The sequence below is a fragment of the Chenopodium album genome, chromosome 2 (genome assembly GCF_948465745.1).
Source record: "Chenopodium album chromosome 2, dcCheAlbu1.1, whole genome shotgun sequence".
NCBI lineage: Eukaryota > Viridiplantae > Streptophyta > Magnoliopsida > Caryophyllales > Amaranthaceae > Chenopodium > Chenopodium album.
This window is the reverse complement of record NC_137835.1, coordinates 12006408-12078301: the sequence shown is the minus strand read 5'-3', so window position 1 is coordinate 12078301 and position 71894 is coordinate 12006408. Positions and strand designations below refer to the sequence as shown.

Genomic DNA, 71894 nt, shown 5'->3' with positions numbered 1-71894 from the left:
AAACTTATACATTCTCAAACCATATCATAATTACATATTTATAAGTGATTGTGAGTTGAAACTTATTATTTCTCAAACTATTTCAGATTTCCAATGGAAGCAAAACTTCAAAGAGAAAGAGGGTGGAGAAGCCTAAAAGAATTGATCAACCTAAGAAGAAGCTAAGTGAACAACAGTCCAAGAGTGAACAAGCGTCGAAGTTGCACTCTTCGAAAGGTTCACCCATGCCACCTACTCCACTTGTTGAAGACATTGTTCTTCAATCGCTCTCTACTGACATGACCTTTCTTCACAACCGTGCTTGTCATTTGGTCGATCCCATGGAAGTTGCACTTCCTAAGGCAATGTTCCACTATGATGAGGATGCAATTGCATGGATCAGCAAAGAATATGTGAAGGAATTTCTACATGGTGCAAAGCTTAACATTTCCCTCATTCAAACATTCATGAGGTACTTCAATGCCCACATAATCTATACTTTTTTCAAGTTATTCAAATTGATGGTGATTATCCTACATCTGATAAATTATTCAATGTTCATGCACGCAGAGCACTACAGGAGCACTTAACTGACATTGATTCTCCTTGTAAAGTTGGGTGGTTATGCCCCGAGCAGTTATCCACTACTAAAATCATAGGCAACCCCCATGACGTGTTGTACTATGTTGAACAGAGTATAAGGGAATCAGCGCGTGCGGGAGACAAGTTCATATTCGCCCCATGTTATAGAGAGTAAGTCTAACCATGTCAAATTCAATCGATTTGGCCTCATTATATGTTGACTCCTAAATATTAATTACCTTGTCTATTGTGAACTTATGTAGGGAGCATTGGAGCCCCATGGTGATTTGTAATTCCACCAACACAATTTATCACCTTGATTCAGCTCGATCATCGGAGAAGTGGCTCGTGAAGTCTATATTGCAAAAGTAAATATATATAGCAACCTATAGTGATGATTATTGCTAATAGTAACTAATTTAGTAATCATACGACTAATCAAATTTTAATGTACTTTTTTATACTACAGTGTTATGAAGAAGCTACATTGTCGTGCTCCAAAGGGTCCAACATGGAAGACACCGTTGGTAATTTACATGATATTGTGATTATCTTGAAAATCTATGGTAGTAAATATTTTCTCATTTCCTTTGCATGTTTCACTGATGTGATTTGTTTGTCATATGCTAGTGCGCACAACAAGAGAATGGACTTTATTGTGTTTTGTATGTGATGAGATTCATGCTTAACATTGTGACTCATTGTACGGACACTCAACAGCTTGATGAGGTAAGTCCTAAAACTTCTTGAAATGCTATATTGATGTGATTTCACGCCTTAGACACCTAATATTACCCAACAATGGCATGTTATGAGAAACAAAAAAGCTATTTCACAAGAAAGGTAGAAAATGGGCCGAATAGAAGTCATATGGGCCATGTTAGGGCCATTTTGTGTTAATATGCTCTTTTGATGTGATTTCTTTCCTTATACACATATAACTAGATAATATTGACATGTTATGAGATAAATAAAGTTCATTTAATAAGAAATGTAGGAAATGGGCAAAGTAAGGTCATATAGGCCATATTCGGGCCATTTTGAGTAAAAAGCGTCATAAACCTTAATAAAATGCTCTCCTATACAATTTTAGGGCTTACACACATACAACTACCCAACATTGACATGTTATGAGAAAGAAATAGTTCATTTCATAAGTAATGTAGAAAATGGGCTACATAGAAGTCATATAAGCCCTATTTGGGCCATGTTGAGTAAAATGCGTTGTTAAACTTCTTGAAATGCTATATTGATGTGATTTCTAGCCTTAGACACCTAATATTATCCAACAATGACATGTTATGAGAAACAAAAAGGCTATTTCACAAGAAAGGTAGAAAATGGGCTGAATAGAAGTCATATGGGGCCATATTAGGGCCATTTTGTGTTAATATGCTCTTTTGATGTGATTTCTTTCCTTATACACCTATAACTAGATAATATTGACATGTTATGAGATAAATAAAGTTCATTTAATAAGAAAAAATGGGCAAAGTAAGGTCATATAGGCCATATTCGGGCCATTTTGGGTAAAAAGCGTCATAAACCTTAACAAAATGCTCTCCTATACAATTTTAGGGCTTACACACATACAACTATCCAATATTGACATGTTATGAGAAAGAAATAGTTCATTTGATAAGTAATGTAGTAAATGGGCTATATAGAAGTCATATAGGTAATATTTGATAAAATACATATTGTTTGCCTAATTAATTATTTTTAAAATAATGTTTTTGTATTTCAAGTTTTGCAAGGTCCAAAAGGATGGTCCGTTGACAATCAAGGAGCTTAATGAAGTTCGTGACATGTTGGCGTCTTTTATCACCTTCAACATGTAAATGGCATTGTAATTGTATATTATTTATGTTAAGTTTTGAACTATATAACTTATTATTCATTATATATGTGTACTTACTATTATTTGTATATGTAAGCATTTTTTTTTTTTTTGTATTGCGTTTGGGAATATTTATATCTATATATATAATTGAATTCTTGTTTCTAATATTATTTTTGTATATAATAATTAATAATATTATTATTAGTTATTATAATAATAAAATTATCAATTATTATATTTAATATAATTGCTGGAATTACAGGTTATTATTATTGCAGGTTTTTTTTTTAAATATTATTGCACGATGGAAAAAAAAACACGAAAAAAAAAAATTACATAATAGGCACCGGTTAGGCAACAACCGGTGCCTAAACTATCCACCACCAAAAAAAAATGGCGGGAGAGCAGTTTTAGGCACCGGTTAACCGGTGCCTATTCCACCCTATGGCACCGGTTAACCGGTGCCTATTACACCCTATGGCACTGGTTTTGAACCGGTGCCAAAAACCATGTTTTTGGCACCCCTCACATAGGCAGCGGTTCAAACCGGTGCCTTAGATCGGGTTTGAACCGCTGCCAATTGCCTTTTTTTCACCTAGTGTAACCTGTAAAAAGATTTCTTATTTACATACTATTAATTTACTCTCTCTTATGCAGTTTTTTTTCTCCATCATCAACTGACTTACAATATTTTTCCACATCTTTCATGGCAAGCTTCTAATTCATAATTAAATAAAAAAATCTCAAAAAAAAAACAAAAAAAAAAAAAAAAAAACCTTGTTGTAATAATTATAGTAATACATAACACTTTGTCGTATGTCACAAATTAATTATGTTAAAAATCTAATTTTATTATTTTAAACTTAAGTCTATAGTATAAATATATATTGTTAAAGAATGCACTAAATCTTCAAGTTATGTATAAGATTTTGTTTCCTAAATGAAACTCTTTTTTAAAAAAAAATAATAATTATAATAATAAATAAACTAAGTAACACACCAGGAAATGACACATGTTATTGTTAGTGTATGTGTCTTTTAATATATGTGTCAAGAATGATAGCATGTAGAACCAATTCATTGTTAAGTTTTGTCTTAATTACCTTAAGCCATTTTACATAGTTGAGACTTGAATTGATCAGCAAGATGGAAGATCCTAAGATAGAGGCAATACTATTAGTGGATCTTCTCAACCAAAAGCTTAAACTAATGTTTAAGATCAAGGAATATGTTTTATATTCTATTAGGCCCCAACGCACGAGAGCCCTTTGGGCTTGTACTTAATATTCAACTTAAAAGCGGGGGGTGGATGAGATTGAACCCGTGACCTCTATATCACGCTGGTTCCGATACCATGTTAACAGACTATCTCAACCAAAAGGTTAAACTGACGGTTAAGGCTTAGAAATATGCTTTATACTCTATCAAATACATACAGAGTACTCGGATTCAAGTCCATCTTCAACTACGTTCAAACGATATCTTAAGTCCCCAACCCGTATGAAGCTCAAATGACAATACAAAGTACTCGAATCAGGTTCGAGTCCATCTTGTATACAGGTTGGAAGGTGCAATATTTCCCACGAGACTAAAAATAATTGTATTGTTGTATTGTATAGTGTATTTTTTTAATACGAAGTACCAGGGGCGGAACTATGTAGGTGCATGGTGAGTCACGTGACTCACCAGCAAAAAAAAAAAAAAAAAAATTGATTTTTTTTTTTAAAAAAAATATCAAAGAGACCTCCTATTATAGATAGGCGGTCTCTTTGATGAGATTTTTTTTAAATAACAAAGAGACCGGTTATTTAGATAACAGGTCTCTTTTCTGCTGAATATTTGGTGCGTTGCTTTTTTTTTCATTAAAGAGACCTGTTATATTTAATAACAGGTCTCTTAAGTTATCTCACTATTTTATTTTTTTTATTTTATTTTTTGTGTATTGCGTATAATTTGTTAATAATTCTTGTACAATAAAGTTAATTTAATGTAATAATTTTATAGTACTATTTGTTTGTAACATGTTATTTATTTGGAGTACGTACTTTCGACTTGTAAGATTGAATTTTTAAGTATTATTGTAGTATGGATTTTTATGTCCTATTTTTGGATTGAAATCATTTTGGTGAAATATATTTTTTATTTATACATATATATAATTTTTGGATTGAAACAAGTGATCAGTTATTGATGGTGACTCACCAGTTCGAAAATCCTGGATCCGCCACTGCGAAGTAATGAGTATAATATACAGTCATACGTACAAGGTATAATTGAGTTGCATGCTGAATCAGAATCTTGGTAAAACATTTAAGCAAACATCATCCGGATATACCACTTGGCATTGTACCCTGAGTCATGCTGCCAGCTGATTGGGTGGACGGGTGGTCGTCTTCCTTAATCTTAATTATTTGTCAATTAATCCCATTTTTTAATTACTGATGACTCATCAACCCACATTATTACATTAATTTATTTGTATAATTGTCGTATTCCTTGTAATCTTTCATGCACTAGAAGCTTGTGTATAGAGTTATAGCCCTTATATAAGCATTTAGCCTTATAGGGATGAATTATTGATGCTAATTATATAATTAATCAGCAACTAGCTAGTAGTATTAATTAAGTCTTTCTCGTCAAAAAAAAAAAAAAAAAAAAAAAATTAAGTCTGTATGTGTTTGTTTCCTTGTTACTTTATTTGGGTTATGTAATTTATATTTATTACTTTATCTTAGATTTCGGGAAAACTCCTCAGATTGGAGTGTGTACCATTGATCAATATATATAGAGTTTACAATGCTAGGCTTAATCACGTTAGGAAACCTAGTACGATAAGGATACAAAATACACATAAAATCTATCCTAATCTGAGACAAATATTATCATAAATATAATATCTATCACACCCCCGCAGTCGTAGCGGGAGGAGGTCGTACGCTAAGACTGGACCTAAATTATTCCAGAAATAATTCTCGTGGTAGGCCTTTTGTGAAAATGTCCGCAAATTGATATCTAGAAGGAACATGCAGAACCCGAACCTGTCCCAAAGCAACCTTTTCTCGAACAAAATGAATATCCATCTCCACATGTTTGGTGCGTTGATGTTGTACCGGGTTGCCAGAAAGGTATATAGCACTGACATTATCACAATAAACAATAGTAGCCTGCCGGAGAGGACAATGTAGCTCAAGTAAAAGATTACGAAGCCAACACGCCTCAGAGACAACATTTGCGACACCTCGATATTCTGCTTCTGCTCTCGATTTAGACAAAGTATGTTGACGCTTAGATGACCAAGACATGAGGTTGTCCCCAAGGAAACAATAATAGCCCGATGTGGAACGCCGGGTATCGGGACAACCTCCCCAGTCAGCGTCAGTGTAAGTAATCAATCGATGAGAAGCAGTCGGATTTAAATTTAAGCCGTGATCAATGGTACCCTGAACATAACGCAGAATGCGTTTCAATGCCTCATAATAAGGTTCCCGGGGATCATGCATAAAAAGACACACCTGTTGTACCGCATAGGCAATATCTGGCCTGGTGAAAGTGAGATACTGAAGAGCACCTGCTAAACTGCGATACAAAGTAGGATCCCGAAAAGGTGGTCCTGCATCGGCACTAAGTTTGGACTTAGTGTCAACTAGAGTGGCTGCAGGTTTACAAGAGGTCATACCTGCACGCTCTAAAATCTCCTGTGCATACTTTTCCTGCGAAAGTAGCAAATAAAAAGGAGTGCGGGTTACAGCAATCCCTAAAAAATAACTCAGAGGCCCCAAATCAGACATAGGAAACTCAGTTTGCAACTGAGAAATGATCCCTGTACGCAACCTATCATATGAGGTAGCTAAAATAATATCATCAACATATAGAAGCAAATATGCCATATCATCACCCTGCCGGAAAGTAAAAAGAGAGGTGTCACTCTTAGCAATGACAAATCCCAACTTGATCAGAAAATTTGCAAAACGCTGGTACCAAGCTCTGGGAGCTTGTTTCAAACCATATAGAGCCTTTCGGAGTCGACAAACATGAGAGGGAGCTCTCCGATCAATAAAACCCGGGGGTTGATGCATATAGACAATTTCCTGCAAGCCACCCTGTAAGAAGGCATTTTTGACATCTAATTGATGAATCGACCACTTTTTAGCCAAGGCTAAACTGAGAACAGTACGAATAGTGACCGGTTTTACTACCGAACTGAAAGTCTCGTCACAGTCCACACCAATTTCCTGCGACCTGCCATCACAAACAAGACAAGCTTTGTGTCTTTCAAGGTCACCATTAGACTTGTATTTGTGTTTAAGTAAAAATTTGTCTTTGCTTATTTATTTATATGTATTTATTTTAATTGCGTGCCTGTGTATTAAAGATAATACGGAGTAAGACTTTTATTTACTATACTGTGCCATACTTCCTCTGGTTTAATAAAACAATTACATTATTATTGATTTGTTTAATTATCTAAATTTTCATCTCAATATTTATTAGTATCAAGATTTCTAATTTTAATAATTTTTAGTTGTTATTAATGTTTTGTTTTTGAGCATAAAAGTCTAAGGGTTTGTTCACTTCGGCTTAATTTTAGTTCAATTATGCTCCAATCAGTTTAGTTCAGTTCACCTTCAATTAGTTCAGTTCATTTAAGTTCAGCTCCTAATTTCCTTCTCTCATAAAATATTCATTTCATCTCAGTTCAGTTCAGTTCAGCTCCAATCAGTTTAGTTCAGGTCGGTTCAATTCAGCTCGATTCACTAAATATGAGCAGGCCCTAAATAAAAAACAATGAATTTAAAAGTATAAACTAATATAGGGCCTATTCTGATTGACTGAATTGAGTTGGACTGAACTTATTGGAGTTGAATTGAATTGAACTGAATATTTTATGAGAGAAGGAAATTAAGAAGTGAAGTGAACTAAACTGAACATATTATAGCTGAACTGAATTGAACTGAAAAATAATCTGAAGAGAACAGACCCATAGTATAAAACTATTAAAAATTTTGAGTGACTTCCATCTTTTTAAGGTTATAAGTTCGAGTTTTATCGCTAACCTATATACATGTATGATTATTGTTGGGGTAGTCTTTCTAATGTCCTTCCCCTGTCTCCACCCCATACCCAAAGGTTCGGCTAGCAAAAACGTTGCTTTGATTTGCAAGGAGTCTAATTCAATCTACCCCATTTACTTGTATATCAATTCTCTTAAAAAGTCCATAATAGAGTGTTTGGCCAAGCTTAGAATCCAAAAGAGCTAAAGTAGGCCAATCAATATTTAAATTTATTTATTTTTACAGGAGAAAATAAAAAAGCTTCTAAAGAAGTTCTTAGTAGTCAAAATAGTTTATCTAATTACTTTTTATACATGGTTGTGTGTCAACCGTATGAAGATTACTTCGTTAGTGATATAGGGATTATTGGTCAGTGTTACATAAGTTACTTTGTTAGTGTTATAAGGATTATTTAAAAAAATATATATATAAGGATTATTAGGTCAGTGTTTTGAAGTTACTCAGTCAGTATTACAGAGTCACACAATTAGTGTTATAGGAGATTTCTTTGTTTTTTTTTACAAGCGGTCACAGTCTACACCATATGGTCAGTCGCACATAAAAAAAGAAATAAACTTTGCAAAGTTGGGGTGATTAGGGATTTGGGATTTAGGGTGTAGGTCTTCCTTTAAACATCAAAATCAATTTTTAATGACTGAATTCCACAAAGTAACATCTTACATCACTCAATTTCCATTTTTCCAAGTTGCCGGACCTAATCTCCAACTTATCTCCACCCCGTTTTTTCTCACTCTCTCTTTTGTCGTCATCACTCATCATTGTCATGCTTCATCCAATGCAATTATACAATCTCCCTTTTATTCTTTTTTTTTTTTGAACGAATCCTCCAATAATTTATTTTGTTTCTTTTGTATAATTTTTTTAGCACAATCTCCCAATAATTCATAACATAGAGTAGTACTTCGTAGAAGTTTCACTTTCTCTCCATCCTTAAAATGTCTCAATCTCCGTTCTTTAATTTCTGAAATTATTTATAAAAAAATTCGGTCTGATTATTAACGGGGTAGTGAACAATTGCTGGTCTTTGTAGAGTTGCAGACTCCTGTATGGTGCATCGTACAAACATTTTGTAAGAAAGAACAAATGAACATACTATAAAAATATAAGGAACACATACCTAGAGAGAAAATAACATACTATTAAAAATATAATGAATATATACCTAGAGTGAAAAGGATATAATTGCACGAATAAAAAGTGAAAAAAAAACATATGTCCATGTTCTTTAATTGTATGTACTTTTTTTTTTAAAATAAAAAAAAAGACAGTGTAATGTACTTTTATTTTGTGACATAATATTTATTGCTTATTGTAAAATGGTTTTTGAATTTTGATTTCCAATTATGGTCGATATGGTAAAGGCTACATATACAATTGTTGTATGTGGTCCCTACATACAACTCTCATTTGTCATGTTCTATTGGCTAAAAGAATAGACACAAGTTCCATTAAATTCAATTTAAATTTGACTCTTAATTTTCTCCCATTTTCTGTTGATGTGTCAAATTTTTAATGGTGTTGTATGTAGGGACAACATACAATGGTTGTCAACTAGCACTGTCAAAACGGTTTGACAGTTCGGTTTCGGTTCGGTTTGAAATCGGTTCGGTATTTAATCGGGTCGGTTTGGAATCGGTTTAATTGTCTCACGGGTCGGTTTTGGTTCGGTTTAAATAGTTATCGGTTCGATTCGGTTTCGGTTTATTCTTAAGCGGTTTTAATTCGGTTCGGGTTGTAAACAGTCCGGGTAGTAAACGGTTCGGTGCAGACGGGTTGCAGTTTGTTAACGGTGCGGTGTAAACGGTTTTTATCCCGGTTCAAACAGTTTCGGGTTGGAAACGGTTTCGGGTTAGAAACAGTTCGGTTCTTTTTTGGTTCAGTTTATAACTGGTTCGGTTCTTTTTCGATTCAGTTTTTAACTGGTTCGGTTCTTTTTCGGTTCAGTTTATAACTGGTTCGGTTCTTCGATTGTTTAACCACTTTAACATTATTCATATCGGTTCCATTTCAAGTTTACTAAATTATAGTTGAATTTGAATTAAAACATAGCCTAATAGTATATTCATGTCACTAGCACACTCCTATCTTTATTTCATTATTACTCACAGAATCAATGTAATCATATGCTTAATAGTCTCCGTGAATTAATTTTATTTATTACGCCTTCAGCCAAGCCTTGGTACTTAATATTACAAGCTTTTTGTTCATTTGGTTTCATCACCTCAAATGTATACATGACTAGAGGCAGTAGTGTTGCTAATTGTTTGAGGCAAGGCCTGGGCCTGCTTGTTTTGCTCTTGTTTGTGAACATTGATTATCCTTAAGACCTTAATGAATGATTTGCCTTGCTATTTTAAAAAAAATATTCTAAGATTTCTAATATTTAATCCATTTAATTATATCCCCGTCAAAAAAAAAAAATCCATTTAATTATATAAAAAAGTTTGTAAACGGTTCGATTTAGAAGCGGTTTGGTTCATAAACGGTTCGGTTTATAACCAGTTCGGTTTACAATCAGTTTGGTTTTTAAATGGTTCGGTGCAAACGGGTAGCAGTTTGCTAACGGTTCGGTGCAAGCGGTTTTTTTGCCAGTTTAAACGGTTTCGGGTTGGAACCGGTTTCGGGTTAGATACGGTTCGGTTCTTTTTCGGTTCGGTTTTCTTTCAATTCGGTTTATATTCGGTTCGGTTTGTTAACGGGTTCGGTTCTTATACGGTTTAACATTATTCGGGTCGATTCGGTTTTGGGTTTACTAAAATACGGTTCGGGTCGGTTTTCGGTTTCAAAAAAATCGGTTTTTAATCGGTTCGGTTCTCATTTGGGTCGGTTGGTTTCGGGCAGTTAAACGGTTTCGGTTTGAAATTTGACAGCACTAATGGTTGTATATGTATCAATAAGATTCATTACATAATATTATCATGTTCTTTAATAATATTACAGATGTTTTTATTAGATATTTTTTTTAAAAAAAAACATAAAAATGGATGTTCTTTACAATGCAAAACAGCTATATGTACTTTACAAAACAACTTTATGTTCTTTACAAAAACAATTACATTTTTCGCGTATTTTGTCGGTATTAAACATGATAAAACTACCTGTACATTAAAATTTTCAAGTGAATAGTGATAGAAAAAACAAGTGGGGTTGCAAGCAAACTTTTTAAAATCAATCAATGCAATTTTTAACAATATCCATTTAAGAAATTTTTAGGTCCTGTTAACTTCAGTTTAATTTCTGTTTAGTTTAGTTCAGCTCTTATTTCCTTCTCTCATAAAATATTCATTTCAGTTGTATTCAATTCAGTCCAGTTCAACTGCAATCAGTTTATTTCAGTAAATGTGAACAGACCCTTAAACAATCTTTTCGAAGCAATAGAAATATTTTTTTCGTTCCTAATGTGTCACAATTTTACCACATTTGCCAAATTATAATTTTAATTTTTAAAATGTTCAATCATCTGTAAAAAAAAGTTATAAAAAAAAAATTATTTTTGGAATGTATAAGTTGAGACAAATTAAAAGATTTGTTCTCCAAGGGTCTCTCCAATGAAGATTGAACCCTTAACTTCAAGGTTGTAAGGTATAGTGCCTATAATCTTTCTCATTAGACCAAACTTAGTTTGGTATTTTTTTTTTTTTGAAAAAAGTTTGGTATTTGATCTAACACAAATGTTTAAAAAAACCCGATGTACACTATTTATTATATGGCACTATGAAAGAAGAAAGTTTTCCCTTCTCATTCAAGCAAAAAAAAAAATTCACCCACAATTATAACATTACTTTTCTCTCTCCTCTCTTCCTTTCCGTTTTCCAGAGATTCAAGCTAAGCTTTCTCACTCTTAATTTGCTTTCTTCCTTCTTTATCCTAGAATGCTAGTGCATAATATCCTTTATTTGCAAGCCTCGAATGGTTATTACCTCCAAAACTAAGTTTTTTAAATCTTTCAAGAACATTTTCATCATCAAACGACGTTTGTTTACTCAATTGCCCATAATGCTAATCACATCAGCAGAAAATGCTTATCAATCATCTCAATTCAATTACTACGAGCTCCCGATCTTCACTAATCCAATTTCTGATGAAGTTGATCTAAATGCATGTACATTTTTTTTTATTGATTTTGTTGTTATGTGATGTTGATCTTTATTATTTCGATTTGTTTAAGTGATTGTACTATTTTTTTTTATGACTATTGTTAATTTTGTGTTTATTTTTGTTGATTTTGATACTCTGTTTTGCATTTGTAGCTAATTTTTTTTTGTGAAAAAGGGTCACTTTTGTGAATAAAAAAGGTCACTTTTGTGAATAACAAGGGTAACTTTTGTGAAAAATGGTCATTTTTGTGAAAAAAAGTCACTTTTGCGAAAAAAAGAGTCACTTTTGTGAAAAAAGGGTCACTTTTACAAGTAAAAATGGTCACTTTTGTAAGAAAAAAAGGGTCACTTTTCGTAAAATATTCGATGTACAATAAAATATTGTAAATCGGGGGCATGCAAAAGTTTTTGCTGATCTAATGCATTATTTCGAATATCTTTAAATTGCAAAAATTATTTGAAGTTAGATTACTCTCATCTTGTCGGAGTACTACTTCTGTTGCTTAATAATCGTAATACTTTGACTTTTTTACTATACATCTGTTAAATTTAATTTTTTTTTTAATATATATTAAAAATATATTATCATGTAAATATTTTAAAATTATACTACTTATTTTCATTACATCAAACTTTATACTTTTACAATTTTTTAGTTCAAAGTTATACCGCGTCATGTACTCATGTGTGTCAATCAAACTATTACAATTATTATAATACAGATTTCATTTTTATTAGCAACAAAACGAAATTCGGAGAAGAAAATTTAATACTCTCATCATCCCCTATAAATTCTCTCTCTCCTCTCTTCTTGCTCGAGTCTACAACTATCATCATCATCATCATCATCATCATCATCATCTCACTATCTCTCTAAAACCAGTGTCACCAAAAATTTTAGAGAGAGAAAGCTTCCACTCGCCATAACAAATCCTCTCTCTTTCTCACTCACACACTTTCTCTCTCACACACTTTCTCTCTCCTAAATTTTCGAATGTTATCGAGTTGATTTGATTGTATAATGGAATTCAGCTTTTCATCGCCTGATTTTTTTGTAAATTGTTCACACTCTTTGTTTTCTGTAGCTGATTCTTTTCCTAGAATTTCTAACTCTTCTTCTTCTTTAATTCCAGAATCTTCGCAGAAATTGCGTGATTCTGTAACTAATAATTGATGACTGAAAATTAATGTGATTTTTTTTTTTTTTTTAATTTTTTCCTGTAAATCGGGGGATTAATTGTACTAATAATTCAAAAAATAACAAAATCAGTAGAAATGATGATGATGATGAGTGCATCTTTGCCGTTGTTTACTGCTGCTACTGTCTCATCTTCCATGGCTGCGATTTCATCAAGGAGTTGTTTTAATGATTTTTGGAATTTTAGGTAATTTTCTGATTATTTCTCTTACTTTAATTTCATAATTTGTAAGTAACTTTTGGTTGATTTTTCTTAATTTTTGTAAGTACATCGCTTTGAAATTTGAATTCGATGATGTGTTTGTGATTTTTTTTAATTTTATTTTAATGCTTTATATTTGTCCTCAATTATTCTTCATTTTATAATTAATTATTGATTTTAATAAATCACTCACTTTTTGTCCTATTTAATGATGTGTGTGATTTTTGTTCTTTTTGATGCTTATTTGTGCTCAATAATACCACATTTTATGTTAAATTATTAATTAAAATGGATCAGTTACTTTTTTAGTGATTTTTTGTTCATCTTGATACTTATTTGTGCTAAATTATTCCACATTTTATGTTAAATTATTATCAAAAATGGATCATTCACTTTTTTGTGATTTTTTGTTCACTTGATGCTTATTTGTGCTCAATTATTCCACATTTCTTGTTAAATTATCAATTAAAATGGATCACTCACTTTTTAGACCATTTTATGGCCAATCTCCTGAAAGATCTTCTTAATTTGTCACATCTAACTTAGTTTTACGAGTATTAGTTGTACTAGCTTTTAAACCCGTGTGATACACTGAACGGAAAAAAATTATATAAGGAAAGGATGAAATACAACACTTGGAATAGGATTATTGGTGATGCCTTAAGGAAATTATAAAAGATTGTTTGCTTGCTGGAGAGGATAATTATTTGTTTATTAATCACTCTTTTAAATCATAAAAAGTGGTTTATAGCTGACTTTTGGATTGGATTAATAATTGACAATATATTTCTACCAGTATTTGTATTATAATTGACCCCAACAAATTTATGTCAAATTTATGTCAAATTTATTGAAGTAGTCAAATTGGAGCCTATATTTTGAGATAGAAGTAATAATTTTGTTTGTTAGTCCATTGATTTTTATTACTTGTGTTAATTATCATAGATAGTATTCATATAAAAATATGGACTAGATAACACGATTAAGTCCTAAATGTTAGGTTAAGAATGGGTGCTGACTGTTGAGGATTTGATAATGAATGCATTAAATTGTGGCATGAAGTTCAGTGATTGCTTGATTTTTCTGAGTTCCTTGCGTCAGAAAAATTAGAGGAACAAGGCGTCGATAAGATATTGGTAGCATATAGAAATAAAGTTGTACAATGTTAAAGATGTTCTAGATAGGAGGGACATACTTGTGTTTGCTATTTGAGTGGCATAATTTTAGCTGTAGCTATACTGACTTGGTAGCTGGTAGTTTATATAACATACCTGTTTAGGATGCTTGTTTTAAGTACTCAAAATTATGATTAGGTGCTCTGATGATAAGGCTGGCTATCTTTCGAATGTAAATGGGATGAAGATATCATTCTTGAAATCACTGATGATGGCAACAGCCCGGCACCCAAGGAACAGGAGGTTTAGCACCAATTGTCCTAATACCATAGCAGCTGCTTCGGCTTCTCCACTTTTCAGTGGTCAAGTGACGAGCGATTCTTATGGCCCTAATTTTTATAAGGATGTATGTAATTCTCTCTTTTGGCAGTATGACTTTATGGAATTCAACTTCCATGCTGCAATACAGTAATAATGGCATATTGCCAATCTTTATAAGTTCTGATCTAATTATGGTGAATCATAACCTTCCTGGTCTCTCTTCTGCATTGATGTGCTAGTCCCATACTCCCATTTAATGAATTCCCCCTATAACACCCCTGTAATGTATTGAAACTATTGAGTTACTGTTAGTCCCAGAGTCCCTGGTTTAACTAATTTATCATTATATAGTTATTTACTCTCATTTTTACTCGAGTACTAGTACAGCCAAAAAGGTGTGTGTGTTTTTTTTAAGTTTTTTTTTTTTTTTTTAATTTTTTTTTTTAAATTTTTTTTATTTGTTTATTATAATCTTTATTGGAAAAATGGTGCTGATGATTGATATAATCTGAAGATGATTGTGTGAAGCATTATGTTTCTTTCCTACTGTGCTTGTGCTTGAGACAGTTGTGTCTGACCTTACTCTTGTGATTTGTGTGGTTATGTGTACTTCCAGAAACCACGTGTTTCTGATGAACATGCATATCTAGTAGTAGTCAGGTTTACTCATATCAGCTTTTTGAGTGCATGGTCTAACTGCAATTGTAATTTCCAGGCTCTCAAGGCTGCAAGAGAGAAGTTTACTGAGGAGATATCTTTTCAGTCAAAGGACAAAGATATCTCCCTTGCAAAGGTAAATTCTGATGAGCAATTTGGCTTACTCGCTGCTCATCCTTTGAGGTGAGAAGCTGATAGTATAGATGCCATAGATATTTTCCCAAGTAGAGTACTTTCTACCTTTCTCTGCTGAATGGGGTTGCTATGTAAACCAATGCCTATATTAGTTTATCAATTGAAAGCTATATTCTCATGTTTTGCCCTTGGATTAGCAAGCTCAAAATTCTAGTTATTCTCTGTTTTATGCTTTTTTTTTTTTCCCCCATCACGTATAGTATCATAAGTAATTTAGACGTGCGTCTTTGTGTTGTCAACAATCTACAGGCTCTTCTGTATGTTGCTGCTGAAGATGAAGCTTTTATGGCCTTTAACAGAGAGATGGATGCTCGTTCTGTTTTAAATGAAAGGAAAGATGTTCCTATAGCAACCAACGATCATGAAGGGGATTGTTTGGAGCTTATGCCTCTTGCTGGAAAGAGTTTAACAGAGTGGCTGAATGAATTGGATGCTATTGCTAGAGAAGTTGAGGCCGAGTTAGTTTCAAGAGATATAGGCTGCCATTTGGTTGAAGTTATAGAGGCTGTAAATGTAGTCCTGTTTGAATCTAGATGCTTCAAGAGGGTATCAATAGCTGTGGAGCCAAAGTGTTCTTACTTGCATGGGGTTCTGAGTTCTGGAGATGGCAGTGGTATAGCTTTTCATTTCATTTCCCCATCCGAATCTGTCCTCTTCTCTTTAGTTTTTGCAATACTTTTTCCCTTAAAAGCGAGGTACTGAGATGTCATTTTGTCTCTGCATTCATCCTAGAGTCTCAGGAGTCAGTATATATCTCTTTATCCCTTATATTTTGAGCTGATGTTCAGTGATACTTAGGATATGAATTTTTCTATGAACAGCTATATTGCTGAGCATTATATACATAGAAGTCTGTAAGAGACTTGGTTTGACCATGTTGGGATCTCGTGTCGGAGAGGACTTTTTGATATGGCCCCAAACCGAAAACCCAGAGGTATTATTAATGTTGTGCCTCATCTACTCTTTTTTTGTTTATTATATTTAGGCCAGTTGTTCAAGTTGTCTTGATATATTTTCTGAACAGGAGCTCTTCAAAGTAACTTCAGGGCATAGTTTGTTTGCCATAGTTAATGGGAGGTGTGTGGAAGATCCAAGATCAATGGCCTCAGACCTAAACAGCAATTCACTTCTAAGTCTTGATGTTGTTATGAACCGCGACGTTATTGGCATTGCTTTGGCAAATTTGATTGTAAGCAAAATTTCCAAAACATCTGATTTGTAATGTTACAATTGGAAAATTTTATTCTTATTGAAGTCTTTTCTAAGGAAACATTTCTTATTTGACATACACTTGTTGTGTTGTCCATGATGTTTAATCTGGAAACATTGTTGGGTGCAGAGGCTGCATTGGAAACGTGCTTCAAGATCAAGTCATGGGTTGATGCTAACATCAGCTTTAAGGCTTGTTCATGATGCTGACAGGAGGTTTGAGAAGATAGATGGATCAAATCATCCGTTGTTGCGTCCTCGAGATTTGAGGTTTATACCATCTTAAATTCTTGATTTCATAATATTATTAGCTGTTACTGTAGTTTGTTGTTGATAATAGATAAGCATCATAACTTGCTGAACTCTGGATGCCTTGGTCCTTTCCATGTTGCACGGCTTGCAATACCAATTTATGTGTTCGGGATATTCTATCCTTGGCATTACCGTGCTCAATTAGAATTAGACTTCTGGATAATGCCATAGAGGTTTTTGGCACCGTTCAGGCATTAACCCTTCTGAATAGTTACTCCTAACTTGACTAACTATGAAACTTTTGCGGGTGGTGCTGTTCCTCTATGGACTTGATCTGCTGATGCAGTTGTTTCTGACCAGTTTAGTCTATATATCTGAATACTGGAATCTTTCTCTGCCTGTTGAGCAACTTAGAGTTGCTTGAAATTGGTTTAATATGGCTTTATAAAGTCTCATGCCAGCTATCGTTTTATACTTTTATCTATATCCTTTTTTTCAAATTGCAATACGCATTCACATAACCTTGGATGATCAATACTGATCATCTCACACTCATTACTTGGCTGCGGTGAGGTCTATGTCAAGAAGATTGTTGCAATATTGTGCAAGACTTATTTGTGTCATTCTAAACTTTTATCTCGTTTTTCGTTCTTGTTATATGGTTCTGTTTTTATTGATTCAGCAGTTTTACCTTTTCCAAAATTGTTCTTTTTCTTCCCGATCCCACCATTTTTTCTCCATTACTAACACCATCTTTTTCGGCAGGTTGGCAATTGCGGCTTCAGAAAGGCTATTGATCTTACAACCTCATAACTGGTCTTTAAGAAGAGACCATGGGCTGATGTTGTACTATAATAGGTACTGCTTATAATTTATGTTGTGTTAAATTTGTCACTTATTATGCAAGATTCATAATACTGACTTCAATTGGCAGGCAATATGGAGAAGCAGTCCAAGAGTTGAGCATTTGTATGGCCTTTGCACCAGAGGAAGAGGCAGCTCTCTTGGAACCATTTGTCGAGAGACTTCACCTTATGCGTCTAGAGTCATCCTGGAAATCTTTGGGACACGCAGGTCAATTGACTGCCCTTTGATTTGTGTACATATATATAACTGTTAGTCTCCTTGGACTCTTCACTATTGGAGCATAAAACAAAAATTAGGAGCCATCAAGTCTACAGCTCAAGTGTACGAGTTCACCTATTCACCCCATATGACCATTTTAGATGTATCAAGTAGAATTGATTCAGTGGATAAGTGCGAAGATGATATGTTATATTCATGTCTACTTCATTAATCGTGATCGTTTTTTCAATTGCATTTTTATGGAATTGTTCGGTTAGTCGTTTGGAGCTGATTTCTGAAGCTAGAATGGAAGGACAAGCATATTAAACGAAATCTCCTTGTAGTCTGTTGCACCGTTATTCCTCAAATTTGATGGTGGTGGTTGATTAGATCTAATCAAGCCATATGCTCGTATCATATTAGAATGGATCAGACAGAGCTCCATTGTTATTCCTACTGTGAATATTCTGAATACTGTATACTTCCTCCTAGTAATATTGCAACAGGAGGACTTTTGTACAATTCATCAAGCTTGTTTGACCACATATTATAATTTATACGTAAAGTAAAATATAGTCCTGTAAGATCTTGTTAGATTCGTCTCGTAAAATACTTTTACAATATCAACTTTTTATAATATTTACTCTTATATAATTATACATATTTAACATGTAAATGTGCTTTGAAATGCGTAATTTCATCCTTGTTGTAATATTTGAGGAATGGAGGAAGGATTTAGTAATGTACACTTAAAATGATAAAATTTAATCTTCACAACATCAATCGTAACAACAAGGATCGTGTTTGTTGGGTTAGTGTGGCTCAAATTCCATAGCATAACTCATTACATGTCGAGGTTTCTTAAAGTTTCTAAAAAAATCTAAAATAATCGAGAAATTGATGGAGAATGGTGGAAGAATCTAGAAGCAATGAATGCTCATGAAAGTTCTAGATTTATGTGGACAATTTGAATAGCTTGTGTGTTTTTCCACCTCTATACATCACCTATAAATATAAGGTGTTGGACATCATTTGGGGCATGTGAAAATTCTACAATGTCATTCTTTAAAAGTGACACCACAATTTGCTGATATGGCAAAATGTCATTGGCCCATATTTAGTATTTTTATATTTATTTTGAATCATTTTAAATATCCATAATGTATTAAAATGTATTAAATGGGACAAGTTTTACAACTTTCCAAAAGAAAATAAAAATAAAAATAAAAATGGGACAAGTTTTACAACTTCCCCAAAAGAAAAAGAAAATAAAAATAAATATAAAATAAAAATAAAATAAAGGGGAATTTTATTAGGAATAAAACTCTCGAAAAATGAGATTGAAGGATAAACGGTGGAGGAAAATACAACAAAAATCCGGAAAAATAGGTCAGGATAAAAATTAAAAAGCGTGTGACCGCCGTGATACGTCAAAATATACTGCGTCACGGTAAATATTCCCGCGCCACGACATTCTGTCCCGTGACACGGTGGAATTTCCCGTATCACTGCGCGCAAATATTGCAGCGGTATGTTTTGCGCGTGTAACTGGATAGATTTTTTGCGTTTCTGAACGCTTTTGGCTATAAATTACGACCAATTAATTCGTGATATGCATACTTACGGAATATAAAATAGCTAGAATTTCATATTTCAATAATAATATCTCAAAATTTTGAAAATACAGCTTGACTGGTCATATTCTTTGACTAATACAGACAAAAGAAAGCTAGAATTGTTTCATGTCAGAGGTTTATTAGGCATGTAGCAATTGAACATGATTTTCTGAGAACAACCTTAGATTATTGGAGTTCGGAAACTCATTGTTTCAATTTCGATTATGATGAAATATGTTTTCTGCCGGAGGAATTTGGTGCTATCTTTGGCTTCCCCGCTAGAAATCTCGTTTTGAACGTCATCTAAATTTGACTTTAAATCTGACATATCTAGATTTAAATAGAATTGTGCGTGGTAATGAAGTAGATCTAGAAAAAGCTTGCAAATTTATATTTTAATCGTCCTATCTCTAAGTCATATCATGTATATCGTAGAAGGGCTTATATTTTTTGCATGTTTATCAAGCTTTTATTTGCAAACGGTAGAGTAGGACATGCTTGTTTAGCGTTTGTGCTTGAACATGTTGAGTATGGAAGATCCCCTATGCCTACTTGCCTTGGAGAAACTTTGGGTGGTCTCGACGAAGCAAAATCTGACCGGAAAGCCATCAGGAAGGGCTCTCTAGTACTGTAGCTAGTAAAAACGCATTCTGGTTAACCGCCATGACATATGGCAGGCACCGCGTCACGGTAATGTTTGCCGTGAGACGGTGCTCCTCTGCCTTTTTGTTACGCAACTGACCATCTGCGCTTTTTTTTTTTTTTTTGCAGATTTGGTTTATAGATGGAGCGTTTAAAACTCTTTAAAGCTCCCGACGATATTGAAAAATATGGTCCCAATTATCTCGTTCGTAGGAAGAAAAATTACTCTGCAAACATGTCATATGATGATTGGAAGGTGTTCTTTGCAAATATGGAATTTTCTATTCGATGGGTGGTGCCTTGGTGGAGGCTCTCTAGGATGGTTGGGACGAATGATACACCATATTATCGTGTTCCTAGTATGTAAAAGTTGACTTTTTATTGCCCTTCCCGATTGATGCGACAATATGGACTTGAACAAGTAGTTCCGCGCTATAATGACAGTCCTCGTGAAGTACCATTGCATGAAAGTAATGTTCACAAGTATGAGACCTATTGGATTGGAAGGCCTATGTGGACTATTTCTGCGAGCAACCAAGCTCCTCCCCCCTTGTCTTGTGCATACAAGGCGTGGTTGAATCCTCGAAGTAGGAGGGAGCGAGTCGGATCACGTAAGTTTGTTGTGAAGGGACAACTTAGAAGTAAGAAGGCACCTCTTAAATATTGTCTAGGTCCGAGAATACGAGGGATTGAATTTAAGACTCCTATAATGCCTAAAAAGAAAGTTATGTAAATTGAAAAGGTAAAGAAAAGATGGTTTATAGGGAGGAGAAACCTAAAAACTATAAAAGGGGTGAAAGGGGTGAAAGTTCAACTAGAGGTGTGACGGTTCGGGCTACAAAAGACACATTAATGGTGAAGGCCGACCTAGTTGAAAAGAAGAAAGAAGCTTCGAAAGTGAAGAAGTATTAGACCAATATTGCTTTGCTTTTATGATTTAAGTTTTAATTTTTAAATAAGGCGTATGATGCCAATAATTGTAGTCACATTTATTTCAATAATAATAGCATATTTATTTTTGCCTTAATTAAAAATTACAATGATTTTTTTTTTATCCGAGTCAAGAAGTCAGATGCAATGGAAGAATCAAACAAAACAATTTAATAAAAATCCTGGAAAATTGCCGTGTCACGGTAATTTTTGCCGTGTCGCGGTACTTTTTACCGTGACACGGCGCTTCTGCAGTGTATTTTTTTGTCAAAATTTTGCTGTGACGCGGAAATTTTTGTAGTAGCCGGTGTATTTTGCCGTGTAGCGGCGTATGCTGCCGCAGCACGGTGCCCTTGCTGCTATCATTTTGCCTCATTTTCTGCCGTGTCGCGGTGTTTCCTTAACGTGACACGGTGGCTGTAGGTATGTTGACGAAGAAAGGATTTTTTTTAAGTGCGTGGTCGAGCCTCCTTAAGGGGTTGCCTACGTATCCTTAAAAGGAATCAGGCCAAACGTAGCTCTAACGGGTCTTGAACCCTTGCAACTAGGCATACATTTCTTGAGTTGATCCAAATTGGTTAAATTTTGGAAACCGTTGCCATCCATGTCTACTAATTGTGCCGCTCCACCAGACAAAATGGACTTGACAATGTATGGACCTGACCAGTTTGGTCTAAATTTTCCTCTTGGATCTAACACATTTTTGCGAAGTGCCTTAAGCACTAAATCGCCTTCTTTAATATTCCTAGTCTTGACTTTATTATTGAAGTGTCGTGCCATACGTTGTTGGTATATTTGGACATGATGCAAAGCTGCCAAGCGTTTTTCGTCAAATAAGACTATTTCATCATATCTTGCTCTAATCCAGTCGACTTCATCCAGTTGGCTTTCCTATGCGATTCGTAGAGAAGGGATTTTGAGCTCTATTGGTTGCACAGCTTCAACTCCATAGACCAAAGAGAAAGGGGTAACCTCCGTTGATGTACGAACAGAAGTTCGATAGCCCCAAAGAGCGAAATGTAGCTTGCTCGGCCAATCTTTGTAATTTTCCGTCATCTTTTCTATGATAGTTTTCACATTCTTATTGGCCGATTCAATTCAACCACACCATTTATTTGTGGTTTGTAAGGTGATGATCTGTGATGTTTGATATGGTATTTTCGTAATAATTCTGCGCACTCGGCTTGGAAATGCGTCCCATTATCACTGATCATTTCGTGCGGTACACCATAGCGGCATATAATGTTTTTCTCGATGAATTGAGCTACATATTTTGCTGTGAGTTTAGCATATGAAGTTGCCTCGACCCATTAGGTGAAGTAATCGATTGCTACAAGGATGAACTCGTGCCCTCCTTGTCCTGGGGGTGTTATCTTCCTAATGATGTCAATCCCCAAGTAGAGAAAGGCCATGGAGAAGTATATGGTCGTGTTTGGCAAATGGCTGTTGGCGGTTGGCTGTTGGCTGGTTGGCTTGACTTGTTTGACCAGCTGGAATGTTTGGCTGTTTATAATGGCTTTTGAAATTGGTTGTTTAAGCTGGCTGTTTATAAAAGTGTTTGGTAAATTAATTGTTGGTTGTTGGCTGTTTATTAGATAATTTGTGGGCCAACAAGCCAAAAGCCAACAAAAAAGCTACTCAAAGCAACTTTTTCATTTTGGCTTAAAAGCCAGCTTTTTCGATGACATTTTTTTGGCTGTTTGACCACCTAAAAAAGCCAAAAGCCAAAAGCTAACCAAAAATCCATTAAAAAGCCAATTACCAAACATGGCCTATATGTAGAGAATCGAAGGTGGAATGTGTTGCAAATTTGCGTAGACTTGACACTTCACATATTCGTGACAGTCTCTCTCCATGGTAGTCCAATAATAATCGTGTCGTTGAATCTTTTGGACTAACTTCTTAGCATTCATATGCGTTCCACATATTCCAGCGTGAAGGTTTTCCATGGTTTTGTATGCTTCTTTCTTAGCTATGCATAAGAGATTTCTCCTTTGAGCGGTCCTTTTGTGGAGTTCTCCTCTAATGAGCACATATTGTGAGGCCAGGAGCCTCAAAGCACGGCGTGCCCTTTTATCAGTGTTAGGAGGGTATTCTCCTTTCGTTACATAGTTAAGGATATTTGTATACCATGGTTCTTCATCTTCTTCTTGTGATTCTTGTTCATCATCAAGCGCATGAACATAAGTCGGCTCATAACTCCGTTCTATGGCCAATGACATTCGAACCATATCTCTTGGAATTCGCACCATTGATGCCAACTTAGCTAGTGCGTCGGTAAACTGATTCTCTTCCCTAGGAAGATATGTGTATTCCACTTCATCTAGTTGCTCTGTGAGAGTTTCCAAATGAGCTTGATACGTAGCGAGACTTTCACTTCTCAATTTCCATGTCTTGGAGATATGGTTGATGATTAATGATGAATTGTCGTAGATTCTGAGCTTCTTAATTCCAAGGGCCACAACTATTTCTAATCCCAAGATGCATGCTTCATATTCTACAGCATTGTTGGTGACATCGAAGTCGAGCTTCATGGAAATTGGGATGTGTTCTTAGTTGGGCGATACGAGCAAGACTCCTACACCACAACCCTTTTGGTTCGAAGCTCCATCAAAATAGAGCGTCCAGCTTTCATCCTCGATCACTAGTAGATCCTCATTAGGGAAATCATACTCTTCTTCTTATTCTTTCTCAGCTTCTTCCAATGGAAAATCTACTAAGAAGTCAGAAACTACAAAACCTTTGATGGCTTTTTGTGGTACGAATTTCAAGTCAAACTGAGCAAGGTTGACTATCCATCTTGATAATCTGCCATTGAGTGTTGCCTTTTCGAACAGGTACTTGAGAGAATCCATCTTTGACATAACATGAACTGTATGAGTGAGCATGTAATGTCTTAATTTTTGTGCGGCCCACACGAGTGCGAGACACAACTTTTCAAGTGGCGTGTACCTGGTCTCATAACCTTGAAGCTTCTTACTCAAATAATAGATTGCATTTTCTTTGCTTTTGATCTCTTGTGCTAGCATTTCTCCCATCGTTTCCCTTGTGACCGTAAGGTAGAGTCGAAGAGGAAAGTCAGGTATTGTTGTTGCTAGCACAGGTGGATTTGCCAGGTATTCTTTGATTTTGTCGAAAGCTTTTTGGCAATCATCATCCCATGTAACTGGAACGTTCTTCTTTAGCTTCTTGAATATAGGTTCACATATAGCAGTGAGTTTGGATATGAACCTACTTATATATTGCAACCTTCCAATAAAACCTCGAATCTCCTTCTCAGTCTTGGGTGGTGGCATGACCATGATTGCCTTGACTTTTGTGGGATCTATTTCAATCCCTTGAGAACTGATCACATAGCCAAGTAGCTTGCTTGATGTAACTCCGAATGCACACACGAAACCCTAAAAAGATAAATATCCTAAAAAATAATGACGTGACACGGTACACCTTAGTGTGACGTGGGGAAACCTAGAGTGACGCGGGAAAGAATTAACCTACAGAAGATAAAAGCGCGTGAAGGGTTTACGCGGAGAAAACACATAACAGTCCCGCGCGCGTCACGACATTCTGCCCCCTGACACGGGAAATTATGCCGTGACGCGGCAACTGTTTCCGTGACAAGGTGGAATTTATTTCCATATTTACGTCCAGATTCACTTTAACCCTAATTACGCTCAGCATTTTTAAGTGTCATTTCATAATTTCGGGCTATTTCGGTTTATTATTTATTAATTGGGCTAAAATAATAAATAATATGAAATGAATAAACAGGTTTGGGCCAAAATAAAATTGGACTATGCTTTGACTAAACATTAGGAGTGATCCGTTGACTATTTTATGAACTGAATTTGATTGAATATGAATTTTAAGCACTCCCGGGATTAAATACTCAAACCGACCAATAATGGCGGTGAAAGGTTGTTCATCATCGGGTTTGGTTTCGGGAAGACATTTTCAGGTGTCTACAGGTAGAAAGGAGGTTGAGAAGTACATGGACAAGGATAAAGTTAAGGGTCAAGATAAGGATGAGGGAGAAGAAGTAGCTGGTTCTTCTGGTGCTACAACAAAGGGAAGAGGGAAAAAGGGGAATTCAAAGGGCAAGGGCAAGGGAAAGGGTAAAGGTGAGGCAAAGCTATTAATTTTTGGTGGTGAGAAGTTGCCCCCATCTCCCATTTCACCACACACTGTTTTTAAGACACTAGTTGTGAGGAGAAGCCCTAGGTTTTAACCAGCACAAACTAATACAAAGCAACCTACCATTCTACTCTCAACTAATCCAAACACAAGAGGTATGAATCCAACCACTAACCCCACCCTTTTTTCTTGACAAATTCCTAAAAGTATAACTATTAGGAAGGGCATTTGGACTGGTGCTAAGGCTAGAGTCCATAGTAATATAAATTAAAGGAGGTTGGGGAAAGCAGTCAACCAACTGCTAGAAGGAGAGTCCTTTTTTATATTGATAATGATTGGTGGGGGTGATCCTAGTGACTAAGTGAGAGCAGTACTGATGATGAGGATTTCAACAACAATGGTGGAGGGTTTAATGATGTGAGTGAAGATTCAGATGGTGTAGTCATCCCTGAAGGTGATGTATTAGAAGATGAGAGGGAAGAGATAGAACAGGTTCCCTACATAAAAGACAATTGGGAGTAGGGTTTTTGGTCTAGATATATAGATGATGATGATGATGATAATTACTTCAAACATTTGTATGGGAATGGTGAAATGTATGAAGATGTGAAGTTTGGGAAGATTGTGCTTAGACCTTGGATGATTTTCATAAATAAACCTCATTTACGAGAGACTTTGAAAGATTATGAAGTACAAGAAGGTTTTGCTTTACATGTTGTTGTTGCAGACAATACTAGATACATTGTGACATGTTATGCTGAATGTTTGTGAGTGGAGATTGCATGCTGTAGACACCTAAAAATGTCTCCCCAAAACCCAACCGATGATGAACAACCTTTCACCGCCACTATTTGTCGGGTTTAGTATTTAATCCCGAGAGTGCTTAAAAAATCGTATTTGATTAAATTCGTATTTTTGAACAGTCCATGGATTAGTCTTGATGTTTGGTAAAAGCATAGTTTTAATTTCAGCCCAAATTTATTATTTATTTTTGGCCCAAACCTTTTATTTATTTTATTTGCTTATTTTCTTATTTTAGCCCAAATAATAATAAATCAGAAAAAGGCCCGAAATTATCAATCGGCACTTAAAATGCTGAACGAAATTAGGGTTAAAAATGTATTTAGACGGAAAAGCGGACTGAAAATTCCCGCACCACGGCAGGAATCCACCGTGTCACGGGAATCATTCCCGTCTGACGGTGGGATTTCCCATGACACGGGAAACCTGCTGTAACACGGGAATTTCCGTGTCCTTTCTGTGTAAACCCTTAACGCGTTTTCTTCCCCGTTTGCTAAATATTTCCCGCGTCACACTAAAATTGCACCGTGTCACGGGTATGTTTCCCGTCTGACGGTGGGACTTCCCGTGTCACGGTACAGTTTGCCGTGTCACGGGATAATTTTTTAGGGTTTTTATCATTTTAGGGTTCCGAGTGTTCCCTCAGCACATTTTCTCTATAAATACCCCCTCATTTCCGATGTACGGGGCATCAATTAATTCTCTATTTTTTCTCTCTTCTATGCTCTAGCCTAAACACTGCCTACCCTTCTTATTTCAAAATTCCTTAGTCAAGTACTCCAAGGAGTCCATACTTTACTCGTGGTTCTGTCCTTAAGCCAAGGTGTGAAAGGTAGGACTGTTTGAGGGTTTGGCCCCAAATCAACTTTACTTAATTTAATTTAATTTAATTATTGTTTTATTATTATTTCCTTGAAGTTACTAACTCGTTTATTATTTTGTAGTTGCAAACAAACAGAATCAAAGTAAGAATTATGTTCCTTTTATTTCTATTATTTTTCTAACGATTTTATATTGTTGGAATTATGGTTAAATTGCTTCCAATATTAATGTATATTCTATTATTTTTTATGATCACCATATTGCATGTTTAAAGGAATATGTAATTGAAAATCACGCCTAATAAGATAATTTGGGCAACCGATTTAGGTTCCTTTTTAATCTTATTGTTTAATCAAGTGGTCATCACGATATTTTAGAATTATGTGTTGCATTAATATTCAACCAACTTAGCATAATAATAGTTTGGAGCAAATTGAATATTTTGTTTGTATGCCTTTGAGATCGCATGAATCATTTTTCATAATAAGAATCGAGTAGAGGCCAATATGGATGAATGTGACTCCATGACTCACTTCGTACCATCATCCCCGATCCTCCTTTCGTGGTTCCAAACCATATGGAGTTAGTAATCTCATGGATTATGAATGGGGTGTAACCTTCACGGGTCAATCGTTGTTGCCTATCGTTGCCCCTTATCGTGGTTGCCTTTTTATGATCCTTGAACGGTTTACAAGTTCCTTAAAAACTTGTTGGCGGCTCCCTACTTTATTGGTCCTTAATCGTATTGTGTCAATTCCCACTTCCTATGAGAGCCAAGCATATTCACACATGCTTTTTACGTAGGCGCAGTTCGAACGATGCCTACAATTTGGCGACTCCACTGGGGAGGATTCTTGGTTATTTATCGATTTGAGTGATCGGTATTTAATTAAGATGAGTGGATGAGACTTGAAAGATTCTTGAAAAAATATTCCTGTGATTAATTTGGCATTTTTTGCATATGCATAGACGATTTAACGTCGCATTTAGGTCTGTCCCGTAGGAAAAATTGAATAACTTGATTGCGTACGAAGGAAAACAGGGCAGTCAGATTTTCTGACTGCCGTGCCACGACAGGATCTGCCGCGGCACAGGAATTTTTGCCGTGTCACGGCAGTCCTAAAATCAGTCCGGTGGCTTATTTTCACTTCTCACAGTTAACTTCCTTCGATTTTTCTGAAAAAACGTGTGTGTTCTACATGCGTCTTAGCCCCGGGGGATTTAAGCTCTATCAACCCAAAAACGCTCATGGCAATAAGGGTTCATCCGAGTTATTAAGTCCACCCAAACCATGGAGTCGAGTTCGATTTCATCACGAACTCGCGGAGCCGCCCTTTGGCATACACCCTCAAGGGAGGCTGCCTAGCTAACGCGTCCAAACTCTTAACCATGGTACCCTTTTGACACCCAAAGCTTGACCAATAGTTGAACATAGATCTTGACTCTAGGTTGCGAACTGTTTTTTTTTACATCATCGTGCCTAAATGCTACATGGTTGTTTGGTGCTAACCTTCATGTGTTTACTCTTTTGTTTAACCCATGACCGAGGGTTTTTATTTCCACATAGTAATTAGTACGGACCTAAAATCGATTAAAATCTGGAAAAATCACAAAACAGACCTGGAACTGCGCACCGTGTCACGGCATGTTCTGTCGCGCCACGGTGAACAGTGTCGTGACACGGGGCTTTCTACCGTCTGACGGTAGACTGCACCGTGTCACGACAGTCAGAACCTTGACACGGTGCCCAGGAAATGTGTCCCGTTAGTCCTTTTTCGGTTTTTGTGCGTACGTATGTAGTTTACATGTCCAGTTTGGTGTCATGTCTAGCTGTACGGTCAAGACACGCGTCCATAACCTCACTTAATCACTCACATATCGTGTTCACACACTTTTTTTCTTTAGTCGTGCACCACTTTTTGACCGTATTTTAGGGTAGTCTTGTTTTTGTGTCGTTTTTTTTTCGGAGTAAGTCGGATAGTATCCTCCCATATTTTAAAAAAAAATAAACAAATAGAATTTCAAAATTATAGATTTTTTTTTTTAAAATTCAATTTTTTTTATCCGGATGGGTTAAGGTTAAGTTTGGTCATTAAAGGTGTCACTACAACAAATCATCACTTGTGCCACGAATTATGCCACGGGAACTCCAAATTCGTGGCATAATTTCATCTAGCCACGGGAAAAATGAAGTATGATATAAAATCTAAATAAGAAGAATAATTTATGCCACGGGTATTTTATTTCGCGTGGCAAATTCACACTTGTGCCACGAGTAGCATTTTTCCTGTGGCAAACTTTACGTTTGTGCCACGAGTGACTCTTTTCCCGTGGCAAACTTTATTTTTGTGCCACGAGTAGTTTTTTTCTGGTGGAAAACTTTACACTAGTGTTCGAGGTAATAATTTTCCAATGACAAGCATACACTTAGGGTCTGTTCTCATTGACTGAACTGAACTGAACTGAACTAAATTGAATATTTTATAAGAGAAGGAAATTAGGAGCTGAACTGAATTGAACTGAACTGAACTGAACTGAACTGAGCTGAGCTGAACTGAGCTGAACTGAACTGAACTGAACTGAGCTGAACTGAACTGAACTGAATTTCAACGTAAGAGATCAGGCCCTTATTGTTTATAGTTACTGAACTCGATTTTGTTGCTATAGTATTACACTAACAGTAGAAAACAAAAGACTACAAGAGAAAGACTTTGATTTTTAATGGATGTGTAGACCCACAAAAAAATAAAAACAATAAAAACTGTGGTGATAACTGAATTAAGGCATAAATAGAGGTATCGATTAAATGAAAATCAGTGCCCAGAAACTCACTGGTACCGATTTTCATTTGACCGATGCTTTGGTTAGTAGTGCTACCTTTTATTTTTTATTGTGTGCAACAATGAATATTTTATATTTCACAAATACGCTTTTATTTGTTGCACATAGTCAGAAATCTAGGTAGTATGGAGTATTATTATTTTTCATATAACTTTTGTCATTCATTCTTACCCAAACGCCCCACAATAGTAATACCCACCTATTGCATAAAAAAGATTAAAAATAAAATAAAAAACAAAAAAACCTAGTTATACGGCAATACCCCACCTGCTTCGTCAGAATCGTCACTTTCCTCTAAAAAATACGAAGTAGTTATACGGCAATACCCCACCTGCTTAATCTCTCTAAAAAATTTTCAGGTTCTCCATGACTCAATCTTCCTCATTACCTCCACGGCTTCCTCACCTCCCTGCCTTTCTCCATTTCATGGCCTTTGACATATCTTCCTCGTCGATCGGCTGCAAGTCCTGGAAGTTTTGCGATTAATAAGGTAAAATGCGAATGAAATTTCCTCAAGATCGAAAATATCCGCCTTAATTCGAGCAAAATCGAAAAATGCAGACCTAATTTCGAGCTAATTTTTAGGGTTTTTCATGCAATAATTCAAGCAACAACAGTTTCGAGCCTTAAATCTGAAATTCGAGGTTAGGGTTTCTGGTTCATTTAGCTTTACGTTATTTTTTGGCTTTTTGGTCCAATTATTTGTGTTAAATGCTTTGATTTCTTAGGAACTGATGAAAATTGGTTAGCAGTTTAATTTCGATGAATCCTATTCCCCCCGAAATTCTATATTTTCCTGAGTACTTAGGTGAAACTACTCTTGAATTTTATTCATTTCTATTGATTTGCTACCTTTGGAACAATTTGTTTTTAAGTTTTTTTTCTTCTTAATTTAATTTCAATTTAGTTCCATTATTCGTGATTGAACTTGTGAAACTTTTTTAAAGGTGAAATTCCTTATTTTTTTTCTATTAATTTGGTGTTTTTTTTAAGGTACTTTCTCAATTCGTGTATGGATTAATTTATACAATCTAAGCGTATTAAATTACTATGTTTTAGCATACAATTCATGCAACTAACTTACTTAAGTATAGGCTAGCTAGAGCTCCTGTCATCTTCTTTGTCACTTCATAGACTTTGTAATTTTGCCATTGTTATTACTTTGCATGCAAAAAAGAGATATATTACTAGTAAAAGACTGTCAGCTTGTGACTTCTAAGTTTCTAAGTTTTACTTAAGAGGAACGCAAAGTGAGGTCTCTGCTTTTTGTTTCATTTAGGCCTCCTCTCTCCTTCCCTTTCCATGTTTGTTTTCTTCTGTCTTCTGTAACCTTAATGCAATCAACTTTGAAATGGTTTTATTTTTAGTTTTTTCTCTTTTGCATATCTTTTGTCAATTTGAGGAGAAGGTTAAGAAGAACAATGGTGCAAAGACACTACAAAGCCTACCAAGTACCATGTGTTTGTTTCGGTGTCACAGCACTTGGTCAAGAAGCAAGGGTATATTGTTACGGTTCGAGTCAATACCTCAACAACCTCTTATACCAAAGAGGTGTACAAGGAAACCACCACAATCATCTCCATAAGATCCATCTCCAGTCTACTTTCAACCAATGGCTACTAAGGAAAACATCGAAAACATCAACAAGACAATTGAAATGTTGTCTAACATGATGCAAACACTCACCACTAGAGTCAACACGGTAGAGAAAGACAATCAAAACAATGTCACTACCGCTGCAATGGACAAGATTAAGGAACAAATGAGTAAGATTTCTGAATAATTCACTTATGTGGAACAACCTGTCACCTCTTCGTCCACAAGGGACAAGCTTCCTGAGAAGTTCTCCACTGCTGACATTCCCAAATTCAAGACTACTGATAATCCGCTTTTCCATCTGAAGGCTTTTTCTGCAACCATGGCTCTTAAGGGAGTAGATGTGACACTCTTCCCTACAATGTTTCCTCTTTCCTTAGAGCATGACTGTCAACAGTGGTTCTACTCTTTGGAATCCAAACATGTCGCGACCTGGGAGGATGTTGCTGAAAGCTTTATGAATTGTTACAAGTGTAACATTCAGGCCAAGACTTCTGAACGTGAACTCTCCATTCTCAAACAGAAAGAGAATGAAAGCTTCACCACTTACTTAAGCAGATGGAGGGAAACATCCGCGCTCTTGGTGGATCCCCCAAGGAAAAAGAGATGGTTCGCTTTTTCATTGCCAATCTGACTCATAAGTACAAGCAACACTTGAAGTTTCTGCCTCTAAGTACCTTTGAAGCTGTATACGATATTGGAATCAATATCGAGGACGAACTAATGAAGACTGCTGGTAGCAACAATAATAACAGCACTTGGAAAAACAAGAAGAACGACACTCCTTCTTCTTCATCTTCTAAGCCCAATAATGCTACCAACAATATCAATATCAATGATGTGTTGGCCCTTAATGCTCATCCTCAAAGATTCCAAAGGCAAAGGAGGGTTTACACGCCTTTGGGAATGACTTATGATGCTACTTTTGACCGTTTGCATGGTCAAGGACTGATTATGCCAATTGGACCATTTCCAGAACCTCGACTAGAAAATAGGACCGCTAGCTATGACCCCAATGCCTATTGCAAGTTTCATCAAGGCAAGGGTCATAATACTGAGAAGTGTTGGAGGTTGAAGGATGCAATCCAAGACCTAATTGATGCTAATCAACTTCCTGTCCCTCTAGGGGGCAAGAAGCCTAACATTCAAACAGGTCCTCTTTCCGATGCTTTGGCTATCATGGGAGATGAAGTCTCCTTTGATCCGTCAATACTCATTCAACCTGTGAATGAACCTTTGCCGGAAGTTGTATTTGTCTCGAGTTCTGAAGAAGTGAATGGAATTTGGGATAGTGACGATGAAGACGTCTATCTCAAGGATATAGCCTGTTCATCTCTTGGCACAGGTGAAGATTTTTGGGGAGACCTTGAGGTCAAGGTCCTCACCAGAAGTGGACGGTTGCAACAACCTAGTCCACCTCCACCTCCACCACAATCACATCCGATAGTTGATCCCATCGACCCTGTGAACAACGATGTGGTCAAACAATTGCAAAAGACCAAGGTGGAGATGAATGTATGGAAGCTTTTGGCCACCTCCCACGAGCATCGAAAGGCTTTGATGAATGTTCTGGTGAAAATAGGAGTTGATGATGACATGACTCCTCAAGGATTGGTCAACTTTCTCACTACTGAATTGCTAAGTACTAGCAATCTGATTTCGTTTTCTGACAAGGATCTGCCCCCGGAAGGGGATCAACATAATAAGGCCTTACACCTCACTGTGGTGTGTAGGCAGATGAATGTTACTATGAGCCTGGTTGATAACGGCTCTGCAATCAATGTATGCCCACTCCGCACTGCAAAGAAGTTGGGCATAAAGAATGAAGAACTAACTCCCTCTACCCAAGGGATTCGTGCTTATGATAATACTCGCCGTTAAGCCGTGGGTACTATCACACTAAACATAACTACTGGGGTCATTGAACGTCGCACCAAGTTTCAGGTGGTAGATATTAAGACCTCTTTTAATCTGTTATTAGGACGCACTTGGCTTCATGAGCTAAAGACGATTCCATCATCGCTGCACCAGAAAGTGAAAGCCATAGTTGGAGGGGTTCCAATTACCATTGATGCCTCTCCTATGCGCATTCAAGTTATCGACACTCCTATCGTCCATGTTGAACATGACGAAGCAGACGAAGATCTTTGGGGGTTTTCACTTGATGATGTTCTCGTGATTGAAGAAGAGGAAAAGTGTCATCTCAACTTCGATCCCTATTCAAACACCAATATTAATGCCATTCTGAAGAAGCAAGGGCATTTCCCTGGAATGACCCTCGGACTCAAAAAGAAAATGGCTGAACTTTGGGGCCATACATCCTGGTGCACTCAAGAAGGATACTTTTGGCTAAGGATTCAAGCCGACAAAAGAAGATGTGAGACAAGCCCTCTTGAAGATGAAGGCTCGCAATAACGCTCGAATCACGAAGGCGGAAATGGCCATGGATCCATATCCATTCACCCTCAATGGCCAGTACATCAAAGAAGGGGAAGACTTCCCATGCTATGAATTCCCTGAGCCATTCGTCCCCGATGGGAAGCATGAACCAGGATTCGAGATGTTCCTCGATTGTGACTTTGTTGATGAAGACGAAGAGCTCTTCACAACTGAGAAACCAGCTAGCCCAAACTCTGATGATCTAGGCATCAACCTGCTTTTTGGAATGGAGAAGAATGAGTCTAAGCTCGTCTGCAATCATAATTCCGAGCTCGTTCAAGCTATTATGGCAAACAAGGATTTTGACCCCTCCGAGTTAATTATCCAAGCTGATAATATTTCAAAGGGGTGGCGCAAGACATTGAGGATCACTACACCAAGCGGAGAGAAGTTGGAAATAACCGTTGGCAAAGGTCCTATGTTTGATGAGTCTGAGTCGTCTGGGTCCGAGTCCGAGTCTGTAGACGAGTCCTTAGAGTCTGAGGCCGACCCTCTTTCTGCTATAGAGTCCAATCCTGAGTCTCTTGTTGAATTTTCTCTTTCCAGTGAGGTCGCAGCTGACCTTGCCCCTCCTGATGTATTAACCAATGAGTTCAATAAAATGAGTACCTTTGCTTACGATGCGTGTCATTCCCCTAGCCCTGATCAATATTGCTTTGCTAATGATAAAAATGACAAAGAAATAATAAAAGCAGTGGAAGAACACAAAAATAAAACGGCAGTTATCGAAGATACAGAAACAGTTAATATTTCCAATGATGCGACTGTTAAAGAAGTAAAAATTAGATTAACACTAAGTCAAGATGAACGCAAAGAGCTAATTAACTTGCTTAGTGAATTTGTTGATGTATTTGCTTGGTCATACCAAGATATGCCAGGAATTGACAGGGATATAGCTCAGCATATGATATCACTCATTCCAGGTATGAAGCTTGTCAAACAAAAGCTGCGCCGTATGAAATCGGATGTAGCTCTCAAAATCAATGAAGAAATCAGAAAGCAGTTGGCCGCAGGTTTCATCAAAGTATCCAAGTATCCAGAATGGATAGCAAATGTGGTTCCAGTTCCAAAAAAGGATGGAAGGGTCAGAATGTGTGTTGATTGCAGGGACCTCAACAAAGCAAGCCCGAAATATGGGTTCCCTCTACCTCACATTGACATTCTGGTCGATAACACAGCAAACCATGCACTCCTATCATTCATGGACGGCTACGCCGGATATAATCAAGTATTGATGGCTGAAGAAGATATGGAGAAAACCACATTCATCACACAATGGGGTACATATTGCTATACGGTAATGCCATTCGGGTTGAAAATCGCGAGTGCCACCTACCAAAGATCAGCTACAGCATTGTTACATGATATGATGCACAAAGAGGTGGAGGTCTATGTAGATGATATGATTGTTAAGTCTAAAGATCGCCCAGGCCATATCATTGCACTTCGCAAGTTCTTTCAAAGACTCCGCAAGTACAACATGAGATTAAATCCAGCAAAGTGTGCATTCGGAGTCACGTCAGGCAAATTACTTGGATATGTGATAAGTTCTTGAGGGATTGAAATAGATCCCACAAAAGTAAAAGCGATCATGGCCATGCCACCGCCCAAGAATGAGAAGGAGATTCGAGGTTTCATTGGAAGGTTGCAAAATATAAATAGGTTCATATCAAAACTCACAGCGATATGTGAACCTATATTCAAGAAGCTTAAGAAAAATGTCCCAGTCACATGGGATGACGATTGCCAAGAAGCTTTCGACAAAATCAAAGAGTACCTGGCAAACCCACCCGTGCTAGCGCCAGCAATACCTGACTTTCCTCTTCGACTCTACCTTACGGTCACAAGAGAAATGATGGGGGCAATGCTAGCACAAGAGATTGAAAGCAAGGAGAATGCAATCTACTACTTGAGTAAGAAGCTTCAAGGATATGAGACACGATACACACCACTTGAAAAGTTGTGTCTCGCACTTGTGTGGGTGTAGGGAATAATTTCAAGCTTTAATCCCACTAACTTGAACCCCACTGTGATCATACACTAAAGTACGGTGGCGTCCAAAAGGGAAGAAGATAGAGCAAAAGAGTCGCCAACAAGTTTTTTTAAGGAACTTGTAAACCGTTCACAGGGTGAAGGTTACACCCCTTAACGATCCAAGAGATCGTCAACTCCATAAGGTCTAGAACCAAATAAGGGTTCGGGGATGATGGTACAAATCCAACCTAAAAGAGATTGAATCTGCCCTAATAATAGGCCTCTACTTTATTCTGCTCGTATTCATGTGCGCTTTCTGATCAACATGCAATCAATAAGATTAACCCTAAACCTGTTTATCTATGTTGGTTGAATTTAATGCACAAATAAACTATTATTGGCGATCACTTGAAATTATAATCAAAGTTAACCTAACAAGATTATTAATTATCTTATTAAGCGTGATTACAAGTATAAAATTCCCTTTAAACATGCATAAAAGGCGTGATCAAGCAATAACAATAAATATCAAGCAACAATAATAAATAATAAATATCATGAATAATAATTATAATAACCATCATACAAAAAAATATTCATAATCATCATAAATTATAACAATTATAATAATAATCATGTTCATGTTAATATTAAAGCATAGCAAGATCCTAGGCATGATACTAACAAGATAAATAACAAATCCTAGCATGTCACTAAGCATTAAAAATCAAATCTTTAACCCTAACATGATACTAACAATCATAAATATTAGGAAGAACATAGGAAGCATCGTAACAATCATATTTAATATTAAAATTACCCTAGACATGATACTAGGAATATCATAACAACAATGCAAACATGATTTCTACATCATAATATCAATTAAAACCATTAAAGCACTTACTTTGATGCCTCGTACCTCTTTCTAATAACAAAATACACACGTTAGTAACTTCAAGGAAAATAATAAACAAACAATCAAATTAAATAATTGAAAGAGAGATTTGGGACCAAACCCTCAGAAATTAAAACCTTTCACGTCTAGGGCGAAGGAAACTTCGAATATGGCTAGGTGTTTCTAGATCTTGCGAATGCGGAATTTTGTATTAAAACGAAGTAAAAAAGAATGAAAGAAAGAGATGAATGAATTAGAGAATGCTAAAGAAAAACTTGTGAATGAAAACTGATTGTTGATGAATGGTGAGAATTGGTGAATGAAAACGGATTTTTAATACGATATTTATAGAGAAAATCAGCCAAAAAAGATAAATTAACAAAACAGAGTCTGGCGCTCAGAAAACAGGGCTGGCGCCAACCCTGGCTAGCTGGCGCCAGGCACCAGCACTAGCGCCAGGCGCCAAGGCCTGGGGTCAGACGCCAAGCTTAAATTTAACGCGTTTTTGAAAATCCGATAAGTTTACCGTACTGGAGGATAAAATAATATAATTTCCTCGAAAATGCTATTTGATTTTGATTAAAACTCTGAAAAGTCAACAAAAGTCAATTTATCAATGCTAATTGAATTAGAAATGAAAAGAACCTTCTAGAAGAATCCAGAAGACTAAAACCATTCCTAATTGCATTAGGAATGATAAATCATATTAGGCCCTCCCCTAGATCATTGGGCCGCATATAAAGCTCAAACTGGGCCCAATTTAGTAAATTGGCCATAACTTCCTCAATATTCATCGGAATTGGGCTTATAATGTATCGTTGGAAAGGTCTTTGCAAGCCCCATCCAACTACACTACTATTGGACCCATATCATGGACCAACCAAACTGGATAGGCTGTTTTCTTAAAATAAGTTTTCAAAAACAGAGAGAAGAGAAAAGAATTAAAACTTTCCGCAACACTAAACTTTCCACACTTTCGCTTCATTCAATTATGATTCGACGTGAAAGGTACTCATCACTGGGTTTGGTTTTGGGGAGACACAAATGGGTGTCTACAGTGGGCCGCACAGAAACTAAGACATTACAAGCTCACTCATACAGTGCATGTCGTGTCCAAGATGGATCCTCTCAAATACTTGTTCGAAAAAGCAATACTCAATGGCAGATTATCAAGGTGGATAGTCAATCTTGCTCAGTTTGACTTGAAATTTGTACCACAAAAAGCCATCAAAGGTTCTGCGGTTTCTGACTTCTTAGCAGACTTTCTGCTAGAAGAAGTTGAGAAAGAAGAAGATGAGTACGATTTCCCTGACGAAGATTTACTCATGACCGAAGATGATTGCTGGACGCTCTATTTTGATGGAGCTTCAAACCAAAAAGGTTGTGGTGTAGGAGTCTTGCTCGTATCACCCAATGAAGAACATATCACAATTTCCATGAAACTCGATTTTGATGTCACCAACAATGCAGCAGAATATGAAGCATGTATTTTGGGGTTAGAAACAGTTGTCCCCTTGGGAATTAAGAAGCTCAGAATCTATGGTGATTCTTCACTAATCATTAACCAAATCTCCAAGAGATGGAAAGTGAGAAGTGAAAGTCTCGCTACGTATCAAGCTCATTTAGAAACTCTCACGGAGCAACTAGATGAAGTGGAATATACGTATTTGCCGAGAGAAGAAAACCAATTCGCCGACGCACTAGCTAAATTAGCATCAATGGTGCGAATTCCAACGGATACAATCAGAATGCCATTGACCATAGAAAGAAGATATGAACCGGCATATGTTCACGCACTCGACGATGAACAAGAATCACAAGAAGAAGATGAAGAGCCATGGTATACAGATATCCTTAATTATGTGACAAGAGGATAATACCCTCCTAATACTGATAAAAGGTCACGCCGTGCTTTGAGGCTCCTGGCCACACAGTGTGTGCTCATCAGGGGATAACTCCACAAGAGAACTGCAATGGGGAGAAATCTCTTATGCATAGCCAAGAAAGAAGCACACAGAACCATGGAAAATCTTCATGCCGGTATATGTGGAACGCACATGAATGCGAAGATGTTAGTCCAAAAGATTCAACGACAAGGTTATTATTGGACTACTATGGAGAGAGATTGTCACGAATATGTCAAGAAATGTATGAAGTGTCAAGTCTACGCAAATTTACAGCATGTTCCACCTTCGCTTCTCTACACATATACTTCTCCATGGCCTTTCTCCACTTGGGGCATCGACATCATTGGAAAAATAATACCACCAGGGGGGGCACGAATTCATCCTCGTAGCGATCGACTATTTCACCAAATGGGTCGAAGCTGCCTCATATGCTAAGCTAACGGCGAAACACGTAGCTCAATTCATTGAGAAAAATATCATATGCCGCTATGGGGTACCTCATGAGATGATCAATGATAATGGAACACATTTCCAAGCCGAATGCGCGGAATTATTACAGAAGTATCGTATCAAACATCACAGATCATCACCTTACAGGCCACAAACAAATGGTGCGGTCGAATCGGCCAACAAAAATGTGAAAACTATCATCGAAAAGATGACAGAAAATTACAAGGATTGGCCAAGTAAGCTACATTTCGCCCTTTGGGGTTATCGAACCTCTGTTCGTACATCAACGGGGGCTACCCCTTTCTCTTTGGTCTATGGAGTTGAAGTTGTACAACCAGTAGAGCTCGAAATCCCTTCTCTCCGAATCGCGTTGGAAAGTCGACTGGATTAGAGCAAGATATGATGAATTAGTCTTACTCGATGAAAAACGCTTGGCAGCTTTGCATCATGTCCAAACCTACCAACAGCGTATGGCGCGACATTTTAATAAAAAAGTCAAGACTAGGAACATCAAAGAGGGTGACCTGGTGCTTAAGGCACTTCGTAAAAATGTGTTGGATCCAAGAGGAAAATTCAGACCAAATTGGTCAGGCCCGTACATTGTTAAAGCCATCTTGTCTGGCGGAGCGGCACAATTGGTAGACATGGACGGTAACGGTTTCCACAATTTAACCAACTTGGATCAACTCAAGAAATTCTATGCCTAGTCGCATGGGTTCATGACCCAATAGAGCTACGTTTGGCCTGATTCCTTTTTAAGGATACGTAGGCAACCCCTCAAGGGGGCCTGACCACTTTAAAAAAATAAAATCCTCCCTCTGTCGATCAATTATACGAGTCAGTTCAGCATTGCGTCACGACAAAAAAAAAAAAAAAAAAAAGAGGATTTTTGCCGCGACACGAGAATGTCCACCGTGGCACAGTGGACCTGAGCAAAAAAAAAAAAAGGGTTTTTGCCGCGACACGGGACATTCCACCATGTCACGGCACAATCCACCGTGGCACGGTGGACCTGAGCAAAAAAAAAAAAAAAGGAGTTTTTCCGCAACACGAGAATGTCCACCGTGTCACGGCACAGTCCACCGTGGCACGGTGGACTTGAGCACAAAAAAAAAATTGCCGTGACGCGGGAATTTCCAATGTGTCACGGAATTTTTCACCGTGACACGGTGGAATTTCAGATTTTTCAATTTTTTTTAGTGGCGCAGTCTTTGCGAATTCATTATTTGCTCGAGGTTTTTTTTTTATTTTCATTCTTCCATTGCGTCCGACTCCTTGACTCGGATATTAAAAAAAAAAAAAAAAAGGTCATTGTAATTTTTTATTTAAGGCTAAAATAAATATGCTATTATTATTGAAATAAATGTGAGTACAATTATTGGCATCATACGCCTTATTTAAAAAAAATTATAAATCATAAAAGCAAAGCAATACTGATCTAATCCCTCTTTACTTTAGGAACCTCACTCTCTTTTTCAACTAGGTCGGCCTTCACCATTAATGTGTCTTTTGTAGCCCAAACCGTCACACCCCTAGTCGAACTTTCACCCCTTTCACCTTTCTTAAAATTCTTCGGTTGTTTCTCTCTATAGACCATCTTCTCTTTACCCTTCCCTTTCACATAATTCTTCCTTTTCGGCATTATAGGAGTCTTAAACTCAATCCCTTGTGTTCTTGGACCTAGACGATCTTTAGGAGGTGCTTTCTTATTTCCAAGACGACTCTTCACATCAGATTTGCGTGATCCGACTCGTTCCCTCCTACTTCTAGGATTCAACCATGCCTTGTATGCACTAGATAAAGTAGGAGGAGCTTGGTTACTTGCAGAAACGATCCACAAAGGTCTTCCAATCCAATAAGTCTCGTATTTGTGAACGTTACTTTCATGCAACGATACTTCACGAGGACTATCGTTATAGCGTGGAACTACTTGTTCAAGTCCATACTGCCGCATCAGTCGAGAAGGACAATAAAAAGTCAGTTTTGAGATACTAGGAACACGACAATACGGAGTATCATTCGTACCAACAATCCTAGTAAGCCTCCACCAAGGCACCACCCAACGAATGGAAAATTCCCTCTTTGCAAAGAAATTTTTCCAGTCTTCATACGACATGTTCACAGAGTAATTCTTTTTCCTGCGGACTAGATCGTTAGGGCCATATTTTTCAATATCGTCGGGGGCTTCAAATAGTTCTAAACGCTCCATCAACCAAATCTGCGAAAAAAAAATCAGTCGAAAAAAAAAATGCAGATTTCCCGTGACACGGCAGACTTCACCGTGTCACGGCAAAGAGCCACCGTGACACGGTGCCTATTTTGTGTCACGGGGGCTACCCGGAGCGTATTTTTACCTACAACAGTACTAGAGAGCCCTTCCTGATGGCTTTCCGGTCAGCTTTTGCTTCGTCAAGGCCACGAAATGTTTCTCCAAGGCACGTAGGCATAGGAGACCTCCCATATTCAACATGTTCAAGCACAGACGCAAGACAAGCATGTCCTACCCTACCGTTTGCAAATAAGAGCTTGCTAAACATGCAAAAAATATATGCCCTTCTACGGTATACATGATAAGACTCAGATATAGGGCGATTAAAATTTAAATTTGCAAATTTTTCTAAGTCTACCTCATTACCACACACAATTCTATTTAAATATGGATCTGTTAGATTCAGATGGCGTTCAAAATCTTGGTAATAATAATCACGTAGGGTAGGCATGGTAATAAGATTTCTAGCAGGAAATCCAAAGATGGCACCGAATTCCTCCGGCTGGGGACATATTTCATCGTAATCAAATTTAAAACAATGTGTTTCTGGACTCCAATAGTCTAATGCTGCCCTAAGAAAATCATGTTCAATCGCTACATGCCTCAGGGCTAGTAAACCCCTGACATGAAACAATTCTAACTCTCTTTTGTCAGCATTGGTCAAAGAATAAGACCAGTCGTGCAATGTATTATCAAAATTCTGAGACATTATTATTGAAATATGAAATTCTAAGTATTTTGTGTTTCGTAATTATGCATATCACGAATATACTGGTCCTATTTTATAGCAAAATTGCTCGGAACTACTCAGAAATTATCTTTCCATACGCGTAAACCACACCGTTGTAGAATACGCGCACCGTGACACGGGGAGTTCCACCGTGTCACGGGAATTTGTGTCGCGAAACGGCAATTCTTGCCGTGACACGGTGTACAGTGTCGTGTCACGGCGCCCACGCATTTTTCTTTTTTATCTTTTCCTGTATCTATCCGGATTTTTTTTTTAGTATTTTATCTTCACCGTTTATTTTTCAGTTTTATGAGAGTTTCATTCCTAATAAAATTCTCAACTTTTTTTATTTTTTTTATTTTTTTATTTTTTTATTTATTTTTTTAATTTATTCTTTTTATTCTTTTTATCATTTTATTTTTATTATTTAATTTTTATTTATTTATTTATTTATTTATTATTTTTTTAGTATTTTATTCATTTTATTTATTTTTTTTCTTTATTATTTATATATTTATTTATTCTATTTATTATTTTTTTCTTGTCTTTTTATTTCTTTTTCTTTTGGGGAAGGTCGGTACCCTCCACTTACGTTTTTTTGTAGCGTCATTAATAAATACACAATCACACACAATGAGTCTCAAGCACACACTAACACACACTAATAAATACATAAACTGTGAATAATGTACAAAATGAGTCATAATAAATAAGCAGCGTCAAGTGTCATCACAGTATGTACAAATAAAGACCCTCGGTCAAAAATCTGCAGAACTAGAAGAGTTGGGATCAGTATCATCTCCAGCCTGTGAATACGGGAACGGTGAGCCAAAGAGTCCCGCCATCATCCGAGTACGGGGAGTAGTGTCCTTACTAGTCCCTGTGACTCTAGCATCAGTCAAACTCAAAGCAGGACCCGTCCAACTGGCAAACAGTGTCGATTGACTCAAAGACATGGGAATCGTCGGTGGAGGCATCGTCCCGTACACTGGAACTGAAAACAAGCCCGACACCGGTGGAGGAATCCCAGACGATGGAGCTAAAAATAAACCAGGATCCACGGGAGTCAAAACAGGCCTAAACTCAGACTGTGAAGGCTATGAAAACGACTGTCGTTGCCTCTGACCCTGAAAGCGCTGGGAAGACTGAGGCTGCTGCCACTGAGCCTCCTGAAACGGCTGAGTTATCTGAGGCTCCCGCTGAGACTGAGAATGCCGATGAACCTCGGGAGATCGTCTACCACGACTAAGATCCCCCTCGTCCAAGCCTCTATGCCTCGAGCGCGAGTGGGACCTCCGTTGCTTCTGAAAGATACAAAATCAAAAGGCGTCAACAATGGAAAATAAAACAAATGGTAGAAGTGAAAAAAAATGAGCATACCTCAAGAACATCGCCAGAAGTGCTCCGACAACTAGCAGCACGCCGAAGCTTGATGATGCAGTACTTTAGAGTGTCAACCAGCTTCATGAGTCCCATCATCTCCGGGCGGTTAGGCTGAGAACAAAACAAAGAAAAATCAGTAACAAGTGGTGTTAAAAGGATGAATAATGCATCAAAAACTTACCGGCTCAAAAACCTCGGGCACAGACTCCTGCGCCTGTCTGAAACCCTCTGGCGCGTCAGCAATATGGTCCTCGGTAATACCAATCGGCCCTAGGTAGAGGACAGATTGAGGCGGAATCTCAATCCTCCCCACGGGGCGAACAGTCGTCTGAAAATACGATCGAATAATCAAATTATTCGACTATTTAAAAAGAGACTACTGATAAAAATCCTCAAAAGAAATCATACCTCAGGAAGGCGGGGTGGAGGAGCCAGAGAGGGAAGCAAGTCCTACGCATAATCACCCTCCATGTGCACAAGCTCCTGCTAAGGAAAAGTGTAGCGCTCTCCCCTGTTTATCAACTCCCTAAGCAAGCGCGAGTCCAGCATCGACTCCGGTGGAGATAAGGGCACCACAAAGCGATCACCACTGTGCTGACGAACGACACGCTCCCCCAAATACCAGACAAAGCGTCCGGTACCAACCAAAACAGTGTCGTGCGCTGAAAGATGCAAGGCCTCGGGAAGATTAGTCATCCCAGCCCAAGTACGATACTCGACATCAATGGCAACCTGAAAACCATAAAAAGTTGGCATGAAACACCGGAAATAACATCAGAGAGAAAATAACAGGCTACAAAACTAATTCTTACGCCAACAGAAGAGGTGCCTCGGCGTAGCAGCCTGCGCAGCGCAGAGACAGACTCCACCCATGACTCTCCTCGGTCACGCCAGCTGGCCCCGACAGGGAAGTCATGAACCGCTCCACGACGCCGTTGAGGAGCCAATCCTGGGAAGTACTCGTAGAACCATAGCTGCAATGAAAAGTAATCTTTGAGCACATGAGTCGAACAAATTAAAATAAAACAAGAAGAGGAAAGGATCGTCACCTCTACGACTCTCCATAGACCGTAGACAATGATGGGAGACTCGTCGTTCAGCTGCCTACAGCCATGACGTAACGACAAGAGAAGGTCGGCATATCCGAGGCTGGCCAGCTAAAGGATCCTATCTCACTGATCCTGACTAAAGAAGGGAGGTAGCAAAGGAGTGCACGTGAACTCCTATCAGGAGAAAGAGTCATGGAAATAAGAATCAGAATGAAGATCCGCACTCGCTGCTCAGCCGATGTCTCCTCCATGTCAAAACCGCGAGCTAGAACCGAAGCCAGCTCCGATCGCCCGCTCCTAGGACCACCTCGAGACACTGGCTGAGTCCTGATGTGCTGAACGATCGGACCTAACAAATCGGCTGCCTCAGCCGCTCCCCAAGAAAGATCAGACATCTGTGCTACGGCCCGGTCAGTGAAACGCAGAACGCTAATCATGCTAAAGTCCAGAGGGGTCACTGTCATCTCCCCCCAAGCAAAGTGAAAGGTGTTGGTAGTATCCCAAAAATACTCCAACAATGCGCGAACAACTGTCGCACCGCAACCCCGGGGGTTGCGAAACCCTACGACCACCGAATAAAAGTCCACTAAACCAGCGGATTCCCATAAGGCGTTCGTAGCAGGATCCCTCGTGATAATATGGTGAAGTCGAGGAATCAAATCTCCGGCTCCAGAACCGTGGTGGCGAAGCGTGCCGTCAACTATGCCGGCAAGTGGGCGATGAGAAACGTGGTTCTCACGACAGAAAACCAACTGGTCTGAAGTCCACGGAGGTGGAACCCACCTACCTCTACCCGTAGAGGCCCGAGGCTCAGACTCTAAGGCGTCGTCATCCATACCTTCGGGAATCGTGGGAGTGTCCTCCCGAAAAGCCTGACGCCGACCATGGGTAGAAAGATCGCGATCCCGTCGCCTAGGCATGCTATTATAAAAATAAAAATCTAAATGCTTAGCATCATTTCCTAAGACATTTAGTTATTTATATCGAGTTGCGTTTTAATAAAAAAATCTAAATGCTTAGCATCACTTCCTAAGTTATTTAGTTATTTATTGCATTATACGCTAAATTTTTACCTCAAGGCTAAAAATTGGCAAAATAATGGAATTATTTATAATATTTAGTTTCTCCATGACGAACTAATACTATGTTCTTCTAATTGCATGATACTATGTTCTCCATGACAATGTAGTACATACACAATACACAACATGTCTCAAAATTTCACAAAAACAATAGATCGACGCGTCATAGCATATTTTACAAGATCTACAACCAACATGTCATCATTTCAAGTGCAAAAGAACAACATGAACAACAAGGAATACCATTTACCACAAGTAGTACCAAAAATGATGATTTGCTCAATTCTTCACCAAATCATGCAATTTTTGTCTCAAATCGCTCACAAACACGCATACATACATGTGCAAGTAAATTCATAGCAAGAATTTCAACATAAACCTCAAAATCAAAAAATCCCCAATTGATTTTTAAGGGTTTTTCATGAAATTACTCATTTGAAACAAATTCAAGGCAAAATCAAGGGAAACTTACATAGATCCTTGTAGAGAATCGGAAATGAGGAAAGTAGCAAAAAATTAGAGTTGATGAAGATTTGAGCTCCAAAAGCTCGAGCAGCCGTGAAGACCGCAGCACGACTGCCGTGACACGGTCAGCAACTGCCGTGACACGGTAAGAACAACCCGTGTCACGGTGAGTTTGGGTTGTAGCGGAACTCCGGCAATAGCAGCGGTAACCTCAGGCGACGGCGACAGCAAGCGCAGAAACGAGCAGCAGCAAAATCTCACCGAAGAAAAGAAAAAAAAAGAAATGGAAATACGAACCAGCAGCACCGCCGCGCCACGGAGGAGAAATCCAGCCGACGGAAGAAAAAACCGAGCGCCGGTGAGCCGCCGCCGAGACACGGGAATCCGAGCAGTAAAAAAAATGGAGTGAAAACAGGACAAGAAAGAGAAATGGTGAGTGAGCAAATGGGAAAAATGGCTGATATTTAAAGCCAAAAATAACCGTTGCACGACCCCGTTACCGTTCCACATTTTCCGTTATTAAGCAACGGTGTTCAGGCGCGTGAAAAGAAGCGCGTGGAATTTTTTGTGCCAAAAATTCCCGCGACACGGGAATTACTCCCATCTGACGGCAAAACACCACCGTGTCGCGGGATGGGTCCACGTGGCACGGGGTTCAGGCTGTTGTTTTGCACATTTTTCGAAGCTCGCAGCGAATATTCCTGGCATTTTTTACCAAAGCTGCACGATTTTCCGCGCAAATTGGACAGTTAATTTTTCGGTAAAATTACGCGGAAAATTCTAACTGACGGTTGGAGGGTACCAAAATTACTATTTTGCCCCTAGAAGCATTAAAGTCAATTTTTGTCGATATTTTAAGCACCTAATATGGTCGGATAATCGACTTGAAGGTGTGAATCATCTGCGGCCCACGTTCGGGGATAATCGAACCATCATACACTTGCAAATTTCAGAAATTACAGTAGTCGTCAGCTTTCCTCAAGCTTGGAAAGCGTTATCGGTGGATTTTTCTTCAAGTATAGAAAACCGCCAAGTTCCTTTGTCGGCTTTCCTCAAGCTTGGAAAGCGTTATCGGTGGATTTTTCTTCAAGTATAGAAAACCGCCAAGTCGGCTTAATAGAAATCTCCTTGTCGATCATGAAAGAGGACTTTAAAGTCACCACACAACTCTGTTAATCCAGGCTCTCCCGGAAAAGCAAACACCATAATTCCTTTCTTTAAGGCAGTAAACCAGAAATCTTCTGTCTGCCGAGAAAATGGTATGACTTAATAAAATTCTAATGATATAAACTTATCAAGCAACTTACCGACAGATCCTTTGTTCTTGGATGTTTCTTCGTAGAAAATAGAACACCTGTCCCCAGTAATGTAAACCAATTAATAATTAGGCTTGGGGGTTATCAGCATAAAATGTAAATTACATCAAGGATCAAACTAAACAGGAAGCACTTCATCGAAATCAACATACTAGGACACAGAGGTATAAATTTCATCCCTACTAAGCTAATTACTTCACTCTAAATAAATGATATTCACTAATCAGCAACTAATCAATAGCAAAATAATGGCATAATTATCACAAAAATGACATTCAACCTTCTCAGCAATCATAACATCAAATTAAAATTTTACCAAATTTCAATTAGGATATATACAATTTCGAATTCCGAATCAACATCACTTCTCCTACCCCAGTACAAGACAGCAGTAGATCATCACCTAATTATATAGACTGCTGAAACAACACATTGTATCCAACGCACTCAAAAACATAGGTAAGATTAATTTAGCTAAAATTATTTTTATTACTATTGAAATTAATGTAAATTTGACAAAATTAAGGGTAATTGATTGAACTTACTGTAATTCAACTGAAATATTTGCATACAAACAATCGATTGTATTTAACCCTAAAACTAGAACTTTGAAGTTTTTTTTCATTGACCTAAAATTCAAATTGCAAATTAATTTAATAGATGAAAACTATGAATTTAATTATGTTTCCTTCACATTTCGAATGATTCATGCAGTTCAATTGATCAATAATCAAAATTCAATTACTCTATAACAAGAAGAATCGAACCTACCTCATCGGAGTGGTGCAGTGCTCAGAAGTTGTACGGCGATCGATGGTGCGGCGGTGGAGCGGTGAGTCAGCGGCTGAAGGTTATTATTACATCGGTGGAGGTTTCACGAATTGAAGCAATAAACAAGCAGTACTTTGAATTTTTTTTAAGGTTTAGTAAAGTGAAAGTGACAAAAGAACGTGAAAGTGATATTAAGGAGTGCGCTTTCAATTCCTTTAAGCCGCCTTTAATTAATTAATTTGGGCAAATTATACTATGTATATTTTTTCCTCCTAATAATTAAAAAAACAATTAATTAATACAATACAAAACGGTTATCAAGATGATCGTTCTATATTATCTGTAATAATTAATTATTTTTTAAAATCATTTCAGAGTAAAAAAAATAGAGAACGGTTAACTATGCTAACCGATCCATATGTATTTACATACAGAACGCCTCTTATATAAATACGTTCTATATTCTTCTGGAGAACGCCTATCTTTGGTAACCGTTCTATATTTTGCGATCTATAATCTAGTTTTTGGTGTAGTGCTTTCCTCGAGCATGGAAAGCGTCATCGGTGGATTTTTCTTCAAGTATAGAAAACCGCCAAATTCCTTTGTCGGCTTTCCTTAAGCATGGAAAGCATCATCGGTGGATTTCTTCAAGCATAGAATGACACCAAATTCACATGTCGACTTTCCTCAGGCATGAAAAGTATCATCCGGTAGGTTTCTTCAGGCTTAGAAAACTACCAAACTCCTCAGTCGGCTTTCCTCAGGCATGGAAAGTGTTTCAACAAATGTCATCCGGTGGATTCCATCAAGCATAGGAAGCTACCAAACTCATTTGTCACCGATACATTGGTGTCAGATAAGCGTTCTATCCCTTTACTCTTTTATCTGTGGAATTAACATTTTTCTGCAGGTATCGGCGTATACAGAGTGATTTAGGACCGCATAACGTCTTAAATCATTCTCCGTCCCTATCGACTACTTTGACTATCGTTTTCGAAACTTACGTTTCTACAAACTCAGTCAAAGTGGGGGCTTCTGTAGACACCTAAAAATGTCTCCCCAAAACCAAACCCGATGATGAACAACCTTTCACCGCCACTATTGGTCGGGTTCAGTATTTAATCCCGAGAGTGCTTAAAAAATCGTATTTGATTAAATTCGTATTTTTGAACAGTCCATGGATTAGTCTTGATGTTTGGTAAAAGCATAGTTTTAATTTCAGCCAAAATTTATTATTTATTTTTGGCCCAAACCTTTTATTTATTTTATTTGCTTATTTTCATATTTTAGCCCAAATAATAATAAATCAGAAAAAGAACCGAAATTATCAGTCGACACTTAAAATGCTGAACGAAATTAGGGTTAAAAATGTATTTAGACGGAAAAGCAGGCTGAAAATTCCCGCGCCACAGCAGGAATCCACCGTGTCACGGGACATTCCCGTCTGACGGTGGGAAACCTGCTGTGACACGGGAATTTCCGTGTCCTTTCCGCGTAAACCCTTAACGCGTTTTCTTCCCCGTTTGCTAAATATTTCCCGCGTCACACTAAAATTGCACCGTGTCACGGGTATGTTTCCCGTCTGACGGTGGGACTTCCCGTGTCACGGTACAGTTTGCCGTGTCACGGGATACTTTTTTAGGGTTTTTATCATTTTAGGGTTCCGTGTGTTCCCTCAGCACATTTTCTCTATAAATACCCCCTCATTTCCGATGTACGGGGCATCAATTAATTCTCTATTTTTTTTCTCTTCTATGCTCTAGCCTAAACACTAGCCTACCCTTCTTATTTCAAAATTCCTTCTTCAAGTACTCCAAGGAGTCCATACTTTACTCGTGGTTCTGTCCTTAAGCCAAGGCGTGAAAGGTAGGACTGTTTGAGGGTTTGGCCCCAAATCAACTTTACTTAATTTAATTATTGTTTTATTATTATTTCCTGGAAGTTACTAACTCGTTTATTATTTTGTAGTTGCAAACAAACAGAATCAAAGTAAGAATTATGTTCCTTTTATTTCTATTATTTTTCTAACGATTTTATATTGTTGGAATTATGGTTAAATTGCTTCCAATATTAATGTATATTCTATTATTTTTTATGATCACCATATTGCATGTTTAAAGGGAATATGTAATTGAAAATCACGCCTAATAAGATAATTTGGGCAACCGGTTTAGGTTCCTTTTTAATCTTATTGTTTAATCAAGTGGTCATCACGATATTTTAGAATTATGTGTTGCATTAATATTCAACCAACTTAGCATAATAATAGTTTGGAGCAAATTGAATATTTTGTTTGTATGCCTTTGAGATCGCATGAATCACTTTTCATAATAAGAATCGAGTAGAGGCCAATACGGGCGAATGTGACTCCATGACTCACTTCGTACCATCATCCCCGATCCTCCTTTCGTGGTTCCAAACCATATGGAGTTAGTAATCTCATGGATTATGAATGGGGTGTAACCTTCACGGGTCAATCGTTGTTGCCTATCGTTGTCCCTTATCGTGGTTGCCTTTTCATGATCCGTGAACGGTTTACAAGTTCCTTAAAAACTTGTTGGCGGCTCCCTACTTTATTGGTCCTTAATCGTATTGTGTCAATTCCCACTTCCTATGAGTGTCAAGCATATTCACACATGCTTTTTACGTAGGCGCACTTCGAACGACGCCTACACATGCCAGTAGGTTAGTTGATGGTAAAACATGGGCAATAAAGAAAATATGGCCAGATGTTCATAACTGTTGGGGTTTGGAAACATATAACCCTATTTGCACCGTGAAGTGGGCTGCTCTAAAAGTGATGGAAGATATTAGGGTAGCTCCCGATATTCTATACAAATCATTGAATGAACTTTTATTTCAAAGATTTACGATATACATGAAACAAGCTTCATTGTATAGGCTCAAGAGTTATGTCATTCAAGAACTATTTGGAGGACATGATGAGTCCTACTCCCTGATGCCAAGGTATGCTGACATGATTTGCCACATTAATCCTGAGTCAAAGGCTTTTGTAGCTTGGCAGCTGAGTGAGAGCATTCCTAAGGTCAATTTGTTCACTAGTGTGTTCATAAGTTTTACTGGACGATGGAAGGGTTTTCTAGCAGGGTACAAGCCTTTGATTAGTGTTGATGGGGCACATTTAAAAGGCAATTATGGTGGTATTTTGTTGTCTGTAGTTGCATTAGATGGCAACAATGAGATTTATCCAATAGCATAGCTATTGTGAGTGTTGAAGATAAAGAGAGTTGGTCTTACTTCTTCTGGCATCTTCACAATATAGTTAAGCAGTCCAACAGGAAACATTGGGCCATTATATCTGACAGACAAAAGGTATACATATCTTACCCATTTTAACTTACCTTGAATGTACATTTGTTGTTAGCACCTAATTCTTATAACTTTCACAAACAGGGAGTTGATCTAGCTCTGACAGAAGTTTAGCCTGATGCAAAGAGGAAATATTGCTGCAGACACTTGAGCAAGAACTATAAAAAGGAATTCCCAGGTGCTTTGATGTATACCTTATTATGAAGGGCATGCAATGCCACAAACAAGTTCACCTTTAGAAAAGCAATAGAGAGATTGCAAAAGGAAGGAGGAAAGGATGTGATGGTTTGGTTTTCTAATTTAGGTGATTATTAATCAAAATGGAGCAAACATAAGTTTGATCCAAATGTATGCAATGATTCAAACACATCCAATTTTGTTGAGAGTTTTAACTCAACCTTAGGTGTTGACATGTGTAGACCTGTCTTAGCTTAACACTCCTTGAAGGTAAATCTCACAATTTATTTTTCTCTTTATTATAGGCCATAAAGCAGTAGTGAATTTGTGTTCTAATATCTATAACATCTATAAATGGCAGGAATTAGAAGATTGTGTATGGTGAGGATTACTTCAAGGAATGAGAAGCACAATCTTGGAAGGACAATGAATTATGCCCCAAGATTGCAAAACTGGTCAGGAAAATCAGTAAAGCTACCTCTACCTACAGAGCTTTTCAGTCAAGTTTAGGGGAGTATGAGATACATGTGGGGAAGTCCTAATTTCCTCTAAGTCTCAACTCAAAAATATGTTCATGTGGAGCTTGGTAACTCTTTGGTATCCCTTGCTGACATGCAGTGAGGGCAATGCTTCATGCCAAAGTTGATCCTCACAATTATGTAAGCTCATGGTATACTGCTAGGACCTACAAGCAATTGTATAATCATGCTATTCACCCTATCCTTGATTCAAGTCAATGACCACCAGTTAATGCTAAACACCCCCAACACATTCATCCACCAAAGATGAAGAGAGGTGTTGGTAGGCCAAGTAGAAACAGGAAGAGAGAAGAGGGTGAAGACCAACCAGGGAAGAGGTCTAGGACAGTAAAATGCAGCAACTGTGGGAATTTGGGGCACAACAAAGCAACTTGCAAGGGGGTTTGACTAGGAAAGGAGCTAGAGTCACTTAAGTCCATGGTTGTTAAAAACCCAAGATCAAAGGATCAATCAAATGATGCAAAGGAAGCTAGAGCTAAGTCAAATGCTGAAGCATCTGCAACAAAGATCTCATCCTCACAATTGGGCAGCCAGCCACAAGACTTGTCCCAATCTAAACCCTGTCAGCAACAATTAAGGAGCAACGATAGTTTATTAGGTGTTTTTGGAAGTTATAATACTCTTAAGTAGTTTTTGAACATGTTTTATAAGCTTCAAGTGATGCAGGAACTTGTTTTTTTTGGGGAATTAATAGGCATGAAATTATTAATTTGGGAAATGAACTCCTGAACTTGTTTTTTTATTTTATTTATTTTTTTATTTGGGGGGGGGGGGGATTGACTTGGCAGCAGTACTAGCTGTGATTTTTGTAAGTGATTACAACAGAACTATGATGCTGTATTGATATATACATATGATTTTGCTTATGTTCCGTTTCTCCAATTTTGTGCATTTTTTTTTTACTTTGAAAAAGTAAAATAAAGTGACATGTTGCAATATAATATCAAAATAAACCACTTCCATTTATTTCAAAGTAAAGCACCAACTACAAACTCAGTTCATCTATTTACAACCATCATCTTAAAAGGCTACTTTTTCAAAGCAACAATCAACAACCCCAAATACATCACTACAACTAATTTCACAACCATGTACATAAAATCAGCAAATTCATCAATCTTGTGCATAAACTCTGCAAATTCTGCCTTTAATGCATGTAAAGCAGCTGCTTCTGCCATGGTTCCTTGCCTCTCTCCTATTTTCCTTGCAATTTTGTCTTCACTTACTCACATAAAGAATTCACATAGCCTACACTTTAATATGGCTTTCTAGGATTTGCAATTGAGTTTGAAAACCTAATATCCGCAGCTCTAGGTGGTTCACAATTACAATTCATGCCTCTAAACCAAGCAACCCCTCCATTCATGTTGTTTGAAGATGAACCCCTTCCGGAAGAAGCAATTGAAGCTTAACCCTACAAACAACTACAAAGAGAAAGAAATGAAAGAGGGGAGAAAGAAATAGAAATCAGAAATTAGAAATGAAAAGAAAAAGAGGGGAGAAGGTTATATAGGAAAGAGGGAGATTAAATAAAGAAAAAAAAAAGGAGGGAAATCTATTGGGATTTTTGGAGGGAGATTATATATATGATGGGGGCATTTAAGTATTTTCACCTTTAACCCCCTTAAACCTGTCAATTAAGTGTACTTAACGTTTGTTTAACGTTTTAGTCACTGTAGCAATTAAGGCAAAGTTATGTGGATACCGCTGATAATGAAAGTTTAATGATGTGTATCATTGATAAAAGTCAGAAATTGGAGGGTATTATTGATAATTTCCCATAAATTAATTAATGCACATTACATTAACAATAAAATAGTCTTTTCATCTCCAAAAACTTTATTTTTTTATTTTTTGAAATAATTTATCTCCTAAACTTAAAATATAACAAACAAATATGTCATTTCACACCTCATAATATTTATGTATATATACCTAACTATATTCCACAACAAAACCGACGCTTTTCAAGAAAAATAACCTAAGAACAACCCGTGCATCTAACGGGTCAAAAGACTAGTTAATCATAAAAAATATTCTTTTGGTCCCTTAATTAGATTCCTAATTTTAGTATTTATTCCTCATGTAATAGAGAGAGGAAAAAAATCTAATTACGAGACGGAGTTAGTAGGAAAACGAAAAATCAAATCCACGAGATATGCACGTGCAAAGCAAGAGGCTTAGCAACAGTAACAGCAAGTCAGCAACAGCCAAAATCAACTCGGACACAGAAACAGCTCAACTCATAGAATACAAGAGAAGAGAAGAGAGGAGAATAGAGACTCAAACTTAACTCCAAAAAGCTTCAAATTCTTCATCAATGGCGATTTCTTTCCTTCCTTCAACTTCCATCAATGGAAAACTCAAGCTCAGCCACCATCATCAACACCCCTATTTTCTCTCTCCTCCGTCGCCTTCTCGCCGTCTTCCGCTGCGCGTGGCGGCGTTTCAGCGCAGAGACTTTGAGTCCCTAAAAAGGCGCGTATTATCCGGTGAAGCTTGGAAGGAGGTTTGGCACTCTGCTAACGACGGCTTTGAGCAGCTTGTTTTCGACGCTAGGAAGGCCGCTGAGCGCTTCGACCGTCGCTATTCTGTCTCCCGTCGCCTTTCTTCTGCCGCTGAAGCTGCTTCTGTTCGTGTTCGTGAATTGGACCGTGAGTTTGAAGTCACGCAAAAATGGCGGAGTTTTTCTCTTGATTTCTCTCGTAATTTGCCTAGGGTTCGTATTTCCCGCGTTATCTATATCTAATTCTGTTTTGTTATTTCTGCAATTTGATTGAATTTAGGGTTTTTCGTTGTTTATATTGTTTGCAATTTGGTTAAAATCATGGAATTTGGGGAGTAGGGTGGTGCTGTGATTTCAATTTGTAAAATTGGGGATATTTTATCGGTTAATCAATTGCATGAGTGAGTTGCTGACTAAATTAGGGTTTAAGGCACGAAAACAAATACAAACACGTTCCGTTTAGGAGTTTACTCAGAATTCCAGTTCGTGAATGGGGGTATAGTCATTGGAAGATATGGGTGATTTAAAATTTGCAATTTCAATTTATCGAATTGGGAACAAATTATTCATTGCATTTGAGTAAGTTGCTGACTTAATTAGGGTTTTAACTTTTAAGACTCGTGATGACGAGAACAAATGCAAACATGGCTCTTTTACTTGAAATTCCTGTTCATGAAAATTGTGATAATCGTTGGAACTTGTGGATGTTGTTTGCCTTTGAATGTTGCTATATCGTGCTGTTTGGAAAATCATACCCTATGCAAGTATAGATGATAATTTTAGTTGGAAGTACGTGATGATGACTTTTTCGTGTGTTGTGTAATTTGATTGTACCTCTTTGTTCTTTTTTTTTTTTGTGGAAGTTGACATAATGGTTAATGTTGTTTATTACATGCCTCTTGCAGTACAGGAAGCAGTTCAATAGTTTTATGGATACTCCCCTTGGAAGGAGTTCTGCGGTACGTATCATCTAAGTTTATGCACCGTTTTGCATTTGTGCTTCTCTATGGTGGTTAATTTTCAATGTGCCTTTGAGCTTTGTTAACATTTTAGTGGGCTACCACTACTCATACAAACTATTCTTATTTATTGGTATTGGACCTAAATTTATTAAAGTTGTTGATAACAAGTCAATGGAGCCTCAAGGTGAAGAAATAAGACTGATTTGGTGAATTGACTAGTTCAGTAGGCTCTTGTTGTCATTTGGGATTCACATAGCTTCATAGATAAACATGGGAGACATAAGTGTGTGGTAAAATTGCGTATTTTTCTTTTAATAGCCCTACTTAGCTGGACTTTCATTTTGAATGTGAATGGGAGGTTTTATTACCAAACATATTACAAGATGACATTATTTTTATGTCTAAAGGAGTACCCCTCAGGCCCTCACTACCTCAGCCCCCTGAAGATATCCGTTGTACGTTAAAGGAGAACTTCTTGACTAACGTCTGCAAACTGAAATGAGAACTTCATTTTGTTAAACTTTCCATACCCTTTATCTATACAAGGAGTTTACCACAGGTTATAAAATTCACTCGATAACGTAAATTCCAAAATTGAAGTGAGTGTCATTATTAATATAACATATCTAAAGAGCTAAGCGAATTAATTCACCTTAAACTTTGCACAATGAGAATGAACATATTCTTGCAGGACAGGAAAGTAATTCATTTGATCTAAAGGCTACTCTGCCATAACTTACATTCCGGTGCCTTTTTTTTTCGCCATTTTAACAAAATGATGGTAGATCTGTAGATGCTTTCAAATCTTGTGACTGTTGGCAAGAAGCCATTAGTATCAATAGATCTTTAATGCAGGAGAATTTTTCTAATGTCTGTATTGTTCCTTGACTCTGTCTCTGCATTTTGACTTCTATTTCGTTCTTGTCTTACCATGTTCTTATTGTCACCTTTATCTGTATGTGAAGCCATTTTCCTTTCATCTTCATTCTCTTGTGTTGGATTCATTGTTTATCCATCATTCCACCATGAAGACATGGAAAATATACTCATGCGATTTCTGTATTAGTGATCTTTAGTTCTATTCATTCCAGAACTATTTTTTTTAATTACTTTTCATGTCCATATTTGACATAGATCAATTGGGTCAATGCTCTAGGTTTTGGTTGTGCTTACTTTATTTGTTCATTTCCATTTCAGACAATCTTCTTCTTATGGTTTGCTTTATCTGGATGGCTATTTCGGTGTTTGATAATTGCCACTTGGGTACTGCCAATTGCTGGTCCTCTTCTGATCACTGCTGTTGCTAATAACATGACCGTAAAGGTAAGTGCATCTGCTTGCATTAGTTGTTTTCCTAATATTTTGTGATCAAGACCTCAATTTTTTCTTGAACATTGTCTGCGAGTAAAGAGACACCTTGTTCTAATAATAGTCTAGCTCTAGCATATTGAATTTAGTCCCCTTTATTAATGGCTGGCTAGTTCTTTCCATTAATCAAAACATGAAAGTCCACGAGTATGTCTGTGAAGAGACCATATGTAATGGTTTTTTATAAACGTAGCTGCACCAGGGTTAGAACATAGAATCCAATGGTTTGTCCAAAAAGTATTGATGGTAAACCTGGTATTGGGGTCTGAGTACTTTCCAATTTTGTTCAGCTTGGAGTTAATGTGAGTCTGGTGATAGGTGGAAGGAAAGGGTGCTTTGAACTTTGTGTGACTGAGTAATCCAGTTGAAAAATGCTTTTCTTTTGGTGTGTGTTGGATTTGAACTTACAGTTTACTGCAGTCAATAGAAGTAATATAGGTATGTGACCGAACTTTTTTTGGTGGGTAGTGTGGCATATGATCTTATCCTTTAAAAACTATTTATAGGGAGATGATAAGATGGCTTGATCTCAAGGGTTTTAGAAGCCGGGGATTAAATAACAGAAGGGAGAAGTATGTAAACAACTGTTTACAACTGTATTGCCCCCTCTAGGTCCTTTATCAGTCCTCATATACCGGGTCATGTAAAGTCTCGAGTTACTGGGGGATCTCTGTGGTGTGGTAAGAGAAATATGAGAAATTTATAGGTGGGGTGAGAGGTTTTTTTTTTTTTTTTTTTTTTTTTTTTTTTTTTTTTTTTTTTTTTTTTTTTTTTTTTTTTGTGGTGGATCGTTGTTCTCTGGTGACTTGGTGAGGTCGGTTAAGAAAAGTCTTTGGTGATAAATGATTTGAAAAGGAAGCTGTATTAAGTTATGATGTTACCATATTTATAGATTTGAAGCATAATTGATCTCAGTTATAACTCCATGAACAGCAGGCTGTTATAATCCCGGATACAATGTCGTATATTACTGGAATATTTCTGTTCTCCTTCTGAATGGGGTTTGGTTATCTTGTCTGTTGCTGTACTGCCAAGTATATTGGATAATATTGCTTCGGTTTTTTTTTTTTACTTACAGACTCTTGTCAACATGATTTCAATTATTAATGGCTGCAATTGTTGATGAGTTTATATTTAAAAGGGATGTTTTGAAATTATACGAAGTATAATGGGAAGAATCTAACATTATCCCACATGACTATTTTTTACCATAATTTTTAATCATCATGGATAGTGAAAGTAGAGTATGTGGTTGATGTAAAAGTCAAAACATTGCCAGTAAAATAGAAACAGAAAAAGGAAACTTGCCTTTCAGCTGCCTACTTTTAAATTAGAATGGAAAATATAGTCAGTTGCTACAATATGCTAGCAGATTAAAAAACAATGAAAAATATTTATAGCTGCTGTAATATGTTGGAAAAACCCAGATCTTGTTGCCGCATAACTGCAAAATGCTTGAGTGTAATATATCAATCTTCTTCGTGCATCAAATGTTCTCATGCACTTTGTTTGTTTTAAACCAAATTATTTCACAGGGTGCTTGCCCAGCATGCAAACGACAATTTATAGGTGTCAAGAACAGCGTAATACGCTGTCAAGGTTGTGGTAACACTGTCTGGCAGCCAAAGAGTGATTTTTTCTCAAAGGGGGGTGACAAGGGAACCCGGTCAAATTCTAGCCCTGACATTATAGACGTTGAATTTGAAGAGAAGTGATGAAAACCGATATATACTCAATTCGGATATGATATGTTTACTACTTCGGGACCAACAAGTTGTGAAAATGGGAGTGCAAAGAAGCTGGTGAAAGGAGAAATTTTCGTATCTATTTAGGATGCTAAACACGCTTATGTTGTAATACTCTGTATCTTGAGTCTGATTAATAACATTGAGAAGCATAATGCTGCTGTCTCCTTTTTTTGATCATGCTTCTATGTTTAGAAAGCTGATATGTAATAATTTGTTCTGTTGGTGCATTCAGCGCCCTGACTTTGCCGTTGTACAGTAAAAAATCTCATCATATCTCTCGTGTAAATTATTTGGTTTAAGTCCGATTGTTTATCTAATGTGCCGAATCTTCTGATGTTACCTGTTTCTTGGTTGCTTTTTATTTATTTATTTATTTTTTTCATACCTTTTTGCTCAAATTTTAAGAGTTGGATCATCTCTTTTCGCTCAATTTTTAAGAGTTGGTTCATCAGAAAGCATAGAGTCGTAATTTTTGTCTGTTGGTGGTTGCACATAGAATGCTAGGTTGGGGAAAATTTACTAAAATGGGATAGGTTTGTTCACAATAATTATAAGGCATTTCATGAGTATTTTAAAAACATTTGATGTACTTCCTTATCATATTTTTATTATTAAGCTTGTTGGTTGTTTATGTAAGTAGAAATTTTAAACTGTACGAAAAGCATGATAACCAATAAAATACAAGCTCAACAACTACTGAACTACCACTAAAAAGTTAACTAATATAGATCATGACCCCTTGATTTGCTCCCTTGTGAAGCTTTCTTATTATGTTCCTTTCAAGCTACTACTTGACAGACAAACATAACTCTTATCTCTTTGATTTCCTAGGTTATTAACAATCAAATCAATTACTTAATCTCTAAACTAATCATGTTATTATAAACTAAGATATGTTAATGAAGATCACATACCAAACATGCCGATTTAGCTACCAAATATTATGTGTAGTTTTGCTTCATCTTCACTCAATAGTTGCTCAATAGTCTTCATCACATAACCAATATGCTCATCTCATAAAAACCCGTTTTCTTGTCTATGCAACACCAACATTAGCTTCTTCCAAACATCATATCCTCGAATTTAGAGAGCGAACAACACCAGTCATTTGATCTCTACATTCATTGAAGAACTACCATGAGGCCTAAACCTCAAGGCCCTCTTAATATCAAACTCCTCATTTTAGGAGTTACCCTTGCTTTTCTCCTCCTCTTCATCTTAAGATCAAATTTGTCATCATCTTCTGATCAAAGTACTTCACAAACTGTAAGAAGTAGAGATTCGGATTGTTCATCATCTTGCACGAAACTCCCATCTTCTCTATCTCATGCCCTCATTCACTACACAACCTCAAGCATCACACCACAACAAACACAAAAGGAAATCTCAGTTAGTGCCAAAGTCCTACAACAAAAGTCCCCTTGTAACTTCCTAGTTTTCGGCCTAGGCCATGACAGTCTAATGTGGAGCGCGTTAAACTATGGAGGCCGGACTGTTTTCCTAGAAGAAGACGAGTCATGGATTCAACAAATCAAACGTAGATTTCCTATGTTAGACTCTTATCATGTTGTCTATGATAGTAAGGTTAATCAGGCAGATACTTTGATGGAAATGGCTAAGGGAGAAGAGTGTACTTCAATAGGTGATGCTAGGCATTCAATGTGTCAACTTGCATTGAAGGGTTTACCTAAGGAAGTGTATGAAACTAAGTGGGATGTGATCATGGTGGATGCACCTACCGGGTACTACGATGAGGCTCCCGGAAGGATGACCGCGATTTACACTGCCGGGATGATTGCTAGGAATAGGGAGGATGGTGACACTGATGTGTTTGTTCATGATGTGAATAGAGAAGTTGAGGATAAATTTTCTAAGGCATTTTTGTGTGAAGGGTATATGAAGAAGCAAGAGGGAAGATTGAGGCATTTCAATATACCAAGTCATAGGGATGGGTCAGAGAGGCCATTTTGCCCTAATTAGTATTTTTTATTTTTTAATTTCTATTCTTTTTTTGAAAGATTTTCTTGAGTTTTACACATTATTTTTCAATTATCATAAACTTCATAAAAGGTTCATGTATGCATGTTGGATATGGAATATTCTGCTTTACAATTTTTATTATAATACGTAGTAGATGAAAATATGACATGAGATGGAAAACTTGAGATATGGTATCAATTTTTACTACTATGGAGAATACATGTAGTCATTTTGATTTTTACAAGTCTTATAATTGGTATGAAAAGCTATTTCTCATTGTAGACTGAGAAACCACAATCATATTCATTCTCAAACCTGATATTTCCTACTATCAAGGAAATCAATCGGCGTGGAGTATAAACACCTCTCACAGGTTAAGACATTCATCATGTAGATCAACACTTGAGAGTAGAGGAGAGAGGTGAGTGAATCCCCTACTCCCAAGCATATGTAGTTGGTGAGGCTCGAATTTATAACCTTAAAGTTATAAAGGGAGTTTCCCATGCACTAACTCCATCAAATTTGATTGGTACAAGTGTAAAATGAACTCTCCTGTCCACTTAATTAATACTACTTCTGTTTCTTTTTAGTTGATACGTATTCCTTTTTAGGAAGTTATTTTTTAGTTAACACGTTTCCTTTTGAGGTAATTTTTTTACCTTGCATTTACAAGCTACCCACTTGCCTTTTCATTCTCTCTCCTCTCCTTAATATATGTGCCTAAATCAAACGCGTCAACTAAATAGAAACGGAGGAAGTACTTTGTATTTCATATGCAGTGCTCCATAATTACTTCCTCTATTGCATAGCTATTGTCTCAATTTCTATAAGGTTTGTATATTTGAGTTTGCTTCGATCTTATTAGTTAACATGGTCCTTACAATCTCTCTACTTTAACACCAACCAATTCATGTCTCTCATTGGATTATTATGTGAGGTCTGAAACACTTTAAAAAAACGGATGAAGTAAAGGTTATATTTAAAGATAAATTAATGACAAAGTACAAAATTCAAATTTGGTAAGTCCAATCCTCTTATTTCTGGGTTAAAATGAACCAAGATTTTTATTTCATATGCAGTACACAATGTACTAGAAGAAACACAGCTCCACTCTACAATTGTACTAGATATAACACCTCCTATGTGCTCATCATGTCACCATCTTTCTGGCTTTTTCGAACATTATCATATTATCCTTGTCACAAAAAATTTCCACCAAAATAAATAAATGTCTCAATCATAGTGAGGGAATGAGGTTTAGGTGTATCCTTCACCATATAAAATTTACAGAAAAATCGAAAACGTTCACTATACAGTTGTATATGAAGTGTTGAAGTATATATGCTCACAAGTATTAACCTTAGTTTTTCATAAATCTTACTTCAAATTACATCTTGCCCAACTATTATGTATCATGTATGCACTCGTAAGTCGTAACAGAACTACATCTTGAGCAACTACTAATATTTTTTCACTCGTAGCAAAATTATGTGATAAAACTATAAAAGTATATATGTGAACACTCATAATAAAATTATGTGATTCAATGAGTACATCCAGTATTAAAATGAAAATCATTTCTTTTATACTTCAGTTAAAAAATTATTTTCCCCATCTAAGTAAGATATACAAAGTAGTTAGTAAGCTCCATAAAAATAAATAAATAAATAAATAAATAAATAAAGCAGCCTATGAGTCACACTTTACGCGGATCAAACCGAAAAGTTTACTAATTAATATTAAACTAGATGAATCTCGTGCGATGCACGATTTATTTGAATGATTACAATTTTTTTTTTATTTATGTGCTAAAATTTGTTACATATTTAAATAATATTCCTAATATCAAAAAATAATATTTAATATTTAATTAGTTTAACTTTAAAATCACATTCGCCAATTTTGCTTACGTGACTCTCTAAAAACTCGGAAAAAAAACTCTCGTTTATATGTATATATTAGATAGATTTTATCCAACCAAGGTGTAAAAAATTTAAGGAGTTTGAAGATTTTTCACACCGTGAATTGGGGTGTTGATGTATATATTTTATTTCAATACTTAATTTTCTATTTTGAGCAGAAGTGCGAAATGTGGGATTATTCTTTTTAATTTTTCTTTTCAATAATTAATTTTAGCTTTTATTTTCTCTCCAATAATATTCATCAAATTGTGAAATTACCCTTTGTCCTTTAGTAAACACCCAAGTATCTATATACCACGTTGTTGCTGTACAAGAGTGTGTCTGGCACATTTCTAGAACAATTTGGAACATTTCTAGCTCAGAAAAACAATGTCTGCAATTGCTGCAACTTCCTCAATTTCACCATCGTCCTCAATTTCCACTCATGAAGGTTTGTTGACCCTCTTCATTGAATCATTTCGTTGTTTTTTTTTTTTGAATAAAATTAGATTGAATTTTGTTTAATTTAATATAATTGATGATTTTTGCAGGGTTTAAAGGGGGACTAAACTCTATCCGCTTCTCACCTTGTAAGCTTAAGGAAGTGGGTATTCTTAATTTTTTTTTAATTTTTAAATATTTTTCTAATATTTTATGTGAGATATATTTATTGATAATGGGTTTTAAGCTGCTTGATAAATTTATATGTGGGATTTAAAAAAAAGGTGTATTCTTTCATGATTTTATTGTAATTACTAGGATTGAAAATTATGTGTAATTAACTAATTACAGATAACATCAATTTTAAATTTGATAATTAGGTTATAAAGATGTTTGGTAAGATTAGTTGTGAGGCCGAACAATTAAAGGAGGATTCTCAACTTGGAAAGTCATTTACCAAACATATGTTTTTGGTTGTATGAGGAGATTAATGACATGAATAAGCAAGAAGCCAGTTATATCTTATAAGCTGGCGAAAAGCCATATGCAATCAAGAGGCTAGTGATAGAGCTTTGAAATTTTTATGCGTTATATATTGCTTAAGATATGAAATTTCCGGACTTTGTTTAATCGAGTGAATTAATAAGGCTATAAGCAACAGATTGATAGATCAAATTGACAAATAAAAGGCCAAGTGAATTACATTATTTCGATAAAGTGACCAACTGACCAACCATTATGAGTAACAGAAGCAAAATGTACAAAATTTCTATAAGGGGACGGAAAAGCTTATCTTTAATCATGTAAATTTCAAATGCGAGCTTGCCTTGCTAGGTGAAATTGCATTGCTAAACAGGAACACTAGTTTGTCATTATAACTCATGATGTACCTCTTCTTATCGATTATGGTGTTTGAAACTTTCAAGAGGTTAGAGAAAATTGTCATCATGAAGCTCAATCTTCTTAAAACACCAATGGTATAGAATTTGATTTTGAACCCCTCTAATTTGATTCTATTTTGTGAAGAATACTTGCATTTTTTTTCCCTGACAATTTAATGATGCAGCAGACAAGAGTAAGAAGAGCCGGTGCTGGTGTTGTTACAGCCAAATTTGACTTGAAGCCCCCACCTTATCCATTTGTAAGATTCACATTACTTGAAAGCTCTTTATATGATAATTCTTGCATAATATTTGTCTCCCTGACGTTACTTAAGCTACTTGATGTATGAATGGAAAGCAGTGTCCTCTGAATCTCGAGTTTGCTAATCTCTTGGCACCTCTATGTTAATTTTTGATAGGATGCCTTGGAGCCGCACATGAGCAAACAGACGTTTGAGTATCACTGGGGTAAGCATCATAGAGCATACGTGGATAACTTGAACAAGCAAATAGTTGGAACAGAATTAGATGGATTGCCACTTGAAGAAGTTGTACGAATCACATATAACAAAGGAGACATGCTTCCTTCCTTTAATAATGCAGCACAGGTATGCGTTTGTAACGTTCTTTCAATGCAGACTACCATTGTTAGAATCTCAGTATCTTCACAGTTGCATTTTTTACTTAGGCCTGGAACCATGAGTTCTTCTGGGAGTCCATGAAACCTGGTGGTGGGGGAAAGCCTTCTGGCGAGCTTTTGGCACAAATTGAAAAGGATTTTGGTTCCTTTGAAGCATTTACTAATGAATTCAAGACTGCTGCTGCCACACAATTTGGTTCTGGCTGGGCTTGGCTTGTTTGTGAGTACCCCATAGAACTAATATCTTTTGTTTTTTCACAGCATGGCCTTACCCATTTTCATCTTAATAAAGAAAAAGGGAAAAAATAAGAATAATCAGCTTCTGGTATTTGATGTATGCTAATCTACTAATTCCTCTTTGAACACAGACAAAGCAAATAAATTGGACGTTGGAAATGCAGTAAACCCGAGACCATCTGAAGATGACAAGAAGCTTGTGGTTGTGAAGAGCCCAAATGCTGTGAACCCTCTTGTTTGGGATTATTATGTGAGTAATATATCTTTAGGCTCATGCCTAGAAATGTTGTAGTGAGCTGATAATTATAAGAGTGTTATGCTAAGAGCTTGTTTATTTGAGTCTCAATTTTGATGTATGGCTTGTCTTATGTTGCAGCCGCTTCTTACTATCGATGTTTGGGAGCATGCATATTACTTGGATTTCCAGGTTAGGCTAACTTTCAAAAGTCTCAGAATACTTGCAAATGCTTCCTCCTCCCCCTCCTTTCACCCACTATGAAAAAGAAAAAATTGCAAATGGATTTGGTTGAATAAGAAAACCTTTTTTTTCTGCTTTCCTTCTCAGAATATGATAAGGTGACTCACAAGCCAACCTCATATTTCTCTGTTTTGCAGAATCGACGGCCTGATTACATCTCAATATTCATGGAAAATCTTGTTTCCTGGGATGCTGTTAATGCAAGATATGAGGCTGCTAAGTCTCTTGCTACTGAGAGAGAGAAAGAAGCAGTGCAGAATTAAGAAGATTTTGGTTAGAAAGTAAGTAGTGAAACCATAGGCATTCATTTTTTTTATATTGATACAAATGTCTCAGCCTCAGAATTTAAGTGACCAAGTTCAGGGCACTTTTTGGACCAAGTCCTGATTATCTGAGAAATAAGACAAAGATTATGATAGTATATGAGCCTTGTTAGACATGTTTCTGAGTGCAAGGTGTTTAAAACTAGTATTGTGCACTTAGCGTGGTCATAATAAATTTATATGGCTACTTTCTGGCAATTTCAGTTAGATTTTGTCATGTAACTCATATATGAGGATGGGCCATGTTCTCATATATTGTGTTCTGATTTTGTTTACTTGTCTGTCTTGATAGGTGTTAATGGAATAATGGTGGTTCTGATTGTTAGCTAGACATTGGTGCAGCAGATCGAAGCTGGAGTTTAGCCTTTTAGAACCAGTCCTAGCTGTTGTAGCTGAGCTTATGTGTTTCTTCTACGGGTTGTATGAGGGTGCTTTATAGCTTGTTATACCGTTCTGATTGTAATGCCAGCAATAGTAAAAATAAAGAGCATCTCTCTGTGAAAACATGTTTCTGGAGAGGCACTTAAACCAGATATTAAGCATTATTATCAAGAAATTTTTATTAAAGCTGTTGATTTTATGAACTTTGCATGATTTTCTGATAGCTGAACTAATAGGTTAGGGCTTTAGCTTGAATCAGATTGAGGGCTTAAGATGCTTGATTGGCTCAGTTACACCCCGAATGCTATTTGTCAATTGTTCAAGGAACCTTCTTATTCTTAGGAGTGATAAGGGTATTCAGCAGTAATTTGAGTGATGTCTACCTTGAATATTTTAATTTTTTTAAAATTGCTCCGTGGTTGAATACTCCTCTCAGTCATTCAATATTTCAAAATTTCAATCCCATGTTTATTTCTAAAAATATATTTTCACCATCTCCAATGCACATAATTGACCATTAATATAATATCTCCTGTTAAAATTCAAGACAAAATAGTATTCTGAAACAACTCTTGGAATGAATTTTGCAAGATCCTACATAACAAATAATTCACTTCTACAAATAAACCTAGACTTTTCTCAGTCACAGCATATACACAACAAGGGGCTCTAAGTATCTGCTAGGTTGACATCCATAGCTACATAGTCTACATTACAAATAGGCAAATAGCCCCCACCCAAACGACCTTAACTGTGGAGTGTTGTACCTTTAATCACCCGAAATACACAAATAATAGAAGTCAGGTACTACATATCTCTAGACATCTTTTGACAGTCAGATATATTAGACTGCAACTTTCATGCCAACCTCAAGGTGATGAAGGTTGGCTGGCTGCGCAGGCCTTCTCTGCAGAAGAATAGAAATGAGATTCAAGTTCTTTGAGACTGGCTGCTGCCTCTTCCCCAACTCTACCCAAAGTAATGTCTGTTTTATCTGTCAGCTTATTGAATTCGCCAATACGTTGTTCTACATGGTCATTGAGTGATGCAAATCCAGAAAAGATAGCAGTCTGCTTCAATTCTGACACCAACTTTAACAATGAGTCAGCTGCTTGGACCTGTTAATCAACCAAAAACATACAAGTGATATAAAGAGAATTAACATGTATACAGAATTACAGAGGCATTGTAGCTGAAAAAACATGTATACAGAGAAAGAAATTGAGTGGCAATTCAATGAGGTTAAGGGACAAGAAAAAATGGGGAAGAAAGAGACCCAACTTTCTTTGCCGTGTTTCTTACAACAGAGAATTCCAGTCAAGAGAACTAGTACTAGCCTAAAAAAAGATGTGATTAGGGATCGAGGTTATTTGATATAAAGCATAATGACAATCATGGTATTAAATCTCAACCACGTCACAGCATCAGGACCCCATTGTAAAGGTTTTTGTGCTTACTGTGACTGGGTCCCTGAGATTTTAAGCTGCAAACCATCTGCATTGCCTGACATGCCTGCGAATGTGGTTCTGTGATCCCAAACCCCATCTGAGATTTAGAATCATGATGACAATAATACATATACTCCGAATATGGCAACAAATAGCATCATCCAGCAGCTATCTTTGTAACTAGTCTTTCAAATGCCTTAGGCCAAAAGCTAATGAATTATAGTAGGTGCTAGTGGTTGAGTCCCAGAGTCTCCCAGGTAAAAAATATAGATTACAAGGAGGCACAACAAGAGGTCATTCTTAAATCCCCAAAGTAGAGCGATACCTCAAACAGGAAGATTATCATGCACATTATTAAGTAGGAAAGAGCAAATTGTTAACAAAATATGGATTATGCGATAAAGAGTCAGTCTTTCTTTTTTTTTTTTTTTTTTTTTTTTTTTTTTTTGTCAAACGCAAGTCAGCTTATGTTAAACTCACGCTCTCATCAAGTTAAAGCAACAGGAACAAGAACAAAACTGCAATTGTATACAGAAATGCAACAAATTCGCATATAAAAATTATGCTAGGTGAATATATTGATCAACATAGAGGAGAAAAAGGCAAGTCATGACTCACTGAGGCATATAAAATGCATAAAAACCATTTTTCTCAGATAGGAATTAAGGGTTAAAGACTGCTCAGTCAGACATCATTTTTCTCACACAATCCCCTCCTTTATTTCACATAACAGAGAAAAAAATCTAGTTTTCCCCAGAACAGTAGTGCAAATTTGAATGGCAAGAAAATAACAAGGAGGACGAAGATTAATTGCTACCTTAACAATAAGTTAAACTCAGTACAAGTAAAACTTGAGCAATCAGTTGCTGATTGCCATCATACAAGTTTATACTTCATTCTAAAATTACTGCGATGTTATTTTTAGAAAGTTTCACAAATACTCTCCTTTCATAATGTAAATATCCAACACACCCTTACTAAATTTTCCTGAGTTCCTAACTGACTTGGGTTCCATTGGGTTATTTAGATGGTTTTTGTGGTCCTCTCACCTTATACCCGCTTTCTTAACTCTTGAGCTCCCCCCCCCCCCCCCACCCCCCCCACAAACAAAGCAAAAAAAAAAAAAAAAAAAAAAAAAAAAAAAAAAAAACCACAAGGCCCCAAATGGAACAGAAGAACTATAGGGCAAAGTAAAACTTGGATAGATTTTCATTATTCCATAGCAACACCAATCTAAAGCAACATAGTCACTAATAGCCATGCAGCTTGGAAAATGCTGGCAAAATATGGAAAAATTACAAGTTCTAGACTACAATGCAACTTAAAGGAGTTTAGAGTCAGACAGTAGGCTGAAGCCTTGTGCCTTAATACTGTAGAGCATATAATAAAGATAATAAGATTATGCTCTCACCATCCTGGCAGCACGCACTTCCATCATGAAAGCTTCTTGTTGATTTCTGACGGGTGGATCATTTACCTACAGGATTAAGAAATTCAGAGGCTTCAACAAACACTAATAACAGTGCCTTATTCATGACATAGCTAATGACACATCGTTAGCACTTCAAAAGGAAAGTGAAACTTAGGCATAGCTTTCATGTTTAACAGTGAATGCTGGATGATTTTAACAAGCATGGCACTTCTATTACAAAGTGGTAAAGGTTCTAACTTATGCCTGATTAACTTTACACAGCAGGCATGATGTAAGCTAATTAAGAGAGGGAAAAAAAGGGTTATCCTATTACAAAGTGTTAAAGGTTCTAACTTATGCCACTGCAGAAGCAGTCATCCTGAAAAATGACCACAATTCATTACTAAAAAATCAGTACTGTAGCAGCAGCAGTTTGTTTCATAAAGTGGTATGGGATTGGAACGTGATACTTAATACCGCGTGTTTAATTTAGTTTGGAGATTGGTATTTTGTTAAACAAACACAAGATATAGGTTTTACCTATACTAAACCCATACCCTTATACATGAGTTACTTGAACCAAATACTCCCCCAGTGGGAACCTTTATGGTTCACAAATTGGAATGCAACATAATCGAATGAAAACCCCAAAATAGGGAAGCATAGATTGAAATTTACATACTAAAGTTTCATGTATTTAAAGCAACCTCTGAATTTTTTTATATTTAATGTTTGGTTCACACTTGAAATAAAATGTCTTGAATTAAACAAAATATTGACAGTCACCCAAATCAGGCAAACACAGCTAAGATTACTAAAGCTGAAACTAGGCATGCATATCACAAAACAAATCAACAGTATATGTTAAATAAAATCCACAACTTACTACATAAAAGGAGGTGAAGACAAACCCGGGAAACATTGACAAGAACAGTGAAATTGTCAACAAGATTGGAAACATCAGTTTCAACTCTCTGCAAAAGAGCCTTCTGCTTCTGCGTGGCTGCAGCAGCGGCGGCGGCTGTAGGTCCACCTCCGCCACCTCCTTTATTCATTCTAGGCAATAGGAAATACAAGGCACAGTCTTAGACTCTTAGGTTAGACAGAATAATTATAAAAAAAAAATAAATAAATAAATAAAAAAACATTTCTTCGGTAGCAAAACCATTGTTATGTGGCAAGGAAGTGGAAATGTTATGTCCGAAAGCACGTGTCAACAATTCCCTAAACACATTGGCATTATATGGCAAATGTATACAGCATTCCAACTAAGAATCCAAGAAGCATAAAATTGCATCAAAGTTCTCTCCTGTTTCCATTACTTCTTCTGTCACTTTACAATTCTCAAGTAAAAATTGAGATAATTGTGTTAATTTCCACAATTTGTAATCTAATGAACAAGAAGGGAGTAATTAATCAATGTTAAATGTATTAATTATAACATAAATACACCAAAGACAATCCAAATACTTATATTGCTGCTCATTATCTAAGGAAAAAAGCACAATTCTTTTCGAAACACGAAATCAACAAAATCATAGAAAAGAGAGAATAAATTCGTTTTTTTTTTTTTACAAACAATCACAGCAAATCCAATACTAAGTTGAAAGATGATAACATAACATTCAAATCAACTTAAACACTCCTAAATTGTTCATTTTCATAGTTCCATTCTAACATTAAAGGGTTAAGTGATGAAAAGCCTGCAACTTTAGCAATCAAATATGAGTCAATTAACTATTCAAATTCTTTTCGCCTTAAGCAACGAGCAAACTTTCAGAATATGAGTGATTATAAGTAATAGTTGAATAATCTAAACCTAAATTGGATTACACTAACAATTAAATTTACATAAACCCTAGATTTTGAAATTGCTATTCGGTGATTTAATAAAAAGAGAAAATTTCTTACCTCAGAAACTGGTACAATGGAGGAGAGAAAGCTTAGAAGCAGCTTTCAATGGAGGAAGTGTATTGTGTTGTGATCTCACTCAACTAAAACAAGGATTGTCTTTCAAATCCTATACAGTAATTTAATTTCGGAAAATTTGGATTTTGGTACCTTAAAAATGGGGCTAATTGAATTTTGGTACCTATCTAAAATTTTATTTTAAATTGGTACCTCCAAAAACTCAAAACTATAGCTTTCAATACCTCCGTTAAGATTATGTCATAATTTCCGTTAGTGGGTCCCACTGTAACGGCTAGTGGGTTAAGGGCCTGTTCCGATTGACTGAACTGAGCTGAACTGAACTGAACCGAACTTATTAATTAGTGATTTTTAACTACGGATTAGTGATCTTTGATTATTTATTGATTATTTATTACTATACATATGTGTATATACAAATGTACATATTATTATTATTATTATTATTATTATTATTATTATTATTATTATTATTATTATTATTATTATTATTATTATTATTATTATTATTATTATTATTATTATTATTATTTATTGATGATTATTATTATTATTATTTATTGATTATTATTATTAGTATTATTATTATTATTGTTATTATTATTATTATTTATTACTTATTGATTATTATTATTGTTGTTGTTGTTGTTGTTGTTGTTGTTGTTGTTGTTGTTGTTGTTGTTGTTGTTGTTGTTGTTGTTGTTGTTGTTGTTGTTGTTGTCGTCGTCGTCGTCGTTGTAATAAGAGCTTAAAAGAATGAAATTTGGCTTTATATCATTAGCAATATCATTAGACGTAAATTAAGAGCTGAACTGAACTGAACTGAACTGAACTGAGCTGAACTGAACTGAACTGAACTGGATTTCAACGAAAGAGAACAGGCCCTAATCCTCCCCTTTTAAATAACGACTCTGTTGATATTTTTCCCCCTTTTGATTGTGTTTAAAATTTGGAATGAAAACAGTGAAAATCTTGGAATGGATTTGAATTAATCTTAGGCTTCTTGGTCATTGTTGAATTGCGAAGGATTTGCGAAGATTGAAGAGGAGTTTTTGAAGCACTGTTGTGGGCGAAAAAAAGAGGCCAGCTTTCAGTAATTTTGCGCACAATGTTAAATTTGAAGTTGAATTGAGCTAAATTGTGTTACAGTTGTGGTTCATATGTTATTAAATTGTATTTTGTATAGCCAATTGTGTGTTTAATTGAATTTTGTTGTTATAATTTTATGATTTGGAAAAATTAGGGTTCTTGATTTGAATAATTTAGGGAAATGTTTTTTCTTTGAATTTAATGTTGCATGTTAGTAATTTAT

General features: G+C 36.6%; 4 protein-coding genes, 1 long non-coding RNA gene and 1 pseudogene across 6 annotated transcripts; 4 read left to right on the top strand and 2 right to left on the bottom strand.

The window, feature by feature from the left end:
• Positions 1–12332: 12332 nt before the first annotated feature.
• Positions 12333–18004, top strand: LOC145596118 (uncharacterized). The gene is made up of 9 exons (XM_081652545.1): positions 12333–12958; positions 14287–14494; positions 15125–15202; positions 15511–15874; positions 16083–16195; positions 16286–16450; positions 16601–16740; positions 17488–17580; positions 17657–18004. The coding sequence occupies exons 1-9, from the start codon at positions 12849–12851 to the stop codon at positions 17814–17816; spliced, it is 1431 nt and encodes a 476-aa protein (XP_081508671.1). The 5' UTR covers positions 12333–12848; the 3' UTR covers positions 17817–18004.
• Positions 18005–43637: 25633 nt separating this feature from the next.
• LOC145583117 (uncharacterized) lies at positions 43638–45693 on the bottom strand. The gene is made up of 3 exons (XR_014100059.1): positions 44269–45693; positions 44032–44193; positions 43638–43951 (listed from the first exon to the last, which is right to left on the bottom strand). It is a non-coding gene; the product is annotated as an uncharacterized LOC145583117 (long non-coding RNA).
• Positions 45694–54163: 8470 nt separating this feature from the next.
• Positions 54164–58866, top strand: LOC145596109 (uncharacterized). The gene is made up of 4 exons (XM_081652536.1): positions 54164–54667; positions 55360–55413; positions 56614–56739; positions 58320–58866. Exons 1-4 carry the CDS (start codon positions 54269–54271, stop codon positions 58497–58499), a joined length of 759 nt encoding a protein of 252 aa, XP_081508662.1. The 5' UTR covers positions 54164–54268; the 3' UTR covers positions 58500–58866.
• Positions 58867–59569: 703 nt separating this feature from the next.
• Positions 59570–60611, top strand: LOC145583111 (glucuronoxylan 4-O-methyltransferase 1 pseudogene; annotated as a pseudogene).
• A 2100-nt stretch (positions 60612–62711) lies between these two features.
• LOC145596100 (superoxide dismutase [Fe], chloroplastic-like) lies at positions 62712–65990 on the top strand. Of its 2 annotated transcripts, none has more exons than XM_081652534.1 (9): positions 62712–62864; positions 62965–63017; positions 63924–63995; positions 64155–64343; positions 64424–64595; positions 64744–64862; positions 64989–65039; positions 65228–65371; positions 65706–65990. In XM_081652534.1, exons 1-8 carry the CDS (start codon positions 62804–62806, stop codon positions 65351–65353), a joined length of 843 nt encoding a protein of 280 aa, XP_081508660.1. In that variant the 5' UTR covers positions 62712–62803; the 3' UTR covers positions 65354–65371; positions 65706–65990. The 2 variants fall into 2 exon arrangements, with proteins under 2 accessions (XP_081508660.1, XP_081508655.1); XM_081652529.1 differs by having other exon boundaries at positions 63921–63995.
• Positions 65991–66347: 357 nt separating this feature from the next.
• On the bottom strand, positions 66348–70701 carry LOC145583105 (mediator of RNA polymerase II transcription subunit 22a-like). Its single transcript, XM_081640256.1, has 4 exons — positions 70565–70701; positions 69565–69709; positions 68654–68719; positions 66348–66912 (listed from the first exon to the last, which is right to left on the bottom strand). Exons 2-4 carry the CDS (start codon positions 69706–69708, stop codon positions 66664–66666), a joined length of 459 nt encoding a protein of 152 aa, XP_081496382.1. The 5' UTR covers position 69709; positions 70565–70701; the 3' UTR covers positions 66348–66663.
• Positions 70702–71894: the final 1193 nt, after the last annotated feature.

Excerpts from the sequence above, each read along its gene's own strand:
- LOC145596118 (XM_081652545.1), top strand. The coding sequence starts at position 12,849 with ATGATGATGATGATGAGTGCATCTTTGCCGTTGTTTACTGCTGCTACT. Across the intron at positions 15,203-15,510 it reads AAGATATCTCCCTTGCAAAG|GCTCTTCTGTATGTTGCTGC; the intron begins GTAAATTCTGAT and ends AACAATCTACAG. Across the intron at positions 16,741-17,487 it reads TTGCGTCCTCGAGATTTGAG|GTTGGCAATTGCGGCTTCAG; the intron begins GTTTATACCATC and ends CTTTTTCGGCAG.
- LOC145596109 (XM_081652536.1), top strand. The coding sequence starts at position 54,269 with ATGGCGATTTCTTTCCTTCCTTCAACTTCCATCAATGGAAAACTCAAG. Across the intron at positions 54,668-55,359 it reads TCTCTCGTAATTTGCCTAGG|TACAGGAAGCAGTTCAATAG; the intron begins GTTCGTATTTCC and ends TGCCTCTTGCAG. Across the intron at positions 56,740-58,319 it reads CTAATAACATGACCGTAAAG|GGTGCTTGCCCAGCATGCAA; the intron begins GTAAGTGCATCT and ends ATTATTTCACAG.
- LOC145596100 (XM_081652529.1), top strand. The coding sequence starts at position 62,804 with ATGTCTGCAATTGCTGCAACTTCCTCAATTTCACCATCGTCCTCAATT. Across the intron at positions 63,018-63,920 it reads CACCTTGTAAGCTTAAGGAA|CAGACAAGAGTAAGAAGAGC; the intron begins GTGGGTATTCTT and ends TTAATGATGCAG. Across the intron at positions 65,040-65,227 it reads CATATTACTTGGATTTCCAG|AATCGACGGCCTGATTACAT; the intron begins GTTAGGCTAACT and ends TCTGTTTTGCAG.
- LOC145583105 (XM_081640256.1), bottom strand. The coding sequence starts at position 69,708 with ATGAATAAAGGAGGTGGCGGAGGTGGACCTACAGCCGCCGCCGCTGCT. Across the intron at positions 68,720-69,564 it reads TTCTTGTCAATGTTTCCCGG|GTAAATGATCCACCCGTCAG; the intron begins GTTTGTCTTCAC and ends TTAATCCTGTAG. Across the intron at positions 66,913-68,653 it reads AAGTGCGTGCTGCCAGGATG|GTCCAAGCAGCTGACTCATT; the intron begins GTGAGAGCATAA and ends GTTGATTAACAG.